Raw genomic sequence first — 72,089 nt, 5'->3', positions numbered from 1 at the left:
TTAGGCTTCAACATTGTAATTATGGGGTACTTCCACACATCATTTTCATTAAAGACAGGTAAACAAGATAAAAATATACAAAGTACAAAACAGAGCTCATCTACAATATAAACCAAATGCAACATTCAATCCCACAGCTCCAACATAGAAATTCATTTCATCAATGAACTGAGCATCCCCTACAATGAACTGTGGTCTTAAAGCAAGTTTCAACAAATTTTTTAAAAAGTGGAACCATATTGTGTAATTTTTCTGACCATAATTGAATCAAGGTGGAGTTGAACAACCAAAGAAATTCTAGGAAATATACCACAAATAGAGAATAAAGAACATATTTCTGAATGATGAGTGGATCACAGAAGAAATCAAAAAAAAAAAAGAAAAATTCTTGAAATAAATGACAAAGAAAGCACAGCATACCTTTCAAACTTGATTAAAAAATTTGGGGTGCAAATCATAACCTGTATAAGAAAGAATTAATACTTCACAAACCAAAGTTGGAATTTATCCAGATCATGGGTCTTTTTCTCATGAATATCTTAATTTAGGCTTAGATTTTGGATCACATGAACAGTCTAGCCTTGCAACAGGATTTATAGTGGCAGATTTTGGATCATGTGGTATCAACTCAATTTGTGAATATGCTGGAGACTAAGGTCAAAGATAATCTTGCTCAACTATGCCTATGTGACCAAACTTGAAAAAAGACTTTACATACAAGATCAGGTGAGATTCTTCATGTTTAGTGGGTATTGTCACATTTTGTGATTGGGAGAAATAGGTAATGAATAGCGGACTACAATAAGAGAAAAGCTGGCAGTACATGCTGGATGGATTATGGACCTTACTCTATGAATCTACTTCCTGAGAGCATTTTAGTGGATTATTTTATAGTAATGAATTGGAACATGAGCATGAAGACTTTTCTGAATTAATTCCATTATGGAGTAACTGAAAATGACAATCACAATGAAGCACCACATTACATCAATTACAGTGCCTATTATGGAAAAAATGTGTTGACAAGGCTGGAGAAGCATATCATTTGCTGCTGGTGTGAATGTATACAAAACATTTGTCTTCTTCCAACTTACTTATTTCATGGAACATTATGTCTTCAACATTCATCCATGTTGTAGTGTTTATCAAAATTTTATCAAATTATCAAAATTTTCTTTTTAGATCACAGTAATATTCCATTGTGTGTGTCTGTGATTTGAATATCATTTATTGGGGACAGTTACAAATTTGAGATATTAAGAAATTGGAAAGTTAATTTGACTTGTGGTTAGGGGGAGTTAAGAGGTAAAATAAGATTGGATGAGGTCATCATGGTGAATCTCTCAGGATTGGCTGAATACTGGTGACTTTCAAAGACATCAAAGAGACACTTTCATGCTCTCTTTCTCTTGCCATGTGAAGCCCTGTGCTTCCCTCTGGACTTTGCCAATGACAATTGCATCACCAGAAGCAGCCCTTCAGTACTGTCATCCATACAGGCTCCATTGTTTTAAAACTGTCTACTTATTTATTTTATTTGAAAGGCACAAGAGACAGGAGTAACAGAGACAGAGACAGAGACAGATGGACTATCAGATTATTTACTCTCCACACAACCAGCAATACCAGTCCTGGCCCAGGATGAAGCCAGGTGTCTATAATTCAATCTAGGTCTCCAACATGGTTGACAGGAACTCAAGCACTTGAGGAAACACCTGCCAACTCCTAGTGTTTTCATTAGCAGTAAGCTGGGATTGGAAGCCCACTCCAAATGGATTCACATGAGGCAAGAAGAATAGCTCAAATTTACTATTGATTTAATTTTTAATTGAAAGGCAGAGAGAGAAGAAAAGATCTTCCATTTTATGATTCACTAGCCAAATGTTCACTTCAACCAGGAGAAATCCAGGAGTCAAACTTGATTATGTTTCCTAAGTGGGTGGCAGGGACTAAAGCAATTTCATTATATGCTGCCTTCCAAGATGAACATTAGCAAAAAGGTGGGTGATATGGAGATTATCAAGCACCAAAATCAGGTACTTTGATATGGGATGTTGACATCCCAAGTGGCAAGTTAAGTTTTTGTGCTGAAGGCCAATACCTGAAGATATAGCTGAGCTATTTACCAAACCCTTAACACAGGTAAGAAGCATTAAAACTGTGTTCCCAGTGTTGTTACGGACTTTTCTCTTCATAATGGTTCACATGTATTGCTCTAACTCCAGAATGCTTTTTCCTACTGACTGCTATGTACCAGCACATCTCAGGAGGAAGCACAACTCATCAATGGGTTACTTCATTATTCCAAATTTTTTAAAAGAGTGACATTGTTAATATAAAAATTAATTTTAATGAGCAGCCACTCCTCCTCATTTTATACTCTGCATGTAAATAAAATGTAGAATAAAGATTTAAAAGTGAGAAAATAGAAGTAACAGGATTTTACACCAGATGAAATCATTACACGAAAGAGGAAGGAGTCCAAGGAAAAAATCATATTTTGGTAATGTGGGTCAAGGCTAGCTGGTGGTAATTCCTTATGCAAGCATAAAAGAAGAATGAATGCTATGGTTTTCATTTCAGATTTGCTGGGCTTGAGATGCCATTTGCAAAGTCACAAAGAATCTCTCAGTAGAGTAGAAAATATGGTCTAAAGTTATATTTAAGGCTTAAGCTGTAAGGAAACAGGAGCAACAGATCACAGCCTACCAGATATGTCAAGGAGAATTGCATAATGGGATAAATCAGAGACCACACGGAATATTGAATGTGTGTTACTAGTAGAAAAACACAATTCCAGGAGAAATACAAGAAATCAATAATAAGGTCAAGAGAGAAACAAACAGATAAGAATTTTCAAGGGACAGTCATGTGTACTAGTTTTAAATATGGCAAAGACAAAAAATGAGAGGTTACCATTTGGCCTAGTTCTTATTATGTCAGTTAAGATTGTACCTTTGGGGCTGATGTTGTGGTGTGGTGGGTTAAACCACCAACCGCAGAGCTGGCATACCATGTGGGCACCAGTTCAAGTCCCAACTGCTTTAATTCAAACCCAGTTCGTGCACCTGGGAAAGCAGTGTACAGTGGCCCAAGCCCTTGGGCCCCTGCACCCATGTGGGAGACATAGAAGAGGTCCGTGGCTTCTGGCTTTCATCTAGTCCAGCCCTGGCCATTGTGGTCTATTGGAGAGTAAACTAGCAGATGGAAGATTTGTCTCTCCCTATCTCTCTCTCTCTCCCCTCATCTCTCTGTAATTCTGCCTTTCAAATAAAATAACAAACCTTTGAAAGATTAGTACTTCTACTAGATTTCTGCCTTCATATGGTTCTGTGATGCTAAGTATCTTTCTCTGATTCCGTGCTTTAGTACATCCTTAGGTATATAATTTGTCAATGTGGATGAGTGGTGACAAATTCTTTCCATTTGTTTGGAAAGTCTTCATCTTCAGTTACAAATGAGAGCTTTTCTGAGAATGATATTTTGGGTTGAAGGGATTTTCTCTTTTTTTTTCATTTTTATTTTTGGACTTGAACCATTTCTCTGCATTGTCTCCTAGTTTGTAGGGTTTCTGATGAGATATCAGCTGATAATTTAATTGGAGATCTTTTTAAGCTAAGCTGGCATTTCTCTCAGGTACATTTTAGGAGCTTTGCTTTATGTTTTACTTTGGAAAATTTGACAATAATGTGTTGTGGTGGAAGATTTTTCTGATAATATGTATTAGTAGTTCTGTGTACTTCCTGTGCTTGGGTGCTCAGATCATTCCCAGAAATCTAGTAGAAGTACTAATCTTTTTTCAAAGGCTTGTTATTTTATTTGAAAGGCAGAGTTACAGAGAGATGAGGGGAGAGAGATAGAAAGAGAGACAGATCTTCCACCTGCTAGTTTATTCTCCAATAGACCATGGTGGCCAGGCCTGGACCAGAATGAAGCCATATCTGTCTCTAACTTAGGGAAATTTTCTACTATTATTTCAGTGAATAGTTCTTTTAATACATTCTGTCTCTCCATACTTTGAAGAATTAAGACATCCATGAACTCTGCACCAAAAATAAGCATTTGTCTATACCCTAGTGGATTAATGCACCCAGTACTTAGTGCCTGGGGTTTCTTTTCCACTATTTAATATGCCGGTACTGAAGAATAGATGCGGTTCCATTTTCAGACAGGTGTGAAACCTGGACATTTTCTTTGCTTTGTGGTGACTGATCCTTTGGTCACACTTGCTTTTCATTCTGCTATGTAACTCAGGACACTGAGGGACAATGGTAGAGGATGGCAGTGACAGCATGACATGTTTCTCTACAATTGTTTCCTTGGAGGGCATTGTGACTCATGTCCCTCACTGTCCTTCCCTTTCCTTTCCCTTCAATGGGTGAACAAGTGTGGCTTGTAGGTACAGACATGATGATAAAGACAGCAACCCCTAATGATCTTAACAGACATGGTGAAAATTTTATATTCAGTGTCCAAACATATGTTGTCTGCTATCTCAAAACATGGATTTGGGCTTACAGACCTTTGTCCAAATACCATATGTACCGAGTATGAGATGTATAACCACATAGATTCATTGTTTTCCCTGTAGTTCACTTTCATGTCTTTGGAATTGATAAAATTAAGTAAGGTGATGATAGTGCAGCATCATCCATTCAATAGTAGATTCTATTTACCTTTTGGTCTAAGAGTCAAAGAAATCACACAAACAAGACTAGTGTCTGCTCATACTAACTGAAAGAATAAAAAAGGGAGAGAACGATTCAACTTGGAAAGCAGGGTACACAGCAGACTCATAGAATGGCAGATGTCCTAAATGGCATTCTGGCCTCAGAATCAGCCCTTAAGGCATTTGGATCTGGCTGAAGAGCCCATGAGAGTATTTTAGGCATGGAAAGCCAGGACACTCTGGCAAAAATGAAAGATCCTAAATGAAAAGATCTCCTAAATGAAAGATCTCTGAAAGAACTGGCCATCAAAGAAGGAGGTACCTTTCTCTGAAGGGAGGAGAGAACTTCCACTTTGACTATGACCTTGTCTAAATATGATCACAGTTGGTGAACTCAAAAGGCCTCCATAGCCTTGGCAACTCATGACTAGAGCCTAGGGAGATTATTGGCGCCATAAACAAGAGTGTCAATTTGTTAAGTCAACAACAGGAGTCACTGTGTACTTACTCCTCATGTGAGATCTCTGCCCTTAATGTGTTGTCCAATGTGAATTAATGCTATAAGTAGTACTGAAACAGTATTTTACACTTTGTGTTTCTGTGTGGGTGCAAACTGATGAAATCTTTACTTAATATAGACTAAATTGATCTTCTGTATATAAAGATAATTGAAAATGAATCTTGATGTGAATGGAATGGGAGAGGGAGTGGGAGATGGGAGAGGTGTGGGTGGGAGGGAAGTTATGGGGGGAAAAAGCCATTGTAATCCATAAACTGTAATTTGGAAATTTATATTTACTAAATGAATGTTAAAAAAAAGAAAAAATTTCTCACTTCCCTACAGTGGTTCCTGTTCACATGCATTCTGTCTACATGCTTTTCTTTGTAGTCTATAATTTTTTATTTATATAATTTGAGCGAATTTCATGTATTTCATGTGTATAGATTTAGGATCATTGTGAGACTTTCTACCCTACCCTACCTTCAGCCCAGTCTCTCACCATCCCTCATCTTTCCTTTTTTATTCTTTCTTTTAATTTTTACAGTGACATATTTTCAGTTTATTTTATAATCATTGGCTTACCCTTCCACTAAGTAAAACAAAACAATAAAAAGTAGAAGTAAGAAGAACAAAACAATAAAAAAAATCCTAAACAGTAGAGATAAAAGCTGTAAACATAATCAAATCTGAAAATTGGCAGACTGCATTCTTATGAATGCTAAATCATGATGTTGTTGCCTCTCCACTGGTGAGCTGCTATCTACAAATATATTTTCCTACCACTTTTGCATACTATGACTGACAGCATTTCATTGTAGTTAAGAAGGTGTGCTCTTGAATTGCATCTGCTTGACAGGATTATTTTGAGACTTTGGAAAACTAACTTAAAATGTGTGCTTTCATGATCAGTTCCATCAAGGAAGAAAACCTAAGCACATGTATCTCAGGGTCACTTTGATAGCTAAAGGAGAGGCTGCTTGCAGGTCCCAGAGAGCAGTGGGCGACACAGGGTAAGTGTTCAACAAAGGAAACTTGTTATAAACATTAACTTCCTACATCTTTCAAAGGGAGCCAGAATTTTTCTGAAATATTATGTGTGTTACTGTTTTCCTATCAGTCCATTCTCACTCAATTCTACATCTCACCTGTACTGTGATCAACAAAATCCAAATATGGTTTTCAAGATTTCTGATTGTTCACACAAGGCTACCATTGAACTCAGTTTAAAATGAAAAAAGAATTTAATGTCTAGTAGAAAATGATGATTCTACACTGTCTGATATCGGTTTATCCCAAGGATAAATGCCTTTTGCAACTTGAATTCCTTTTTAGTAATTAAAAGCCACTATAATTCATTTTAGATCTCATTTGATATTGCATTATGATATATTAGAAGAAAACAGGGAAGTGTGGAGAATAATATAGTGAACACTTTTGCATCTACTACTCAACTGCCAAATTTTAACCTTCTCATATTTTATTAGAAATAAAAGAAGCAGGCTTATTACACTCGGCAGATGTCCTAAACAACACTCTGGCCTCAGAATCAGCCCTTAAGGCATGTGGATTTGGCTGAAAAGCCCATGAGAGTATTTCAGGCATGGAAAGCCAAGACACTCTGGGGAAAAAAAAAAAAAAAAAAACCTAAATGAAAGATCTCTGCAAGTGAGATCCCAGTGGAAAGAATGGGTCATCAAAGAAGGAGGTACCTTTCTCTGAAGGGAAGAGAGAACTTCCACTTTGACCATGGCCTTGTCTAAAAATTATCAGAGTCAGTGAACTCAGGGGGCTTCCATAGCCTTGGCAGCTCATGACAAGAGCCTAGGGTGATTACTGAGGCCATAAACAAGAGTGTCAATTTGTTAAGTCAACAACAGGAGTCACTGTACACTTACTCCTCATGTAGGATCTTTGTCCTTAGTGTGCTGTACATTGTGATTTAATGCTATAACTAGTACTCAAACAGTATTTTTCACTTTGTGTTTCTGTGTGGGAGCAAACTGTTGAAATCTTTACTTTTTTTAACTTTTATTTAATGAATATAAATTTCCAAAATACGGCTTATGGATTACAATGGCTTCCCCCCCCCATACCATCCCTCCCACCTGCAACCCTAAACTGATCTTCTGTATATAGAGAGAAACAAAAATGAATCTTGATGTGAATGGAAAGGGAGAGGGAGTGGGAAAGGGGAGGGTTGCAGGTGGGAGGGACGTTATGGGGGGGAAGCCATTGTAATCCATAAGCTATACTTTGGAAATTTATATTCATTAAATAAAAGTTTGAAAGCAAAAAATAAATAAATAAATAAAAGAAGCAGGTATTAGAGACAGGGATCTACGTCTGTGTACATCCTTCCTAGATTTCATTAATTTTCCTTGCTCCTTCTGTTGAGAAAACTGCTAATGAATTCTTATGTTCATATTTTTAACACGACAAGTACAAAATTATTTGTTTAAGGATATGATTTATACTGTGACCACATAAGTATGCATTGATGTAGGGGCACAAGTTTAGTACAGTTTGCTTTCAGCCCACAGCTCATATCAAACAGCCTGATTTAAAGTTCTGGATCTGTGTCTGACCCAGTTTCTTGCCAACACACACCCTGGGTGTCAGCAGGGGTCCCTGTCATCCACCCAGGAGCCCAGATGGAGTTCCAGGCCCCTGGCTTTGGACTGGTCTAGCTCTAGCTATTGTGGACACATGGAAGTGAATCAGCAGATGGAAGACATTTCTCTCTGACTCTCTCTCTCTCTGAATCTCTCTCTCTTCCCTTCTCTTTCTCTCTCTCTCTGAATCTCTCTCTCTTCCCTTCTCTCTCTCTCTCTTTCTCTCCTCCTCTTTCTCCTCCTCTCTCTCTGTTCCTCCCTCTCCCTCTTCCACACTCCATTCTTTGCTCCTTCTCTCCCTCCTTTTGTCTCTCTGACATTCAAGTAATAAAATAAAAATTTTAAAATAAAGATAAAACGGTACCCATACAAATCTAGAGATATGTTTTAATCCCCAAACATTACATTTATTATCATCTTGAATGTATCCTTGCATATTTTGCATTTTTCTTAAAAGAATGATTTCAAAATTTGTCCACATTTCCCCAATTCATATATTTTAATTGTTTTATACTATTCCAGTGTACAAATATATTCTACCTTATTTATCTTTTCTCTGATTTATAGATTTTTTGGACTAAATTTTACTTGTTTGGCATTGTTTTCTATTACAATTCTATATACTTCTTCTGTGCACTGACATTTTTATGGAATGTATAGCCAGCGGTAGAGTCACTGCATAAAAGTACACATATTAAAAAAACTATTCTCAATGTACTTTTCAGAGCAGTATTACTTCCTTATATTCTTACACATCAAAAATGTGAGAGTCCCACTCCTCAGAATCCTAGCCAGCAATTAGTGATATCTTGCTTTTATTCTCTGAAAATCAGCAGATATGTTATCACATGTTATAGTTTTAGTGTGCATTTCCCTGATTACTGCTCAATTTTTCTTCCATTTAAATTTAGAAAACTGTCATCAGTAGTTTACTAACCAATTATTCAGAGACTGCTACACAGAGGTTCTTTAAAATGTTTGTGCAAAGTGCCTATCATGCTTCAATCTCAGTGTAAAGTGTCTTCAAAAAGTTCACAGAAAACACATATTATGAAAAACAACTTTACATGAAATTCTAAACATTTTGGTGCCCAATAAATGTCATATAATTTTATTTTCCATGAACATTTTAAAGTTCTCTTGTATGTTGTCTTGCTTATTTATTAAACTCTTTACTTCTGAAACACTACTTGCTACTTTGTTGCATCATTTAGCAATTCTTTTTAACATCTATTATTCTCTAATTTTATGGTTAGACAGTTCCTTTGCACTTACCTTATAAATATTTATACTAGTCCCTATTTTAACTTTTATTCTGTTTCTTTCTGGCTCAATTTACTTATTTTCTCTGTCAAGAGCTGTTTTTAGAGTTTTTTTCATAACTCTGAATTTCCACTTCTATTTTTGTTTGTTTGAATTGACCATATTGTCCTACGTTTCTTGTTGAGTCCAGTTGCCTAAATTTTAGAGCTTGAATAATTATCTTGCATTTCTTTGATTAGGTTGCATTTCCAACTGGACTTTTTAATTTTTTACTTCATTTTTCTTTGCTTTACTCAGCATGTTTATGTATTTGTTTGTAACTATATTTCCCTATTGCTTTTGCTTTGTATGAGATTTCTACACTCATGTTACTGTATTTTACTAAAGGTGAAGTCTTTATGATGTTTTTTGACATTATCTTGGTGAGACTGACTGAAAATATGCACTCCCTCCCCAAATGTCAATCTCTGAATCCCCACAGCTTCTGAATATGCACCTTGCATAGCACCACAGACTTTGCAGATGTGGCTAAGTAAAAGATTTTTAACTAGAAAACTTTTCTTGAGTGTCCTGGATGTGGTCAACAAAACCATACAGTTCTGTGTGAAAGGGAACAAAGAAGGCGTAAGCTAGAGTAAAAGTATGACAGTGAAAGCAGGTGTTGGCAAGATGCCTTATGAAGATGAAAACTGAACAAGAGAAGAAGGCTGCAGGCAGGCAGTCTCTGGAAGCTCCAGAGGCAGGGATGGATTCTTAATAGCTTTCAGTCAGAACTAGCCACACCCACACCTTGATCTTAGACCCTTGTTCCTGAAATGGACTTCTGACCTCCAGAACTATGTGGCAACAGATTTCTATTTTAACATTCATGATTTCAAAAAATTTAAGATGATATATTTGTATTTTAAACCATAAAATTTGCAGTGATTTTCTATAGCAGAGATTGAAAATAAAAGAACAAATCTCTTAGATCTAGAACTAATATGGTCCATGTTTACTTTTGGACAAGTTTTTTTTCTTTCTATTTTCTTGTTTAAATATTTTAGAGAATTGGTTTAATAATACCCTCAAGTCATTAACCTTTTAAGGTAGCCACTTGTATTTCATTGAGTTCTGTTTTTTTTTTTTAATTTACTTGACAAGTAGAGTTATAGATAGAGAGACAGAGAGAAAGGTCTTCCTTCCATTGATTCACCCCCCAAATGGCCACTATGGCCGGTGATGCACCAATTTGAAGCCATGAGCCAGGTACTTCCTCCTGGTCTCCCATGTGGGTGCAGTGGCCCAAGCACTTGGGCCATCCTCCACTGCTTTTTCACACCACAGCAGAGAGCTGGACTGGAAGAGGAGCATTTGGACTAGAACCTCGTGCCCATATTGGATGCTGGAGCTACAGGCAGAGGATTAACCAAGTGAGCCATGGCACCAGCCCAGAGTTCAATTTTTTTAAATCTCTGATCACCACTTCTTTCCTGCCACTCCTCCACATAGAAATACACTTTATTTGTAAAATATATTTGTTTATTTGAGAGCTAGAGTTAAAGGCGGGAGGGAGAGAGAGAGAGAAAGATGTTCCACCCCCCAAAATGGCTGTAAGGGCTGAAACTGGGCTGATCAGAAGCCAGGAGTCAGGAGCCAGGAGCTTCTTCCTGGTCTCTTATGCCAAGTACAGAGTTCCAAGTACTTGGAACATCTTAACTGATTTCCCAGGCCATAAGCAGAGAGCTAGATCAGAAGATGAATAGACAGGATATGAACGAGAGCCCACAGGGGATTCCAGTCCCACAGGTGGAGGATTAGCCTACTTGCCAGGGCACCACCTCCAGGCATAGAGTTTAATTGACTTGATTTCTCTTCTTGGAAATGAATTCTCTATCACGAACCACCTGTAATTTGCTCATCCTTTCCTCTTTAGCTGGAAACTAAAAATTATGACACCTTGATTGCCTAAATAATGCAATGAATATCATTCTTCTGAATGTTTCTTTATGGAGTGAGATTAAACAGCCATAGCTTATACATTTATTTCATTTTATAAAGTGTTGCCTAATTGCTCTGCAATGTTGTTAGAGATTTAAACTGAATTTTACTTCATGAAGATTCCTCCTTCCTACATGTCCTCCCTATATTATTGGGTATAGTTTTGAACAGTTTGATATATGGAAGATAGTTTCTATCTCTCAATTTAACTTTATTTTTTCTGCTATGTAACCAGGGTGAGAATTTCTTTATAAATATCTCATCTTCACTCAGTGCTCACAATGAATGAGATTAAGGACCAGTGACAAGAATTAAAGAGGCTAGTTCAGATTTGAAATATGTTCTACACTAGGTAGTTGGTATAATGTAGTTACCCCAGAGTTGAAATTCTATAAGAGGACCCAGAAATTTTCACATGACATAGACTGGGACCAGGAGGATTGATGGAACAGAATTCCTGATAAGAGGAAGAGTGTCAATTGTTAAGTCAACAACAGGAGTCACTGTGCACTTACTCCTCATGTAGGATCTCTGCCCTTAGTGTGTTGTACATTGTGAATTAATGCTATAACTAGTACTCAAACAGTACTTTACACTTTGTGTTTCTGTGTGGGTGCAAACTGCTGAAATCTTTACTTAATATTGTGGGGAGCAACTCAGACTATACTGTTACTGGAATTAAGACTTATTCTATACATCTGCTCTTCCACAATATGGCTCTGGGAGAGGAGCAAACAGCTTCTACCCAGCTGCCTCTCACCAACTTGACAAGCTGCAAGAGCTGTTCCTGATTGGAGGAGAGCAGCATACTCGGCGTGTGGGTAGCAGAGTTGGGATTGGTGGAAAAGGACTATAAAGGAGGAGAGAGACAACATGCACCAGGAACATCTATCTGAAGGAACATCTAAGAGGAACACCCCTCCCATCTCCTGCTCCCTCTCCCATTCCATTCACATCAAGATTCATTTTCAATTATCTTTATATACAGAAGATCTGGGCAAGTATTATCTCAAAATCAAAGAACTCACTTACTAAGGAATAAAAACTATCTGTGTGTTTTGGATAGTGAAGATATAAATGTGGTGCTCCCATGTAAATGTAAGAAACAAAACCAGATACATATATGCAAAATATCATTTATAAATAATTATTGAATATAGAAGATAATGTTTGGTTATTTCTGGAAAAATGAGAAACTAGACATTTATGGTTACCTTGGTCCTTAATAGTAAACAAGTAACACCTATGAGGTAGGACCATTGCTCATTGGATGAAGCCAACCAGAATATTCCAAATAGTGGTTCAAATTCCTGTGGGGTAACTGAAATTTCCATCAAAGTTTGGCACTTTTCATATTCTGCTGGTCCCTTGGAGGAAGACTTGGGAATTAAAGCTGTCTTCATTTCAACTTCAGTAAAGATGCGGAGTGTAAATGGACATGTAAAGCACATAATCATACCTGTTCACACCTAAAACACACAAGCAGTCCAGAGAGAAACAAATGTTAACATCTAATACAATATTCTAAATACCATTTGCCAGGGCAAAAAACACATTACATCATGACTTCATTTGGCACACACAGGCCTTAATTAAATCAACATATTATGCATATTTCTTGCTTATATAAGAATTCAGTATGTATGGGCAGGTCAGTAGGGCAAATATTCTTCATATGATAATTCATGGGCTGGTATTGATGAAAAACTTGTCATTGGCACAGGTAATTTTCAAGGGTAACCTGGATAATTGACATCGCAGACCACTGGAAAAGGAAAGAACATGGATAGATAAAGAGGTTTGAATGCATATGCTTGGAAGGGGCACTAATTCTTTTTCCACTAATTTAGTTACATGGTGAGAACTATAAGGGAGTAGATACAATACAGTACAATGCACAGAGGGAAAATTATTAACAGTCTCTGCTCTATTGACAAATAAAACATTGTGTAGTCCCATCATCCACAATATGCACTGATACAATAATAAAATACTATAGTACTTCATAATTTTTCATTGTAGGGGTGGACTGTGGAGATCATGTATGTTCACAGTCTGTCAAAGAGTGATATATTGTCTAAGGATGGATAAATATCCACCAAACATAAATTACATCTCTTATTCAATTTTTCAGCAAAAATTAATTTATAAAAATGATCTACAGCATCAACAAAAGACATCATCCAAACATGGCACCAAAAGGAAGGGCTGGTGCTTCTTCCTTTTTGTGCTACTTCTCCTGCTTTCCATCTGAAGACAAGTTCACTGAGGCAGGGATGGAGAGACTCTTACAGAGGAAGCAGAAGGGAAGCCAGGATCCAAGCATATAGCATAAGCATAGAGATTAGTTGAATGATTTTGCTGACCAGTTTACACAAGTCTTGCCCATCCAGAAAAAAACTTGAAAAGCTTGTCTCAATAAATCAAAAGAAATAAGCATATAAAAATGTTATCTGGGGGCTGGTGCTGTGGTGAAGTTGGTTGAGCCTCTGCCATTGGTGACCATATCCAATATGGGTGCCAGTTCATGTTCTGACTACTCCTCTTGCAATAAGCTCTCTGCTATAACATGGGAAAGCAGTGGAAGATGGAACAAGTTCTTGGGCCCCTGCACCCATGTTGGGGAACTGGAAGAAGCTTCCATCTTGTGGCTGTGGCCATTTGGGGGAATGAACCAGCAAATGAAAGCCTCTCTCTCTCTCTCTCTCTCTCTTCCCCCCTTCCCAACAGTGACTTTCAAATAAATAAATAAATCTTTCTTTTCTTTTTTCTTTTCTTTTCTTTTTCTTTCTTTCTTTCTTTCTTTCTTTCTTTCTTTCTTTCTTTCTTTCTTTCTTTCTTTCTTTCTTTCTTCCTTCCTTCCTTCCTTCCTTCCTTCCTTCCTTCCTTTCTTTCTTTCTTTCTTTCTTTCTTTCTTTCTTTCTTTCTTTCTTTCTTTTTGACAGGCAGAGTGGACAGCAAGAGAGAGAGAGAGAGATAGAAACGTCTTCCTTTTTCCTTTGGTTCACCCTGCAATGGCCACTGTGGCTGGAGCACCACACCAATCTGTAGCCAGGAGCAAGGTGTTTCTCCTGGTCCCCCTTGTGGGTGCAGAGCCCAAGCACTTGGGCCATCCTCCACTGCCTTCCCATGCCACAGTAGAGAGCTGGACTGGAAGAGGAGCAACTGGGACAGAACCGGCACCCCAACCAGGACTAGAACCCTGGGTGCCGGCACTACAGGTGGAGGATTAGCCTATTGAGCAGCAGCGCCAGCCAATAAATAAATCTTTTAAAATAAGGCATATACTTTCTCTAATGAACCATTGTTCAGTCAGGAGCATGGTGTTCAGTCTCCATGTGTTTGCATATGTTCCAGAGATTCATGAGTTGCTGATATCCAGCTTCATTCTCTTATTTTCTGAGAAGATGAACGGTTCAATCTTGACTATTTTGAATTTGCTGAGAATTGCTTTATTGCCTAGCATTTGGTCAATCCTAGAGTAAGTTCCATGTACTGGTGAGAAGAAGTTGAAAAGAGAAATCAAAACATTTCTGGAAACAAAAGAAGATGAACATAACGTATCAAAACTTATGGGATATAGCAAAAGCCATATTAAGAGGAAAATTTATAGCAATTGGTGCCAACATAAAGAAATAGGAAAGGCACCAAATAAATAAGCTATCAATGCATCTCAAGAATCTGGAAAACCATAGTAAACCAAAAGATATGAGTAGGAAAAATAATTAAAATTAAACAAGAAATCAAAAAAATTGAAACAAAAAGTAACAAAAAATCAGCAAAGAGCTAGTTTTTTGAAAAAATAAACACAATTGACACACCACTGGCCTAACTAACCATTTAAAGGAGAGAGAAGACCCAAAACAGTAATATTAAAGATGGAAAAGGAAATATAACAACAGACATCACAGAAATAAAAAGAATCTCAAAAATAACTCCAAAGAGCTGTATGCTTACAAACTGGGAAACTTGGAAGAAATGGATAGATTCCTGGAAACATATAACCTAGTGAAATTGAGCCATTAATACACAGAAAATGTAAACAGACCCATATTCAAGATGGAAATTGAATCAGTAATAAAGATCCTCCTAGCCAAGGAAAGCCCAGGACTGGATGGCTTCAGCTGAATTCTACCAGACGTTTAAAGAACTCCAATTCTTCTCAAGCTATTGAAAACAATTTGGGACCCCTCCCTAATTCTATGAAGCAGCATCACCATAATTCCCAAACTTGAAAAAGACACATCAGAAAAAGATAACTACAGTCCAATTTCCCTGATGTAGATAGACACAAAAATTCTCAACAAAAGTCTAGGCAATCAAATCTAACAATACATAAGAAAGATCATGCATCTGAACCAAGTGGGATTTATCTCTGGTATACAGGGATAGTTCAGCATTCACAAATCAATGTGATACATCACGTTAACAAACTGCAGGAGAATTAAGAAAAAATGGAAAACAAATAGCAAAAAAAATCAAATAACTAAATTAGCAAAAATGGGGCACTGTTACACTTATACACAAATAAAAAGAATTATGAGTGCTGTATGTAAACAATTGTACACCTATAAATAGAATAATACATATGAAACAGCTAAATTTCTAGAAACAGTCTTTCAAGAATATGTTACAAATAAACAAAATTTCATTTGAATTATAATTAATGAGAAAATTATAAAGATATTAGATTATGGGAGATAATAAATAAACATAATTTAAGTAAAACCACAAAATAAGGAGAAATAAAAGGATGAAATGCCTTTATTGGTGAATTATAAAAAAGTACAAGGAGCTGGCATTGTGGCTTATTGTGTAAAGCTGCCACCGCAGTAGTGGCATGCCATATGGGTGCCAGTTCCAGTCCTGGGTGCTCCACTTCTGATCCAGCTCTTTGTTATGGCCTGGGAAAGCAACAGAAAATGTCCCAAGTCCTTGGGACCCTGTACCCATGCGGGAGACTCAGAAGAACCTCCTGGATTCTGACTTTGGATTGGCACCTGTATGCAAGACCTGGGGGAGGTTCCTGGCTCCTGGCTTTGGATCAGCGTGTCTCTGGTCATTGAGGCCAATTGGGGAGTGAGCCAGCAGATGGAAGACCTTTCTCTCTCTCTCTCTCTCTCTCTCTCTCTCTCTCTCTCTTTCTCTCTCTCTCTCTCTGCCTCTCCTCTCTCTGTGTAACACTTTCACATAAATAAATAATTCTTTACAAACATTTATTATAGTCACAATTTATTGTTGACTTTATCCCTCATTCATTACATAATGCCCTTCTTTGTCTCTTTTCATTGTTTTGTGTTAAAAGTATATTTTGTCTGATATTAGGACAAATGGTTACACTTGCTCATATTTTGCTTCCCATATGCCCATCCAACCTGTAAATGCAGAGACAGAATTTTTGCCATGCCCTGTGTCAGGAGAGAGTGCTTCCCTGGGAACATGTTAACAGTATCCTCTACAAACACAGATGCAAAATCCTCAACAAAATACTAGCTAATCAAATCCAACAACAGTTCAGAAAAATCATTCACCTGGATGAAGTGGGATTTACCCCTGATATGCAGAGAAAGTTGAACATTTGCAAATCAATAAATGTCATACATCACATTAACAAACTAAATAAAAAATAACATGATTATCTTATTAAATGCAGAGAGAACCTTTGGTAAATTACAATATCCTTTCATGATTAAAGCCTTTAACAAATTGAGTACAGATGGAACTTTCCTTAGCACAATCAAAGAAATATATGACAAAACCACAGCCAGCCTCATACTGAATGGGGAGAGGTTGGAAGCATTTCCATTATGATCCAGATCTAGCACCACTGCCATTAAATACAGTCCTGGAAGATTGATCCAGAACCATTAAGGAAGAAAAATAAATCAAAAGGGTACAAATTGGAAAAAACAAAGTCAAATTATCCCTTTAATGCAGATGATGTTTCTATATACAGGGGAACCAAAAGACTCCACTAAGAGACTATTGGGACTCTTTACAGAGTTTGGTAGTTTCAAGACATAAAATTAACACACAGGAATCCATAGCTTTTGTTTTGTGGCAATGTCATGCCTGAGAAACATCTTGTAAGATCAATCCCATTCACTATAACTACAAAAAACTTGGAATAAATATAACAGCAGGTGAAATGTCTCTGACAAAAAAAATGTATAAAATATTTAGAAAGAAATAGAAGAAACAAAAAATGGAAAAATCTGTTTGTGGATTGGAAGAATTAATATTATCAAAATATCCAAGCTGCCAAAAGTAATTTATAGATTTAATGCAATTCCAGTGAAAATCATAATGGCATTATGGGGGCTGGGACTGTGGTGTAGCAGATAAAGCCACTGCCTGCAGTGCCAGCATCCTGTATGGGCACCAGTTCAAGTCCCTGTTGCTCCACCTCTGATCCAGCTCTCTACTATTGCCTTGAGAAATCAGTAAAAGATGGATCAACTTCTTGGGCCCCAGCACCCATGTGGGAGAACGGGAAGAAACTCCTTTATACTGGCTTTGGATTGGCTCAGCTCCAGCCATTGGAACCATTTGGGAAGTGAACCAGCAGATGGAAGAATCTCTCTCTCTCTCTCTCTTTCTCTCTCTCTCTCTCTGCCTCTGCCTCTACATCACTCTGCCTTTCATATAAATAAATACATTTTAAAATTTTCTTTAATTTTTTATTTGACAGGTAGAGTTATAGATAGTGAGAGAGAGATAGAGACAGAGAGAAAGGTCTTCCTTCCATTGGATCACTCACCAAATGGCCTCCATGGCCATTGTTCCACTGATCTGAAGCCAGGAGCCAGGTGCTTCCTCCTTGTCTCCCATGTGGGTGCAGGACCCAAGCACTTGGGCCATCCTCCACTGCCCTCTCAGGCCACAGCAGAGAGCTGGACTGGAAGAGGGGCAACTGGGACTAGAACCTGGCACCCATATGGGATACCGGTGCTGGCTGTGGAGGATTAATGTAGTGAGTCATGGCACCGGCCCCAAAAATAAATTTTTTTAAAAATACATTATTATTATATGTACATTATTATTATATACATTATACATATATTATATACATATACATTATTATTATATGTACATGATGGACTATGACTCAGCTACAAAAAATAACGAAATCCTGACATTTGCAACAAAATGGAAGCAAGTGAAGATTATTATGATAAATGAAATAAAACAGACCCACAAGGAAACATACCACAAATCTTCTATTTGTGGAAGTTAAATATAAAGAGTATAAAAACTGCATGAATATATTATTTTTATATATAATTATACATGCTGCTTTACTCAATTACTGATGTATATGAGAATATACCACTTTCTGACATGTTATGATCACTGCCATAAATCCGTTTTGAGATATTAATATATTTATTTTCAAACAATTAAACATGAAATACATATTATAAGCTGTAGTCACCCTACTGTCCTGTGAAATATTAAAATTTATTGTTTTGATGTTCTTTATTTAACCTTTCTCTACCCTGCCCTCATAATCCCTAGTCTCTAGTAATCATTAATCCAATATCAGGTCTATTTTTACTAAACACTTTCTTTGTCTGCCTATTTTCACCTAATATGATAACCTCCAGTTAAATCTATTTTATGAACAATATTAGGATTCATTCTCTTTATGGCTGAAGAACATTTTTTGTTTTTATGTATTGCATTTTCTTCCTCTATTCATGCATCAATCTGCACAAAAGTAGATCTGTACCTAGTTATTGTGAATAGTGCTGGACTTGGGAACTCAGGTATCTCTATGGCATGTTTATTTCCTTTCATTCAAACATATGGCTGGGTGTGAGATAAATGGGTCATAGATGACATCTATTTTAATTTTGAGGGAAACATTTTTACTGGTCTCCAAAACAACTGTACCAACTTTCATTGTCATTAAAGATGTATAAGGATTCTTGTGGCCATGGTGCGCTGGCTGCAGGAAGCCGCCTCACCTCCTCTTTTGTTGTCAGGGACCTCCCCCCACCCAGGAGCACTGCTCCCTGGCTGCCACCCCTCTCACGGCCACCCACACACCAGTGCCCGAGTCCTGGGGCACTCGCCTGCCCTGCCCATGAGGGCAGTGTGCAAAAAATTCAAAGTCCCCTAACAATTGAGAAAAGATTTTTGTTATCATAATGATTTTTATGATGTAACAATTTTAGTTCTATGAAATTACAATCATTAAACATCACATTGATTTTATGACATTACACTTGTACATGTCATTACAAAGATTATGACATCACAATAGTGCTGTATGATATCACAATTCATTATGACTAAATATCGGTTGACATATGGCATCACAATGGATTTTATGACATCACAATTGATATGAGAATGCTTTTAGTGACATTGAAATTATGATTTAACAAAGATGGCTTATGACATCACAATGACAGGTATATAACATCACATTGGCTTTTATGAGCTTAGCATGTTGTTTTTATCACATCAAATTATGACACAGTGAAGATTTTTATGATATGAAATTATTATTATGATAAAACAGTTGTGGTTAATCACATCCAATGATTATGACATTGCAGCACTTTTATGACAACAATTATGACCTCACAGGGTAGGTTTCTGTTTTCACATGTAAGGTTTATGACACAGAAATTGATTACTATAACAAAATTGCTAGTTTATGACATAAAAATGACAGGATTATGACATCTAAATTGTTACTGACACCATACTATTTTATGACCTAACATTCATTATGACTTCACAGAAGAGAGACCCAGAATTGATCTTTCCAAGTATAGGTAGCAGATAATTGACAAAGGAGTGAATGCAATATAATGGAACAGAGATATCCTTGGCAAAAGTATATAATACAATGAAAATCTATGCGTGAGTTTCACAAAAATTAATTAATATAGTGGGTCCTACATCTACCACAAGAAATCAAAATTAATAACCTCCCAGAAAATAATATTATAGAAAATTTATATAATCTTGGGTGTGATGCTGAGTTTTTGACACAACATTGAAGGCACAATCCATGGAATAAGTGATTACTAACTGGACATCATGAAAATGAGAAACATCCCCTCTGACAAACAATGTTAAGAGAAAAGGTCAAAACTAGGGGAAATATTCACAAAAGTAATTTATGATAAAGGAATATATGTATCATTCAAATTAAACAAGCAACTTTTAGAATACATGAAATGAAAATGAAAGATTTAAAATGGGCCCCCCAAAAGGAAATATGTGCACACTGGGTAGACCCAAGATGAGTAGGGGTACCCTGGAGTATTGTAGCTGAGGACTGAACAGGGCATGCATGGAAAATGACCACTGTGAGGGAACCATCCATGGAATCACAAGAAACAATACCAGGGCTCACAGAGATGGACATAGAGCCTCTTCCCTCCAGCGAGGGTAGAATCATTCATTCCAGAAGAATGCACTAGAATTTTAAGAATGTATTTGCATTGATAATAAGAAAAATTAATGCATAATTGATTGCTGAATCATAACCACCCAAAGAAGAATAAAATTAAAACTTAAAAGGATGAAACTGATTTTAAGTGACTTAAATGATTTCCAGAACAAATCTAAAGAACATAAAAAATTCACCTAAAGTTATTGGGCAAACATGCAAAAATGATCATAGATATAGACTTTACACAATTTAAATCAAAATGAGTCATATCCTTAAATTAACAATGTAAAAAAATAAAATGTCTACATCAAAAAGTATGACCCATGTTTGATAATTTGCTTTCAGTGTTACACCAATGACATAGCTCCTAAACAAGAATAGCAAAAAAATTAGGAACTGTGTGACAGTTAAAAATACTTTTTTTGAAAGATGCTTTTAAAAAGTGACAAGACAGATTTGAATTAGAAAATGCATCTATGTCATAATTGAGCTAAAAGATTGTTTGAGGAAACACTGCAAGGCATTGACATAGGCAAAAAAAAGACCCCAAAAACACAATCAAATAAAAAAAAGTTACAGGATCATAACAATTTAAGATTCAACACAACAAAGGAAATGCTCAATAAGGTGAATTGGCCAACAAGCAAAATTATTTGCTAAGTATGTATATGATAAAGGATTAATATTCAGAATCTGGAAAAAGCTGAAGAAAGTCAACAAAAACAAAACAATGTAGTTTGGAAATAGGCAAATGACATGAATAGGCATTTTTCAAAGGATGAAATATAAATGGCCAACAGATATATGAAAAAATGTCCAGGATCACTAGCCATCAGGAAAATGCAAGTCCAGCTCTCTGCTGTGGCCCAGGAGTGCAGTGGAGGATGGCCCAGGTTCTTGGGCCCTGCACCCACTTGGGAGAACAGGAGGAACAGGAGGAAGCACCTGGCTCCCGGCTTTGGATCAGCGTTCTGTGTCGGCTGTAGCGGCCACTTGAGGGGTGAACCAATGGAAAAAGGAAGACCTTTCTCTCTGTCTCTTTCTCTCTCTTTCTAACTCTGTCAAAAATAAACAAACCACAATGAGGTTTCACCTCATGCCAGTTAGAATGGCTATCATTCAAAAATGAAAAATAAGGGCCAGTGCTGTGGTGCAGCTGATTAGCACCCTGGCCAGAAGTGCTGGCATCCTGTATGGGTGCTGGTTAGGGTCCCACATGCTCCACTTCTGATCCAGCTCTCTGCTATTTCCTGGGATGGCAATGAAGGGTGGCCCAAGTCTTTGGGCCCCTGCACCCACATGGGAGACCCAGAGGAACTCCTGGATCCTGGCTTTGGATCAGCACAGCTCCGGCCATCACAGCCATCTGGAGAGTGAACCAGAGGACAGAAGACCTCTCTCTCTCTACCTCTGTAACTCTCTTTCAAATAAATAAAATAAATATTTAAAAAAATAAAAAATAATTCTGGTAAGAATGTGGAGAAAAGTTACCTCAACCCACCACTGAAGGCAATGTAAACTAATACAACCATTATGGAAGCCAATATGAATGTACCTCAGAAATCTGAAAATAGATCTACCATAAAACATAGCCATCCCCATCCTGGGAATTTACCCAAATCAAATAAAATGAGCATATAAAATAGTTATTTGTAACCCCGTGTTTATTGCAGGTCAATTTACAAGAGCTAAGATACAGAATTAATCCAGTTGTCCATCAAGTGATGACGGAATAAATAAAACATGGTGTATACACACACACACACACATACACACACACACACACACACACACTATGGAATACTACACAGCCATAAAAATGAGTAAAATCCTCTTTCACATTAAAATGGGTGAAACTGGAAACTATTATGCTTACTGAAATAATTTATTCCTCAAAAGACACATATCATATATTTTCTCTGATATGTGGTAGTTACATAGGATACAAAAAAGGTATAGGGATGAAATGAACACATTCTTATTTGATTTTTTTTTAGCTCTTGTTTATACTCCTGTGGAACTGTGGACTTAACACTTGTTACTTGTTGAATATTAAGTTTAGTGGTGCATTAAGCCAAAGATTATTGAGCATACTGAAATTATAAAAGCAAAAAACAAAGGAAGGTAGGAGGGGGACTGAAGGAGAGAAATAAATTGTTACCTATGAAATGCATGAAATCTGTTCTATTTATATTAATAAGATTTCCTTAAGAGGTTGTTGTAATAATATATCCCCAATTCTTTTTTTTGACAGGCAGAGTAGACAGTGAGAGAGAGAGACAGAGAGAAAGGTCTTCCTTTTGCTGTTGGTTCACCCTCCAATGACCGCTGTGGCCAGCGTGCTGCAGCCAGCACATCACGCTGATACGAAGCCAGGAGCCAGGTGCTTCTCCTGGTCTCCCATGCGGGTGCAGGGCCCAAGGACTTGGGCCATCCTCCACTGCACTCCCGGGCCATAGCAGAGAGCTGGACTTAAAGAGGGGCAACCAGGACAGACTCCGGTGCCCCGACCAGGACTAGAACCCAGTGTGCCGTGCTGCAGGCAGAGGATTAGCCTGTTGAGCCATGGTGCTGGCCATAATAATATACCCTTAAAACAAACCTATAAAAATATGCACCCAATCTGAAACTGGGTAAATATCCAAGAAAGAACCAAACTATATTACATCATAGATTCCAATAAAAATATGGAAAGATGCTTACCATAATATATTATTAGGAAATTGCAAATGAAAATCACACTAAGATATCAGCACATATACATTGCAAGTAGAAAAATTCAAATATTTGATGACACAAACAGTTGGCCACAAATAGGAATCATGTTCACTGCTGACAGAAGTGCAGCATGGTAAAGCAACTCAGATTTCAGTCAGGGAGTTTCTAATATTTTTCACTTTTTAATATCTTTTGAAAGGCAGAGTTACAGAAAGTATGAGACAATGAGATCTTCCATCTGATGATTCACTCCTCCAATGTCTACAACAGCCAGGGCTGGGCAAGACTGAATATGGGAACCAGGTGTTCATCCAAGTTTCTCACACAGGTGCAGGAGCCCAAGTACTTGGGCCATCTTCTACTCTTTCCCAGGCTCATTACAGTGAGCTGGATAGGAAGAGATGCATCTGGGAATCTAATTGGTGCCCATATGGGATGCCTGTGTTGCAGGTGGCAGCATAACTCATTTTGCCACAGTGCCAGCCCCATTTTTTAACATTTTTTACTTATTTAGAATCTCTATTTAAAATACAGGGAGACATAGAGACACAGAAATAGAGTAAGATCACCCAACTGCTAGTTCAAACCCAATACACACAACATCCAAGGCTGGGCCAGACCAAAGAAAGGAGCAGGGAACTCAATCAGGATCTCCCAGATCGGGGTCAAGGACCCAACTACTTGAATCATCACCTGCTGCAAACCAGGGTCTGTACTAAAATGAAGGAGGAATCAGAGGTGAAGCCAGGAGTTTAACCCAGGAACTCTGTCCAAAGTGGTATCTTCACCAATATGCCAAATGAATTCCCCACAGTTGAGCTGTTTCCTAGGTTGATTTTAAAATGGCTTGAATGAGGATCATGCAATTGTATAGCTAGGGAGTTATCTTGGTGATTCAAAAATTTGAGTCAACACTACAGCTTTCATGCATGCAAATGCGGATGCCCACTTTAAGACCATTAAGGATCAAAAGTTGGGGTCTGCACTGTAGTTCAGCAAGTTAAGCCATGACCTGCAGTGCTGGCATCATATATGGGCACCAATTTGAGTTCTGGCTACTCCATTTCCAATTCAGCTCCCTGCTGGTGCAACCTGGGGAAGCAGTAGAAGATGAAACAAGTCCTTGGTCTCCTGCAAACATTGGGAGATCCAGGGGAAGCTTATGCTTCCTGACTTGGCCGTGGCACAGCCCCAGCCTTTGTGGCCATTTTGGGGAGTGAACCAGTGGATGGGAGTTCTCTCTCTCTCTCCCTCTCTCTGTCTCTCCCTCTCTCTCTTTCTTTGTGTTTGTGTGTGTGTGTGTGTTCTCTCTGTGTAAATCTACCTTTCAAATGACTCTTAAAAATCATAAGGCATTGGCCGACGCCACGGCTCACTAGGCTAATCCTCCGCCTTGCGGTGCCAGCACACCGGGTTCTAGTCCTGGTCGGGGCACTGGATTCTGTCCCGGTTGCCCCTCTTCCAGGCCAGCTCTCTGCTGTGGCCAGGGAGTGCAGTGGAGGATGGCCCAAGTCCTTGGGCCCTGCACCCCATGGGAGACCAGGAGAAGTACCTGGCTCCTGCCATTGGATCAGCGCGGTGCACCGGCTGCAGCGTGCCAGCTGCAGTGGCCATTGGAGGGTGAACCAACAGCAAAGGAAGACCTTTCTCTCTGTCTCTCTCTCTCACTGTCCACTCTACCTGTCCAAAAAAAAATCATAAGGCATCAATGTGTTTTTATAGATGCATATAAAATAGGCTCCAGGACACCCACACAATTTAATTGTATTCAAAGCTATCATGTCACAGATATCCAGTTGGAATCTTTAAATGTGTATTTCTATGTGAAAGGGTAAAACCAAATTACGGGAAACAAATCAGTGTTTGTGACATATGGAGGAAAAATTATGTGTATGTGAAGCACAGGGAAGTGTTAGAGTGTTGAAACTATCCTGGAGGATGATATTACGCTATGAGTCTGTCCAAATCTGTAGCTCTTTAAAGTCTATAGATTAAAAATATATAATGTCAGGGAGTTCAGCAATAATGTATTCTAAATGTATGAAGCAACCTCATTGAAGGATATGGGGATAGTGCTAACTTAGGATATTGTAAGAGTGAGTGGAGGGGTGTGCATTGTGGCAAAGCAGGTAAAACTGACGCCTGTGATACTGGCATCCAAACTGGGTGGTGACTCATGTCTTGACTGCCTCAATTACAATACAGCTCCCTGATAATGATCTAGAAAAAAACAGTGGAAGTTGGCCCAAGTGTTTGGGCCCCTATCCTCTATGTGGGAACCCTAATGAAGATCCTGGTGATTTAGCCAGTGTGAATTTATCTAGGAGCCCAAAACATTAGAAGGTAACCTTGGTCCCAGTGGAAATGGAAAGGGCATGTTTGACTCATTTCACCCCCTCCCACCATGGTGCCTGCTGCAATTAGGGGAGGAGGGTGCCATTTTAGGCTAAAGTAGCTGCTATGGAAGCCTTGATGCACATACTCAGAGCTGGATGAGACAGGATGGCATCTCCTAAGCAGTACTGCCAGCAATGGTGGGGAGACAGCAATATTCAGTCAGTGGCTCTTGTGTACACATAAAATCCAGTGATTCTAAATAGAGGGGAAAATCCATGGTCATCACTGACTTTGAGCCTGATTGGGGAAGACCGATAGTGGGCTGGGCACCCAAAAAGATTGTGTGAGGACCCCATGCTCCTAATATACCACAGACTATGGGGCTCAAGCCACCTAAGAGGAGCACCCACAGACAGCTGGCTCAAGGAATGTCTGTCACTCCGGGTCAAAACATCTGGTGAGGCAGAGTGGACCCTCCACACCCAATGACTGTGGGAGCTTGTGTGTTAAGACTGTGGGAACTCTGGTGGTAGGGGAGGGCACATGTTGTAGCTGGGCCTCTGGGCAATCATTCTGTGAGACTCCACATGCTCAGAGCTCCCTGGTTACCTCAGACCAATCGCTGCAATAGGATATAAACTTGGAATGAAGGATGTGTAGCTCATTTGAGCAGTTCACATGGCAGTGCACATGAATGTTACACCCACTTGGGGTTAAGACCCAGGCATTGATCACCTTAGAGGAGAGGAGGTAAAGATGTGATCACACTAACAGAGGTGATCATTGCCTACCTTCTGTTATCAATAAGAGATTTACCCTTGATATGTGCCCCACCATGAAGCACTGACCAGAACTCCCTGGCCACACCCAGCACACATAAGGGCATTCACTGAAAGTACAAACATTCCACTAAGCCACAGATGCACAGTTCAAAAATAAAAGTGATAAGAGGGAAAAACAAGTATCTCCACAAATGCCTAACATAAATGAGGAAATTGAAGAAACAAGAGTAAGAAGACAACATGACCTCATCCACAAAGGAACACAAAAACATTTCAATACTAGAATATGAAGATGAAGGGATTGATGAAATGCCAGAAATTAAATTCCAAAGATTACACACAGGATTACTCAAAAGTAACCAGAACCAAATTAATGATTTAAAGAAATTCATACATGACATGACTGAAATTTTCCCATGAAATTGATATTTAAAGAGAAATCAAAATGAAATATTAGAAATAAAGAATTCAGGGGCCTGCGCAGTGGTGTAGTGGGTTAAAGCCCTGGCCTGAAGCACTGGCATCCTATATGGGTGCCAGTTCTAGTGCCTGCTGCTCCTCTTCTGATCCAGCTCTATGCTATGACCTGAGATAGCAGTAGGGGATGGCCCAAGTCCTTGGGCCCCTGGACCTATGTGAGAGACTAGAAGAAGCTTTTGGCTCTTGGCTTCAGATTGGCACAGCTCTAGCCATTGCAGCCATCTAAGGAGTAAAGCAGCAGATGCAAGACCTCTCTGTCTCTACCTCTCTCTGTAACTCTATTTTTCAAATAAATAAAATAAATCTTTTTAAAAAAGAAATATAGAATTCAATAGATCAAATTAAAAATATGGTAGAAAGCATTAAAAACAGAATTGCTGAGGCAGAAGAAAGAATATCTGAGTTGAAAGACAATTCCTGGAAATTTCACAGTCAGATAAAAACTGAAGAAATTAGAAAAATTAGAGGTAATGTTGGAGATTTATGGTATACTATCAAATGGCACAATGTATGGTGCTTAGGATTTCCTGAAAGTCTGGAAAGAGAAAATGGGCCAGAAGGCCTATTTAGTGAAAGAATTACAGAAAACTCCCCCAATTTGGAGAAAGAAAGAGACACTCAATAAAAGAAAGCAAATAGAACTCATAATAGAAATGACCAGAAAAGATCCTCAGCAAGACACATCATAGTCAAACTTTCCACAGTAAAAGACAAAAATAAATTCTAAAATGTGTATCAGAGAAATTTCAGATTACTTTCAGAGGATCTCCAATTAGAATCACAGCTGACTTCTCATCAGAAACTCTACAGGTTAAGAGAGAATTGAAAGATATAGCTCAAGTCATAAGAGAATAAAATTGTCAACCCAGAATACTATATCATGTAATGCTCTCATTTATGAAATACAATGAAATAATGACATTCCATAGCAAACAGGAATTGAAAGAATTTGACACTTGTCCAACCTTACAAAAAATGCTTACATGTCTGCTATACACAGAAACAGAAAGACAGTCAACATTATGAAAGAATGTAAATGGAGAAAATCTCCCTGTAAAACTACAATAGAAATCCAACAACAATAGGAATATTTATAGAAAACTGGCAAAGCCAAGTCATTTCTGATCAATATTAACCTTGAATGTTAAACAGCCTCAAATTTACAGCTAAATGATACAAACTTAATGTATCTTTTACATTCAAAAGCCATGTAATTGCTGCCTACAAGAAACACATCTCACAACAAAGATCCATCCAGACTGAAAGTTAAAGAATGGAGAAAGCTATCCCATACTAACAGAAAGCAAAAACAAGCTGGTGTAACCATCCTAATATCAGACAAAATAAACTTCACCACAGGAATTGTTAAAACAGAAAGAGAAATGTGTTATGCAATGAGATCAATTCAACAGGAAAATTGGACTTCAAGAAATGTGTATGTGCCCAATTATAGGGCACCTGCCTATTTAAAAGAAGTGTTAATGTATCTAAAGGGAGGCATGTGCTGATACAATAGTAATGGGGGACTTCAACATCCCACTTAAATTAATGGACGGAAATTCAATAAAGAAACAATACACTTAACAGAGATTATGGATCAAATTATGGACCAAATAGACCTGTTATCTTCAGAGGTTTTCACTCTACAGTTGCACAATATACATTCTCATTTCAGTGCATGGAATCTTCCCTAGGATAGACCATACACTAGGCCAAAATAAAAATTAAGCAAAATCAAAAAATCAGAATCATACAATGCATCTTCTCTGACCACAATATAATGAAGCTAGAAATTAACAACTCATAAACAAGAGTGTCAATTTGTTAAGTCAACAACAGGAGTCACTGTGTACTTACTCCTCATGTAGGATCTTTGTCCTTAGTGGGCTGTACATTGAGATTTAATGCTATAACTAGTACTCAAATAGTATTTTTCACTTTATGTTTCTGTGTGGGAGCAAACTGTTGAAATCTTTACTTAATGTATGCTAAACTGATCTTCTGTATATAAAGAGAATCGAAAATGAATCTTGATGTGAATGGAAGGGGAAAGGGAGTGGGAAAGGGGAGGGTTGCGGGTGGGAGGGACGTTATGGGGGGCAAGACATTGTAATCCATAAGCTGTACTTTGGAAATTTATATTCATTAAATAAAAGTTTAAAAAAAAAAAAAAAAAAGAATTTCTAGATTACATGAAAACCCATGGAGAGAGAGCAACATCTCCTAAATAAATGGTTTGTCATAGATACAATCAAAAGAGAAAAAATAAAAAATGAATGAAGATGATAATACATCATATGAAAATTTATGGATATAGGAAAAGCAGTGTTAATAGGGAAATTTATAGCAATTGTTGCCTACATCAAGAAATTTGGAAATAAATGTCAATCTATGTATTTCATGGACCTAGAAAAACAGCAACTAAATGCCAAATTAGGAGGAAATATACAACTTAGAGAAGACATAAGCAAAAATGAGCAAAAAATTATAAAAGATCAGTAAAACGAAAAGATGGTTTTCTGAAAAAATAAAACTGACACACGGCATTGATGTGGCTAATCAAAAAAGATGGAGAAGAGCCAAATCAATAAAATCAGAGATGAAAAAGGAAATGTAACAACAGATATACAATTAACATGCAAAAAACAATAACCTTTGTATACATAGTACCATGTTCAGAATGTAATTTTAAGATAAATCTTTTACAATAGCTTCAAAGTATAAATACTTTATTATAAATTTAACCAAAGTTGACAAATATCTCTATTTCAAAAATTATAAAAAAATTAAATAATTAGACAAAGACATAAAAATGGACACATCTTCCATTTTCATGGATTAGAACAATCAATATTTTCAAAATGTCCATACCACTGAAAGCAATTTATATATTCCATGCAATCCAAATCAAAATACCAAAGACATTCTTCTCATAACTAGGAAAAATGATGCTATTATTCATATGAAACACAAGAGACCCCAAATAGCTAAATCAATCTTATACAACAAAAATAGTCAAAGGAATCACAATATTAGATTTCAGGTCATACTACAGTGTAGTTATAACCAAAACAGTTTGGTGCTTGTACTAAAACAGACAGGTAGAGGCCAATGAAACAGAATAGAAGTTCCAGAAATCAATCCATGCAAAGGAGCTAAAATCAATCCTCAGAACAAGGACAGTCTCAACAACAAATAGTGCTGGGAAAACTGGATCTCCATGTTCAGCAGTACGCTACAAGTCCACAACCTAGGCCTTGCACAAAAATCTACTCAAAATGGATCAAAGATCTAAATCTATAAACTGATAAAATCTAATTATTAGGAAACACTGAGGAAATTCTTCAAGACATTGGCATGGGCAAAGACTTACTGGAAAAGACCCCAAATACCACAGACAATCAAAATTAAAATTGACAAATAGGATTACTTCAAGCTGAGATGCTTCTGTATTGCAAACAAAACACTTAGCACAGTAAAGAGGCAATTGACAGAATGAAAGAAAATAGCTGGAAACTATGCAGCTGATAAAGGGTTAATATCCAGAATCTATAAAGAAATCAAGAAACTCAACAATGACAAAACAAACAATCCAGTTAAGAATTGGGCAAAGGACTTGAACAGTCATTTGTCAAGAATGGAAATTAATATGGCCAAAAGACACTTGAAAAAAATCACCAGGTATCAGGGAAATGCAATTCAAAATGACAATGAGTTTCACTTCACCACAGTTAGAATGATTCTCATACAGAAATTAACAAACAACAAATGTTCATGAGGATGTGGGGAAAAAGGTACACTAATCCACTGTTGGTAGGAATGTAAACTTCTCCAACCACTGTATAAGACAGCATGGAGATATCTCTAAAATCTGAACACAGATGTACCATATGACCCAGCCATTGCACTCCTAGGAATTTCTGCAAATCAAGTAAAGAAAAAAATTGGAATATGAAAGAGTTATCTGTACTCCCATTCCATTGCAGCTCAGTTCACAATAGCTAAGATATGGAATCAACTGAGATGTTCATTAATTATTGACTGGATAAACAAATCATTTTCTTTTTGTATAATATATATATATACACACACACAAATGTGACATGATCTGCCTCAAGTGTTAAACTCAACTACATCTGTGTGATGCCAACTGTCACAAGAAAAATGCAGCCATATCAATTATCTCTACCTCCTGTGATGCCACCATCCCACATGGGCATAGTTCTGAGCTTCAGGAGTCCATTTCAGATCTGCCTCTCCACTAATGTGCTTAGAAAAACCATGGAAATGTCCCAAATTCTAAAGCCTCTGCACTTATGTGGGAGACCTATAAGAAGCTCTTGTCTCCTGACTTCAGCCAGACCCAATCCCAGTCACTGTGGCCATTTCTCTCTTCCTCTATATTTCCCTCTTCCTATCTATGACTCTGGCTATCAAAATAAAAATATCTAAAAAACTAAATAAATGTTTAAGAGCTGGTGCTGTGGCTCAATAGGCTAATCATCCACCTGCGGCACTGGCACACTGGGTTCTAGTCCCAGTTGGGGTGCCGGATTCTGTCCCAGTTGCCCCTCTTCCAGGCCAGCTCTCTGCTGTCACCTGGGAAGGCAGTGGAGAATGGCTCAAGTCCAGAAGCACCTGGCTCCTGGCTTCAGATCAGCACAATGTGCTGGCCACAGAGGCTGCCATTGGAGGGTGAACCAATGACAAAGGAAGACTTTTGTCTCTCTCTCTCACCGTCCACTCTGCCTGTCAAATAAATAAATAAATATTTAAAAATAAACAAACAGAAAAACTTCCAGCCCAATATGGTCATTTATGGCTCTGCCTATACAGGGATGCCCTGCCAGAACCCTTGGTCCTGTAGCCTCAATACAATTCTCATTTGTTGTAAAATATTATTGAATGAATAATGTGTCTACATAACCTTTTTCAACATGAGAAAAATATCTTTCAAAACCAAACAATAATGTAGATGCTCATGCTATGAAATGTTTTAACTAATATAGAGATTTAGTGAGCAAAATTTAGTAATGCAGTGGTCAGCACGATGGTGTAGCTCTGGCCGTGGCGGCCATTTGGGGAGTGAACCAATGGAAGGAAGATCTTTCTCTCTGTCTCTCTTACTGTCTGTAACTCTACCTGTCAAATAAACAAAAATCTTTAAAAAATTAGTAATGCAATATGAGAAATAACAGGGTGACAAGTCAAAATAGGAGTATTTGGTGTAAAAAGATATTCAACTATACTTAAAAAAGAAATATAAAAAAATTCTCAATACATTGAATCAATGAATGATCAAATCACTTAAGAAAATGAACTTAAGGAAATCATCCTAATATCTAGAAGTATGCTTTGCAAAATTTCTAAAACTGCAGGTTAATTTACAACCCCATAAATTCTATTAAAAAGTAGATATGAGGGGATTTGGTGAAAACAGTAATTATAATTAAATTTGAAGTGAAATAAAAAATAAAAATCAATGAATGTAAAACAACCAGAGATCATTCCATCTACTTTAATAATTTTAAGAGAAAGTGTATCTGTGGCTACAGTTTGGAAAATTTCTGTGAATGATAACTTTGTAATCATAAAAGTCAACTAGGTTTAAAATAAGTGACTTTGAAGGTGTAAAAGACTAAACTGACCCTAGATACTGTGCACATGAATGTTGCCAGGACAGCTTTCAGAATTTTGAATGACCTGATCACATCACAACGAAAAATCAAGCAAGATGGCCACAGATTCATAGTAATGGCACTCATTTAAAGTAGAGAGACAGAGAAAGGGAGTGGAGGGGGGAGAGAGAGAGAGCAATAAATTCAAACACAATAGCAAAAACACCACATAAAATATTCACTACATAAAATATTTTCATTCTTTTTTTTTTTAAAGAACAGGGCCCTGAACCTCGGGTGCAGGGGCTCCCTCTCTCTTTTTTTAAATGGTTTATGAGTTACACAGAGAGAGGAGAGGCAGAGAGAGAGAGAGAGAGAGAGAGAGGGATCTTCCATCCACTGGTTCACTCCCCAGGTGGCTTCAATGGCTGGAGCTGTGTCAATCTGAAGCCAGGAGCCAGGAGCTTCTTCTGGGTCTCCCACACAGGTGCAGGGGCCCAAGGACTTGAGCCACTTTCTACTGCTTTCCCAGGCCATAGCAGAGAGCTTGATCAGTAGTGGTGCAGCCAGGACTTGAACCGGCACATATATGGGATGTTGGCACTTCAGGCCAGAACATTAACCTACTGTGCCACAGCACCAGCTCCTAAAATATTTTTCTAAAATGGAAAGTAAAACTGAATAACTTGGTTGGAGTAATATTAATTAGCAAGCATAAAGGTATTTGGTGAAAAAGTGTCTGTTACAACAAAGTTTAATGTATTTCTTAGGGCCTGGAGCTGAAGTGTAGTGGGCTAGGCCTCTGCCAGTGGTGCTAGCATCCCAGATGTGTCCTAGTTCATGTCCTGGCTGCTAGTCTTCTAATCCAGCTTTCTGTTATGGCCTGGGAAAGCAGTAGAGAGAATGGGACAAGAACATAAGCCCCTGAACCTGTTTGGGGGACCTACAGAAGTTCTTTGCTATTGGCTTTGAATAGGCTCTGCTCCAGCCATAGTGAAGACTTGGGGAGTGAACTAGTAGATGAAAGATCTTTCTCTCTGTCTCTCCCTCTGTCTGTATGTATCTAAATCTATCTTTAAAATAAAAAAAGTAAAAAATTTTTTAAATGGAGTACCTAAAATCATGATGAGATCTTTCCAAGTTACATGGTATATTACAGGACATATAGCAGTGCCTAGAATGAATGATGGAAAATTTCATATGCCAATGATAAAAATCTGGAAAAGGTAAAAATGTGTCAATTAGAAAGGAAGAGTAAATACACCTGGCCTAGGACTCCTGTATACACATGAATTTCCCAGGAGGACTCACAAAGCTTCGAGCAGTGAAAATGCAAAGCAAGTCTGAAACAAAGTCACTGTATCACCACTGGCTTACTAGAATGTTAGGGATACACAGGTTATAACAACAGGTTAAAAAAGTAAAGTAAAAATAAAAAGTGATGAATGTGTTATAAAAACATGTTGTGATTACGGACACAAGTAAAAATGAACACACACTATGAAATAAGATATGTTATGGTTACTGTGTGAAGTAATGTGTAATTTGAAAGGGGAAATAATGGTGTGAAAAGTAAACATAGGAAACTTTCTGATAAATAGTTCAACACAATTATATAAATAACAGAAATTATGAAAAAATCCCAAAATTTAAATAACACAGATCATGTCATGTTCTATAATATATGATAGGAAAGGATCACATATCTTGAATTACAGTGTGGAAGTTTTAAAAATCAAAGGCAAAATTTAGAACTAACATATCTGTGAGAAACTATGTACATGAGAGTTAACTAGAAACCTACAGAATTTGAGTGTGTTGATGACTTCACAAAATGCTAACCAAGCTAAACACATAGTGTTGGGCTTGCTCAGATTAAGACATTAAAATATGTACTGATAATATATATAATTTTTACAATTTATTTGACAGGTAGAGTTATAGACAGAGAGAGAGAGACAGAAAGAAAGGTCTTCCTTCTGTTCACTCCCCAAATGGCTGCTAAAGCTGGCACTGCACCGATCTGAAGCCAGGAGCCAGGTACTTCCTCCTGGTCTCTCATGTAGGTTCAGGGGCCTAACCACTTAGGCCATCCTCCACTGCCCTCCCAGGCCACAGCAGAAAGCTAGATTGGAAGAGAAGCAACCGTGACTAGAACCAGCACCCATATGGGATGCTGGAGCTTCAGGAGAAGGATTAACCAAGTGAGCCACAGCACCAGCCCTGATAATAGCTATAATTTAAAAAGTCATGCAATTATGAAAAGCAAATTATTATCAATGTAAGAAAAATAACTTGGGAGGAGAAATAAAAATAATCTAATACAGTTACAGAAGCACAGATTGTTACTGTTGCACTAAAAATGAATGCTAGAAAATCCAACATATTTATACCAAAGATCATACCATTTTACATAAGTAAAATAAGCATGTCTGGGGGATGATGTTCTGGTACAGTGGATTAAGCCAATGGGCTTGCTCTTATCAATCACTGTGATGCCTGGTAGAAGTACAATCTATTCTGCATTACTGATCCAGCTTTCTGCTAATGTACCTTGGAGGCATAAGATTATGGTCTAAATAATCCATTTCCTGCCATCCACATCAAAGCTCCAGATGGGGTTTCTGGCTCCTGGCTTAGGCCTGGCTCAGTCCCAGTTGCTGTGGCAATTAGATGGGTGCACAAATACATGGAATTTCCCTCCTCCATCTTTCTTTTCCACTCTGCCCTTAAAATAAATCTTTAAAAAACTAAAAGCCTTGACTATGTAGAACTATGTTACTTTCAATAATAAGAGGTACATTTTGATCCTCCAAAATATCAACAATATCTGCAAAATGCTACCTATAAAGAGTTAACAGCCAGGTATCACATTAAATTTATCTGAAAAAAATGTGTACATAAAGGTTGTGAGGTAGTTATAATTTCGCAGCATTGATAAAATCACAATGAACAAGATAACATGGAGTGCTCTGGTTTCTAGATACTATGACACACAAAGGTAATACGTATAATGCTAAGGTATAAACTAGAATGATAAAGAGATGCAAATGCAGTAAAATAATATTGTGATCACTGTGAGAAAAATATGCAATTTATTAACAAGAGTGGAGGCTAACTTTATGGTTTAATAAGTCAAGACACTACCTGTGATGCCAGCATCCTGTATGGGCAGATGTCCCACATCTGACCTAACTCTCTGCTAATGACCTGAGAAAAGGAGTGGAAGGTGGCCTAAGGGTTTAGACCCTTGCCATCCTTGTGGGAGAACTAGATGAAATTCTTAGCCTTCAACCTGGATCAGAATTAGCTGTTGCAGCCATCTGAGAAGTGAAACAGCAGATGGATGGTCTCTCCCTTCCTTCCTTCCTTCCTCCCTTCCTCCCTTCTTTCCTTCCTCCCTTCTTTCCTTCCTTCTTTCCTTCCTTCCTTCCTTCCTTCCTTCTTTCCTTCCTTCCTTCCTTCCTTCCTTCCTTCCTTCCTTCCTTCCTTCCTTCCTTCCTTTCCTTCTTTCTTTCCTTCTTTCCTCTCTCTCTCTCCCCTCTCTTCCTCTCTTTTTCTCCCCTTTTCTCTCCTCTTCCTCCCTTCTTCCTTCCCCTCCTACCTCCCATCCCTATAGCTCTGATTTTTAAATAAAGAAAACTTTAAAAAAAAGGAATGAGGTGTGCAAAACCAATGTCAGGTAAGGTGCTAAAAACAGTCCATCATGCATTAAAAGGGGAAAACAAATGAAATCTTTTCCAGGAAACATAAATCAATGATATATGTCACCATTTACCTGAATAGTAATAAATAAAACATGACACAAATATTCTGTTGAAACTCTTTTTTTTTTCATTGTGAAAAAGTCTTTATTTTAAGAAAAAAATTTAGTTAACAAAAAATTTAAAAGTTTCACTTAGCAAAATACACCCCAAAGGAAATCACAGTACAAAGAAAGTTTTAAGTCAAGGCCTCACCAATTCCTACAGTATTAGTATTGTGTCTCAATTCTCAAAACTAACTTTTAAAAAGCTTAAACTTAACCTAAAAGATTTAAATGAAAATAGAAACTAGAATGAACAAACATGAGAAATGTTTCTCTTTGAATTAGGGCTCTAGCACCTTTGAGTTTTCCACAAAAGTACATCTCCCCAAGGTGTTCACTGTGGTGTGGTGTAAAAGATCCACTATTTAGCATACTTAAACTACTTTAACTCAGATAACATCACTCAGAAGGATACTACTAAAATGTTACTCGAGAAAAGCAGAAAATAGTTTCCTTTACTCAATATCACATGCTAGAAGAAAAGTTTGCATGAGAAAACACTGAAGAGGTAATTTTTTAATCCAGATTTCACAAACTCATGGTGCAAAATGGGTCCCACAGCTTCCTCTAGGGTAATCACTGCTTTTTCACTACTTGCTGGCTGCCTCTGAAAATTTGATTGAAATTAACTCAAATGCTTCCACAAAACTAATCATTTCCATCCATGCTATTCTGACCACTATAGCCAGTGCCATAACAACCGCTCACTGACTGGCTCTCCAGGCCACTGTAGGTGGCCTGAGCCACGGACACCCCCATGCCCTCCATCACCTGGCTGCTGTAGGCCCCGTTGCTGACCCCTGTGGTGGAATTCAAGAAGAGTTCTATGTATCTGTGCTGCATATTGGCCCTATCTTTCAACATCACTGCCACAGCTTCTTCGTGGGTGGCAAACTCCACATCAGCTTCACCCGTCACTCTTCCATCTGGGCAGATCTCAATATGGACTCCCACTGGGTTAAGTGGAGAGAAGAAGTTGTAGATGTCGTTCTCGGTCGCTTTGTATGGTAGCCCTCTCATGTGGACGCAGTGGCTGGTGGTGCTCTGCACTGCGAACTCGCTGTCTCCATATCTGTGGTCGTACATTCCTGAGAGGCAGTAGCTGAGGTCTCTTCCGAACAGATCAGTGGTGAAGCCATAGCCATCGCTGAGGCCACTGTACTCCTCATAGCCCCCATAGCCAGCGCTGTAGGTGCCAGGCCACATTCTCTCCAAGCCTGCCTGCTTCACAATGCCAATATACCTCCAGGCTGTGCCAGGCCTGTCATAGGGCCCGGGTCGCTGAACAGACATGAACTTCAGAGGAGGATCTGAGTATGACCTCACTTCTTCCTGACTGCTCTTAAATACCTCAATATGTCTGTGCCCTATTCTCTCCTTGTGCTTCCCTAGCGCCTTCTCTGCCAGCTCCTGAGAGGCAAACTGCACGAAGGCCTCCCCTGTAATCTTGCCCTCAGGGTCCACAGGCAAAGTGATCCCATTTGGCATGATTTCCAACCCTGAGAAAAACTGAACAATTTCTTCCCTTGTGCATCCAAACGGGAGTTCTCGAAGCCGCACGAAGCCATCATTAGTGGTGTCAGCACTGTTTGGACCACTGTGCTTCAACACCCAATCCATCTCAGTTCTGTGAGACTTGAACACCTCAATGTACCGGTGCCCCATGCTTTACCTGTCTTTTTTCAGGGCCATTTTGACATCATCTTCTGATTCAAGTTCGACAAATGCCTCACCACTCTGCCTGCCTTCTCTAGTGTAGATAAAATGAACGCCTGCAGCCCCATCGTGAATCATGCAGTCGGACAGGAAGTTCTGCACGTCCTCAATAGAGCAGGAGCAGGGCAGGCCACGGAGCTTGACCACAAAGCCTTTACCTCCCTCGGGACCCAGCATCATGGACACTTGACAGGGTAGATGTCAAACGGGTGCAAGTTGTCTTTTTATGGCTTAGAGTATCGCCAAGGATACCTTCAGTAGGAGACACCTCTGCTAGGTAACCAACTGTCCACTGAGGAGAGCTGGCCTGGTTTCTATTTGCATTCAGCAAGAGCGGCTTCCAGCGAAGGACCCCAGATCCCACCCGAGCTTAGATGTGCAGAGGGCTCCAGGCAAACTCCAGGTGCATCTTTTTGTCCTTAACCTTCTTCAGGAAGATGCGGCACAATCCTCCTGTTGAAACTCTTAGAAAGCAAAATCTTATAAATATTGAGAACAAGTAAAAATATATTACTGAAAACAGTGAATTATCAGAAGGCTTAAGATTATTATGAAAATATGTATGCATGATAACTTAGGGATTATTATGTGCGAATAAATGAGTAATCTGGTAAGAGTAATAATAGAATGACAAACAATTGTAAGGGCAGTTGCTGAAAAATACATAATTAAAATTACATTTAAAATGGGAAATAAAGAGAAGGTAAAACAATCCCATTTCTTTGAGAATAATCATAAATGAAAGATGATGGTACAGGGGTTTTTTAAACTACCCAATTGGGTAGTTTAAAAATCATAGGAAAATTCAAAGTTCCCCAATAATTGAGAAAACATTTTTTTAAAAAATGTCATCAAGAAGAGGTGAATAACTGGTGGGACCTAAGATGGCTTTAAGATTTGTGTAAATGAAGATTGCAGGGACAATTTACAGTTTTGATATAAATGATGACCTCATATTGAAAAAGGTTATTAGTGATACATAGATAAAACACATAATATCAAAGACAAAACTAAAGAGTTAGAAATATTATGAGGGACTGGTGCTGTGGCGCAGTGAGTAAAGACAATGCCTTCAATGCCTGCATCCCATATGGGTGCTGGTTTGAGTCCCAGCTGCCCCATTTCCAATACAGCTCTCTGCTATAGCCTGAGAAAGCTGTAGAAGATGGCCCAAGTCCTTAGGCCCCTACACCCACATTGGAGACATGGAAGAAGCTCCTGGCTCCTGGCTTCAGATTGACACAACTCCGGCCATTGCAGCCATCTGGGGAGTTAAGCAGCAGAAGGAAGACTTCTCCCTGCCTCTCTGTAATTCTGCCTTTCAAATAAAGAAATAAATCTTTTTAAAAAAGAAATATTATGAAATAAAAATAGGGCATATATACACAATGGAGTACTACTCAGTCATAAAAAAGAATGCAATCCCAACTTTTACAACAAAATGGATGCAACTAGAGTCCATTATGCTTAGTGAAATAAGCCAGTGACAAAAAAGGTAATGCATGTTTTCTCTTATATGTTGGAGTTAATGTAGAATACAACAAACAAAATGCATAAAAATGAAATTGACATTTGATATATTCATTGTTTATGACCTTCTCTATCTTCTTGTGGAATAATGGTTTTTCTACTTTTTACTTGTTGAACATTGTCATTACTGGTGCATTAAATCTGTGATTATAAAGTACATTTTAATTGTTATTGCAAAAAATTAAAGAAAAAAGAAAGCCAGAGGGGGAATTGAGGGAGGGGGCAAATTGTGGTCATTTTCCTGGAATTGTATCTATAAACTTCATGAAATCTGTTCTTTTTATATGAATAAAAATTTAAGAAGAAATAAAATTCATTTATAATTACTGTAAGAATAAATGAATAATTTTAGTTTAAACAATAATTGTGTGAAAAGAGAATATGACATTACTCTAAAACAGACTATTATAAGTACATTAAAAAAAGGAAAACAAAAAATATATTTCAGAAAAGAGAAATCAAAGACCATATAACTTACCACAATAATCTTATTTTTTCTTTCCTAACCACAATTTTCTTAAAGGAAATATGTATATAGAACTATTCATCAAAACTTTCAACAATTGAAAAGTCTCAAATAATCATTAAGGGTATTTGTTAACTGCAAGAATGAATTATCAGATGAATCTAGGACATCTCTGAAAATACATGTCCATGATGGTTGCCACAAAAACTATAATATTTTTTGGAGCTGGTGATCTCATAAAGAAAAATTCAACCATGATGACCATGCATTCACAGTGCTAAGGCTGGCTTACAATACCAAGTTAAAGAAATATATAGGGGGCCAGCTCTATGGCACAGTAGGTTAATCCTCTGCCTGAGGCACCTGCATCCCATATGGGAGCAGGTTCTAGTCCTGGCAGCCCCTATTACAATCAAGCTCTCTGCTATACCCTGGGAAAGCAGTAGAAGATGGTCTAAGTGCTTGGGCCCCTGCACCCACATGGGAGACCAGGAAGAAACACCTGGCTCCTGGCTTTGGATTGGCGCAGCTCCTGCCATTGTGGCCATCTGGGGAGTGAAACAACAGAAGGAAGACCTTTCTCTCTGTCTCTCCCTCTAATTGTCTGTAACTCTACCTGTCAAATAAATAAATAAAGTCTTTAAAAAAAAGAGAGAGATAGGTGTTAGCTATAGACTCAAATGCAAAAACAAAAAAATATGTTTTGAAATAAAGTATATTATGATTACTATGAGAATAAATAAATAATTTTAGTAGCAATGATAGAATGACAAGGATGTAAAGAAACTGTTGAAAACTAGACTATTGAGGCTGATATTGTGGCAAAGTGGGTAGGGTAACTGTCTGTAGTGCTGGCATCCCATATGGATACAAATTTGAGTCCTGGCTGCTCCACACTGATCCAGCTCCCTGATAATGTGTCTGGGAAAGCACTGGATGATAGACCAATTCTTTATCCATTGTACCCCTGTGAAATACCTGGAAAAATCTTCTGTACTGTGCCTTCAGTCTGGCCCAGTCTTAGACTTTGTGGGTATTTTGGGAGTGAACCACGAAGGAAGATTTCTCTCTCTCTCTCTATCTCTCACTTTCACTCTCTCTCTTCCTTTCTCATTGTAACTCTGTCTTTCAAATATATAAAATCTATTTAAAACATATACTATTGTAATTAAGGTAAAAAGAAAAACAAATAAAAATTTTCCATGAGCTATAAATCAAAGAAAACATCACCTGCTAGAACAATAACACAGGTAAGATATATGGATTTAGAAGGAACCTACTGACATTTCCAAAAAAATCAAAGGTAATCTCACAATTCCATAAATATTCACAATTACCAAGAAATATGATGCTGTGTAGGAGGCATTGTCCAGATTCTCCTGAAATGGCTCTGAAAAACTGTGTCCATGAAAATTCCTAGAACAACTTACACAATTTTATGGCAGTTGATAACCTCATAATGAAAACACCAAGAAAAATGACCTGAGGTTCACAGTGGAAGGATTTGCATAGAATAGATTATTAAGATATACATAGGTGATAGTTACAAGACCAGACAAGAAAATTAAAGGAGGATGCTGGAGATGTTACAAAATCAAATATATTATAAGAAAGAGTAATTTCACAGAAATAATAGAACGAGTAGGTAAAAGTTTGGCTGGAAACTATATGACTACAATTACTCTACAAAGGAAAACGAATGAAAAATACAAAATGGAAATCAAAAGAGTTCAAAGAAGTTAGCAGAAAAATATTCAATGAAGCCAGTGGCTGTACCTGCTCTACTGTAACACTCATACATTGATGGTAATTATAGAGTCCCATACATTTCATGTAAGTTAAAAAATTGTTCATGAGGGTCAACATCCTGGTGCAGCAGATAAAACTGCCATCTGTGAAACAATCATCCCACATTTGTGCTGGTTCACTTCCAATCCAGCTCCCTGTTAATGGCCCGAACTATGCAGTGGAAGATAGCCCAAGTGATTGGGCACATGCAACTCATGTGGGTAATGGGAAGAAACTCCTGGCTCCTGGCTGCTGGCTCTTGGTTCCTGGCTGAGCCAGATCCACCCAAGCCATTGAAAAATCTGTGGAGTAAGAAATCAAGAAACTCCACAAGATCAAAACAAACAACCCATTTAAGAGATTGGCCAAGGACCTCAATACACATTTTTCAAAAGAGGAAATCCAAATGGCCAACAGACACATGAAAAAATGTTCAAGATCACTAGCAATCAGGGAAATGCAAATCAAAACCACAATGACGTTCCACCTCACCCCAGTTAGAAATGGCTCACATTCAGAAATCTACCAACAATAGATGCTGGAGAGGATGTGGGGAAAAAGGGACACTAACCCACTGTTGGTGGGAATGCAAACTGGTTAAGCCACTATGGAAGTCAGTCTTGAGATTCCTCAGAAACCTGAATATAACCCTACCATTCAACCCAGCCATCCCACTCCTTGGAATTTACCCAAAGGAAATTAAATTGGCAAACAAAAAAGCAGTCTGCACATTAATGTTTATTGCAACTCAATTCACAATAGCTAAGACCTGGACCCAACCCAAATGCCCATCAACAGTAGACTGGATAGAGAAATTATGGGACATGTACTCTATAGAATACTATACAGCAATCAAAAACAACAAAACCCAGTCATTTGCAACAAGATGGAGGAATTTGGAAAACATCATGCTGAGTGAATTAAGCCAGTCCAAAAGGGACAAATATCATATGTTCTCCCTGATTGGCGATAACTAACTGAGCACCAAAGGGGAAACTTGTTGAAGTGAAATGGACACTATGAGAAACTGTGACCTGATCAGCTCTTGTCCTGATGGTTGATGTACAATGTAATATTTTATCCATTTTAGTATTTTTTTTGTTCTAGTACCATTGGTTGAACTCTGTAATTAACACACAATTATTCTTAGGTGTTTAAATTTTAACTGAAAAGTGATCCCTGTTAGGAATTTGGAAAACATTATGTTGAGTGAAATAAGCCAATCCCAAAGGGACAAATACCACTTGTTCTCCTTGACAGGTGACAACTAACTGAGCACCAAATAGGAAACCTGTGAAAGTGAAATGAACACTATGAGAAACGGTGACTTGCCCTCACCCTGACTGTTGATGAGCAGCTTAATATGTTATCCCTCTTAGTATTTTTTTGTTTGTTCTACTTAATACTTTTGGTTGAATACTGTAATCAATACACAATTCTTCTTAAGTGCTGAAACTTAACTGAAAAGTGATTGCTGTTAAATGTAAGAGTGGGAATAAGAGAGGGAAGAGATGTGCAATTCGGGACATGCTCAAGCTGACTTACCTCAAACGGTAGAGTTAGAAACATACCAGGGGATTCGAATTCAATCCCATCGAGGTGGCATGTACCAATGCCATCTCACTAGTCCCAGTGATCCATTTCTGTTCACAATTGATCATAATGATAGGACTAAGAACCAAAGGGATCACATAAACAAGAATAGTGTCTGCAAATACTAGCTGATAGAATCAAAAAGGGAGAGAATGATCCAACATGGGAAGTGAGATACACAGCAGACTCATAGAATGGCAAATGTCCAACAGCACTCTGGCCTCATAATCAGCCCTTAAGGCATGCGGATCTGGCTGAAATGCCCATGAGAGTATTTCAGGCATGGAAAGCCAAGACACTCTGGGGGAAAAAAAAAAAAAACCTAAATGAAAGATCTCCACGAGTGAGATCCCAGTGGAAAGAATGGGTCATCAAAGAAGGAGGTGCCTTTCTCTGAAGGTAGGAGAGAACTTCCACTTTGACCATGGCCTTGTCTACATATGATCAGAGTCTGTGAACTCAGAGGGCTTCCATAGCCTTGGCAGCTCATGACAAGAGCCTAGGGTGATTACTGAGGCCATAAACAAGAGTGTCAATTTGTTAAGTCAACAACGGGAGTCACTGTGCACTTACTCCTCATGTAGGATCTTTGTCCTTAGTGTGCTGTACATTGAGATTTAATGCTATAACTAGTACTCAAACAGTATTTTTCACTTTGTGTTTCTATGGGGGTGCAAACTGTTGAAATCTTTACTTAATGTATGCTAAACTGATCTTCTGTATATAAAGAGAATGGAAAATGAATCTTGAAGTGAATGGAAGGGGAGAGGGAGTGTATAAGGGGAGGGTTGTGGGTTGGAGGGACGTTATGGGGGGGAAACCATTGTAATCCATATTCTGTACTTTGGAAATTTATATTCATTAAATAAAAGTTAAAAAAAAGACAAAAAAAAGAAAAATCTGTGGAGTAAACTAGAAGATGGTAGATTTCTTTCTCTCCTCTCTGTGTATCTCTTCAAATAAATAAATATTTTAAAAAGAAAATAAAATAAGATGGTTCTAAAATGGATTACCTGGAAAGTGTGAATTTTCAGGGATGCCAAGATTTCTCAAAATATATGTGCATAACAATTTTCAGTAGAGCTTAAATAATTTTGCTGGAGTTCATGACTTCAGAGTCAAAATTTAATTTGTTTACAGGTTCATAAGGAAGGATAAACTTAGACTAGGATATTAAAACACACACAGGGGTAATGGTAATCTGAAAGATGAAACATAAAAGTTGGATGTTTTATTAATTGAAATATATTTATTATGTGAGTAGAAATGATTAATTCAGTGGGATAAAAGAGAAATTTTATTAATTGGTGATTAATTGACTATTACAACATATTAAAAAGGAAAGTAAAGACTCAAGAAAAAGAAAATCAAAGACAATGACACTTACCATAACAGTCTTCAACTACTTTAGTTTTCCCAATTAAAGGGAAATTTACAGTCCCAGAAACATCCATAAATATACATGATATATTACCTGGAAGAGGTGAATGATTACCCCATCCTAAGATGTCTCTGAGAAACTGTGTACTTGAAAGTTGCCAAGACAACTTACAGAACTTTAAAGAAGCTGATGACCTCACAATGTAAACCCTAGCAAGATGGCCTCCATTTCACCAGGAAAATACTGACTTAAACTAGGATATTAAAGATATATGCAGATGGAATGCAGAAAGTCAAGGATCAAAAAAATTCTAAAATGCTGCAAATATTATGAAGTGAAAAGCAATATGCTGGCATTACTGTGACAAGGAGTAAGTATTTTGTTTGAAACAATGATAATGAGACAGGAGAAAAGAGAAATTACCTAAAAATAGAACATTCAAATTACATTAAATCTGTATTTGTGGTAGTAATATATTCAAAGACAGCAACAAAATATAAAGGTCGCAGGTGTTTTAAAAACATGGTAATTGTCATGAGAAGCAATTGTTAATTTTGTGGAGCAACTAATTTAAAATGAAAAAGCAAGATTACACATTTCCTGTCCTCCCAGAATTTCACTTTTATAGTAATTATTATTCATTTTATTTTATTTTACAAAATATCAATTTACCATGGGATGGGAAAATCTTGGTCCTTTCCTACAGATGGTTTGAAAAGCACTGCTCTAGCAACAAGCTAGAATGCACCATTAAAAATGTATTGACATTATACAGAGTACAAATATTTAATTAATTTAATAATAAACTCATTCTTAAGTGTAGGTTTTCTAATTATACCCATAAGCTTTCTAATTACACTCACATTCCATTTCTCAGAACACAAGTAGATTTGCATATTACTAATTTAAGCTTATATTTTCTTACCTGTATTGGCTTACTCTATCAGTCTGGGTTCTTAATAGAGGAATTTGCATATATATACACATACACACACACACACACACATATATATATAATATCTTTTCTTTAGATGATGGTAGATGTTAATCACATGTATAATATGTCTACACAGCAACCAATAACAATGTTTGGTCAAACTCATTACAACAGCCCAACTAAATTGACTGAGTTGAGTTAATATTTACAATAGGATCCTTATCAATTCTGAATCCAAAACATCTCCTTAAAACAAATGTAATCCCCAAAGAAATAACAGTTCTACTTCCATGTCAAATAATACAAAAATACTTAGAACCAAAAATGCACAACTCCCTCAAAGAGCATGCACATTCCTTGCATAAACAGTCACCCTTCTTGATATCTTGTAGCTAAAATTTTTAGGATTTAAAGTTAAAAATACTTAAAGACTATGAGGCAAACTGTTATATGAAAACATGATAAAAGGGAGCAGTATTTAAAGCACAGAAATATTTACATAAACACATTTATAACAAAATAATGAAGTAATATTCAAAGACCACCACACTAGGCTCTAGCCCCCACTGCCATGGCTGGAAGCCAGGTGACCCCATGGGCCAACCACCAGTGTCAGCTCCACCCCCCATCCTAATGGGATTTGCTGCTCATACTACCCTGCCCAACCCCAAGTAAGGTTTTAAGTGGACCTGTTTCTGAATACATCTCTCTTTCTCTCCATCTCCTAATCTCTCTCTCTCACTCTATCTCTTGATATCTCTCTTACACTCTCCTTCTCCCTCTTTTCCTTCTTTGCCCCTTCCATCAGGTCTGCTGGGATTCCCACAATAAACCCTTTCCCTTAAAACAAAACGACAACAACAACAAAAGAAATCTTCATAAAAATCTCAGTTGTGATAGAATTTGTAACTACTGTGTATCACTGCCCATTCCATAATCCTTTTGTGTTATCAGAACCTCAGCTTGTCATTCTCTTTTAGCTCATGAGAAAACATTTGTTTTCTGTTATTGTACAAAACACAGCATTACACTCAATCGCTGCCACCATGTGAGTTAAACCAATTGAGCAAATCTAAATAATACATTGCAAACCTTATTAAAACTTATCTAAGAATATGAGAGGTAAACTGTACCAAGATTCAAGACTTTCATATAAGTAATTATGTTGGGATGCAGTGATCTGAAGTATGCCGGGACCCATTCTTATAAAAAAAGTCTCCTTTTTGGGATGGACTTCAGTTCCTACCAGGAAAGAAGGCTGACAGTAGGCTTTCAAGAGGCAGCACAGTTTGCACTCCTCGAACTATTTTAATTGGTAAAAAGATCTTCCAGCTATAGAGTGGACAGTGAGAGAGAGAGACAGAGAGAATGGTCTTCCTTTGCCATTGGTTCACCCTCCAATGGCCACCGTGGCTGGCACACCGCGCTGATCCGATGGCAGGAGCCAGGTACCTATCCTGGTCTCCCATGGGGTGCAGGGCCCAAGGACTTGGGCCATCCCCCACTGCACTCCCTGGCCACAGCAGAGAGCTGGCCTGGAAGAGGGGCAACCTGGACAGAATCTGGCACCCTAACCAGGACTAGAACCTGGTGTGCTGGTGCCGCAAGGCGGAGGATTAGCCTAGTGAGCCGCGGCGCCGGCCACAGGGAGTTTTGAGTAGGAGGCATGAAATGTGCCTATTAGAGTGGCTATAATGTGTGAACGTTATATTGCTAACTAATAATGAATAGACAGCAACTATGAAGGCAGAGCCAGTAAGCTTCTGCATAGACAGAATGATGTGGGCCATTGATTTCAATAGGTCTCTGACACTGCCATTTATTGCATTTATTACACAGTGGATACACAAATACAGTGACCATGGTGGCCAAAGCAGAAAGTGATTGTAGACTTGAACATAAACCTGTTAGCCTGGACTACCACTCAATAATGCTGATCCAGGTGTTGCCACTGTTTTTTGGGTAATCTACCATCTAAAGGGATTAACAATAACTCTCTGATTTCCTATTCATGAGGTGACCATGTAGTTAGTTGATTGAAAATTGATTAAATGGATTGAAATCTATGTATATATCTTAAATCCAAGTTTGCCTTTTCTCCCTGCAGGTCTTCAGTCATCACTTCTATTTGAAGAATTACTGAGTTTTGATCACCACACATGAGATTATTTACACAATGAGATTATATATCCAATTCCCTAGGAATAAAAATCTCATTTTACTTCAAATATGCTAAGGCTAGGGACTAAATAATGACATGCACTGTTTCTGTCTTATATGCCACTACTCAGAATTCATCATCCTGATAGGGCAAGAATAGGAATTCAGATGACATGATGCTGTGAGACTTAAAGGTGACATCATCATGTGGCTCACTCTCTATCTTTGAAATTAATGGACTTACAAGTTATTGACAACTTATTATGTAGAAGGCATGGGTACAAGAAATAAGAATGGATGAAGGAATATCATGGCATATCATCACTCTTCTGTGGCATTCTTGTTCTTATGGGCACCAGAGTTTTAGTTTCTGTGGCTTAGATGTTCCCATTCCAGTATGCTGCATGGCCTGTGGGGCTGGGACTCTATCCTTCTGGCTACCTGATAGTGGTCCACACCTCAGGCTCTTTACTACAAATTGCACTGTGCACAAGATGGTCTCTCTAAAGGTTCCAGCCTAGGATACCAAGAGGGAGTTTTTCAGTGAATCTGTTTGCTTGAAATTCAGTTTTTGTTGGGAGAAAAGGAAATGAAATTCCCCAATGTACCTGAGAAGGTTGTGGATTATTAAGTCATGTGAGGTCATTGGTGACCCTGGCCAGTGAAATTTTATTGAGTGGTGGGAATGGCAGTTGAGTTAGCACAGCAAAAGATATTTAGAGTTAAGAATGTGAGAGACAGGTAAACTGAAAACTCTTTCAGAAAGATTAGCTGTGAAGGGAGCAGGAAATGGGGTTTGAGAGCTGGGAGCACAATGGGGTGGTGGGAGGAATTTTGTTTTTAAGATAGCAGATGCTGGAAAAATCTGGGAATGGGGGTGCTGGCATGGGAAGGCAACAGTCAATTCAGGAACAAATTCTTGAGAAGCCCAGAGGGATTGGTTTTTTGGGGAAATCTAAAAGAAAGCAATGGAAGCAAGTCAAGAGCAGGCATACCGGGGCTGGCTCTGTGGCTCAGCAGGTTAATGCCCAGCCTGAAGTGCCAGTATCCCATACGGGCACCAGTTTGAAACCCAGCTACTCCACTTCTGATCCAGCTCTCTGCTGTGGCCTGGGATAGCAATAGAAGATGGCCCAAGTCCTTGGGCCCCTGCACCCATGTGGGAGACCAGGAGAAGGTTCCTGGCTTCTGGCTTTGGATTGGCCCAGCTCTGGCCACTGAGGCCAACTGGGGAGTGAACCATCAGATGGAATACTCTCTCTCTCTCTCTCTCTCTCTCTCTCTCTCTCTCTCTCTCTCTCTCTCTCTGCTTCTCCTGTCTCTGTGTGACTCTGAATTTCAAATAAATAAATATTTTTTTAAAAGAGCAGGCACACTGTTGAGGGGGTATTAGTTCATTGTCCATTGACATAACATAATGTTAAAACTTAATGATTTATAAAGAAAAAGGTTTATTTGGCTGACAGTTTGAGAGGATTAATGTTCAAGTTCAGACAGCCCCATATGTTTGCCTCTGGTGAGGGCCTCATGGTGATAGCATCACAATGGTAGGGATATATACAGAAGAGATCACAGGGTGACATAGGAAGCCACAGGGATGTAGGAGTCAGACATGCTCTCTTTATAACACACTCTGCAAGGAAATAAATGGATCCCATGAGAAACACATTAACAACTTTTGAGGGTGATTACCCCAATGACTTATTCATCTTCCATTAGGCCCCATATATTAAAGCTTGCACCACCTGAACAATGACACACTGAAATCTATATTTCCAGCACATGAATCTCTGGAGGGCAAACTGCAAACCATAGCATGGGGACATCCATTTAACTTTTCAGGACACAGATTCAACATATGAATTTTTGGAGGGCACAAACATTCAGTCCACACCTGCAGCATCTCATTTTTTCATTTAACAATTAGATTTTATTTCTCTTTGAGGAATTCAGAAGGCATGAAATTCAAAATCTAAAGAATATTAAAGCATACACAGAGACAACTAACCCCCCAACCTGGAAACCATCCAGTTTCTGTGAATTCTTCAACATTTAAAAAAGATAAAACTCACAGATTTAAAAATATTAAAATTGTATCAAAATAAAGTTGCCAAAGTACATATTTTCTCATATGATACATCATCAGGTTATATTTGCAATGGTTCAGAAATCTTTATGTAGAAATCAAATAATTTTGTATTCAGTGCTTAGTTTGAATCTCCTGGCATAACAACAGTAAGACAGCAAGGAATACTGAAAGGAAAGGCCGCCACAAAACACACCAAATGCTTGGAGTAAGAGAAAAGGTTTATTGTTGGGTGGGGGAAACCCAACAGGCTGCCTTCCCATGCACAGAGAGAACAACAGCTTGTAATGGGAGAACAGGTCTTATACAGCTTTTCAGAGGTAAGGAAGTGGGAACAGAAAATCCCATTAGGGTGGGGGTGGAGCTGATACTTGTGATTGGGCTATTTGGTCACTTGGCATCTAGTAAACCAGGCTGGGTTTCGGAAAATGGCATCATTTCACTAACAAATACAATAGTAAGGCAACCAAGAAAAGAATGTTTCACAATCAAGCATTATAGCTGTTTTGTCCCTTTCTTGGAAAATTAGCTTCCTACTGCACAATTGGTTGGATTCCAGAAAGAGCCTATCACTATCATATCTGGGGTCAGCTAATGTAGGTCTAATATCTCTAGGGAAGGAAATAAGGAGTAGGAAGGTTCAAAGATGAAAGGTTGAGAGCTGGATACACTCCTCACAATTGCATGAGCAAGGGATGGCTGGGAACAGAACAAGTTAGATTACATGAGGCTCAATGTAGATAATGTGCTTTTGAGATGGGAATGGAAAGGCTATTCAGTTTGCAAATTATCCAGGTCTATCACAATGAAGATTTTGTTAGCATATTATTATCAAAGGCATCTAAATAAGATATCAGAAGATTGTATATTAACCACATGAAATCCACAGTACAGTAAGACTTAGTTTAGACATTGACCTACCCAAAAAACTTTTAAAAAGACTTGGTATGATGTAAAAGTAACAAAATATTTGGATGTTCAAGTCTTCAAAGTTAGGCATACTTAAGAAAATCATGACATTCATAGAGACCTAATCTAGAAAACCTGAAAACCAAGACTAGACAAGTTCAAGGTGACAAGTCAAGATCTGGACTACTTATTAGAACAAATGTACAGAGAGTAGTCAAAGAAAACTGGTTGTTTCCTTTGGTAATGATGGACTATCACTGACCAGACTATTCACTGAACCTGTATAAAATGCTGGATTAATGGTTTTTAAATTGTCCTTTAAAATATTGTATTTGGAACCTAGGAGAAATGGACAAATTCCTGGAAAGGAAGAGTCTGTCTCAAATCATGCCAGAAGAAATAGACATTCTTTATAGGGAATATATTGCAAAAGAATTGGATCAAGTGCTTTTTCTTTTTTGCACTGGTTAAGATGCTCTGTAAGGTGCTTACATCCTATATCAGAGGGCCAGGGTTTCAGGTCTTGGCTATACTCCAACTCCTGGCTCCCTGCAAATGTGCAATCTTGTAGGTAACACTCAAAATACTCAAGTCATTAGGTTCTTTCCATCCACAAAGGAGACTTGGGTGGTATTTATGACTCTTGGCTTTATCCTGGCCCAGTTTCAGCTGTTTTGGTCACTTGGGGAGTAAACAAGAAGATGTGAGATTTCTGTAATAAATTGATTTATTTGTGAATAAATAAATAACTTTGTTTATTTGAAAACAGAAATTGAGCCTACATCTGATAACATTCCAAAGTAGAAAGCAGCAGACTACTGAGGGGTTTGCTGGAATATTCTATAAAATAGTTAAGGGGAATTTTTACCAACTTTTTAATACTTTTCTGGAAAAGAGTTTGATTACATGGTAAGAAACTAGCATTCCACTACCATGAAAACCGTACAGCAAGAATACAGCAAATGGAACTACAGAGCAATATCTCTCAAGAACATAGATACTAGCCGGCGCCGTGGCTCAATAGGCTAATCCTCCACCTTGCGGCGCCGGCACACCGGGTTCTAGTCCCGGTTGGGGCACCGGATTCTGTCCCGGTTGCCCCTCTTCCAGGCCAGCTCTCTGCTATGGCCAGGGAGTGCAGTGGAGGATGGCCCAGGTGCTTGGGCCCTGCACCCCATGGGAGACCAGGAAAAGCACGTGGCTCCTGGCTCCTGCCATCGGATCAGCGTGGTGCGCCGGCTGCAGCGGCGGCCATTGGAGGGTGAACCAACGGCAAAGGAAGACCTTTCTCTCTCTGTCTCTCTCTCTCACTGTCCACTCTGCCTGTCAAAAATAAAAAAAAAAAAAAAAAAGAACATAGATACTGATAAACAACATAATATTCTTAAATGAATCCAAAAGGTATGAAGATGGTGATATTTCATATGCAATTGATACTGTAGATATTCAATTGCAAAATAATAAAAGTTCATAATTTGAGTGGCCTGGGAGCTTCAGGTAGTCCCCATACCCCATGCCAACTAAAGGCACAGATGCTGCTGAAATCTGCATGGAGAGTCGGGGTCCCCTACCAAGGCATTACCTTTGTTTCTAATGGCTGTCAAAAATTTTGAGCTTTCTTTCAGGGTTTCACTAAACAGAAAAGTCTTACTCTATTTTTAACTCTGTATAACATTTTGCATACAGTTTTTTTTTTTTTTTTGACCAGCAGAGTGGACAGTGAGAGAGACAGAGAGAAAGGTCTTCCTTTTTCCATTGGTTCACCCTCCAATGGCCGCTGTGGCTGGCACGCTGTGGCCTGCATACAGTTTTAAAAACTCTGTATGAAATTTTGATATACTCTAGCTGTGGGCAACTTCTGACATGGCTACTGTGGCACCCCAAAAAATTCCGCCCCAAAACATATTTGTGGCACATTTTGAGGTGATTATTCAGAGAAAGTACAGACCTCTGTCAACACAGGAATGGCTCTGAAAGCTGTCCTGTAAAAATAAATCCGTATTAGTAACAATAGGGGGACAGGCAGAGGCTTTTCCATCTGATATCCCCCTCTATGCTGAGGAAAGATTTTTCACAGGAAGGAAAGATTAATAGGTCTGACTCTTGCCCAGACAGATCCCCACAGCTGACTGCTACCTGGGAGATTTGTATTGTGTAACAAGATAGCCCGTCTTAACTGCACATCCTTCCTGCAACCTGCCATGGCCTGAGTCACTTCCTTTCCTCTCAGAGCTCAAGCCCAATCTCTTTGTTTAGCTCCATATATGGTGTAGCAATCTTGCAGCTCTTAGAGTCCATATTCAATGTGTAGCTAACTTTGTTAAACACATAATAAATTTGTGTGTTTCCCCCTGAAAAAAAGTTCATAATTTGGTCAATTACTATAACAAAAAGAGAAACATAGTTTTGTCAATTCAATACAACAGTAAATAAACTCAATGTGTCAACAACTCCAACAAAAAACTTGGAAAAATCAAATACCACCGATTAGGAAATAAGAAGATGAATAAAAAATGAAAATTTCCAGCAAACTAGAATAGACGAGTAAGTTCTAAATTTTACCACGAACAGGAACAAGACAAACCTGTGCCTTCTCACTACTGCTTTTTAACATCCTACTATATTCATTACCTAATACAATAAGATATGAAAATAAGAGGCATATATCTCAAGGAGAAAAATAGTACAGAGAGGACATAATTGCTTATATTGGCAAATATAAAAGGACCAACTAAATTACTATGAAACCAATGATAAATCATACCAAGATTACATACGCTTGAGATCAGTTGCTTTCTTACATGTCAACAATAAACTGGATGAATTTTAAAACACATTACATTTACATTATCCCCAAAGATATATCTTTGTGTAATTCTAAAAATTATGTAAATGCTGACAGAGTATAACAAAATATGTAATACATTTATATGAGAAAACCTTTGTGGAAAGGTATCAAAGAAGAATTAAGTAGTTGGAGATGCATTCCATGGTAATGGGTGAGAAGACCCAGTACGACCAAGATCATCAGTCCTTCTCCAATTGATATTTGGACTGAACATAATCCCAATTACAATATGGAAAGTTACTTTTTGACTATACATAATATCTGACTCTAAAGTTAATGTGGAAAATCAAAAGTCACAGAGTAACCAATTCATCACTGAAAAAGAATATACTTGGAAGATCAGCACTGCACAACTTCAATACTTACTAAGAAGTTAACCAAGAAAGTACAGAATTGGTAAAAGAATTGTAAGCAGATAAATACACAACAGAGTCCAGAAAGAGTCCATTATGAGTACAATACAAGATCACTGGCAAAGGTGTAAAAACAATGTAACTGAGACAACAATTAGTGCTACAAAAATTGGACACCTAATATGATATAATGAAAATCTTTTCATATATTTCACAAAAATAACTTAAATTGTCCATAGACCCAAATGCAAAAATGCAAATTATTAACCTCACAGAAAACAATATATGGGCAAATTTAGGTATGCATGTATATGCCACTTTTGATATAATAACTAGAATTTATAGAATTTCACTATATCTATATGTCTCTGTGTCTCCCAGCATTGCAAATAAACATTCTAAATAATTAAAGTTCTTATTTTTAAAGATTGATTTTTTTTTATTTTAGAGACAGAGTTACAGAGAGAGGGAGAGAGAGAAGTCTTCCAATCACTGGTTCACTCCTCAAAGGCCACAACAGCTGGAGCTGGAACATTTGAAGCCAGGAGCCAGGAGCTTCTTCAAGGTCTCCCACACAGTTGCAGGGGCCCAAGTACTTGAGAGGTGGATCAGAAGAGGCATAGCTGGGATTAGAACAGCTGAGATGCTAGTGTCACAAGTGGAGACTTAGCACACTGCACCACAGCACCAAAATTTTTGCTGCTTTTTTTGAGGTGAAATTTAGGTAATTAGGAAAGTGAGTGGAAAGCATATGTTGTGGCATGCAGGTAAAGCCACCTCCTGCAAAACCCATCATCCCATATGGGCACTTGTTCATACCTCAGCTGTTCCACCTAAGATCCAGCTCTCTATTAAAGGGATGGGAAAAGCAGGGGAAGATGACTGAAGTGTTTGGAACCTTCCACCCACAATGGAGACTGGGATGAGGTTCTTGGCTCCTGGCTTCAGCCTGGCCCAGCTCTTGCCATTGTGATCATCTGGAAAGTGAACCAGCAGATGAAACATTCTCTCTCTCTCTCTCTCTCCCTCTCTCTTTCTCTCATTTTCACTCTCACTCTCTTTAAAAATTAAATAAATTTTTAAAAAGAAATTAATAGGAGTCTGGCAAACTCAAGCAACAGCACTAGCACTGTGCTCGTGGTCAGGAAGAATTTCCCTACAGAGATGCAGCTAGCTTCACAAATTTGACATGGTTAATGATGCATCCCAAGGTGGAATACGTAAGTGGAATGAGATAGACTTGTCACTGTTGGAGTGGATCTCTATAGGTAAGAAGTGTAAGCACCCAGAAAGATACTCGGGTTGATGGATCAGAGTTGAAGACATCAGTATTAACTCATGCTCATTTCAATACAAATGCAGAATGCTACATAGAGACCTATTTGCATATCTGTGGCATGCACAGGTTGTGAACTACGTATTTATTTTCTTCCTTGTTGTAAGCCAAAGGCCTAAACATGGAGAAGAAATCCCTGTAGGATGTAGTATGCCCAGTTGAATGGTCTTTCTGGTGAGATGACTCCACCATTTGGACTCATCTTATGTTTTAGCACCAAACCAAGTGAGACAAAAGGGGATGGCAATGACAATAATACTGCTCAGAAAATAGAGAATCTGAGCAACAGGGACAAAGGCTAGGTAAATATATTTTATATCCAAAAGTTGCAGACAACAATACTAAGGAAGGGTCTGCAACAGTTATTAGACATGAATCACAATTTTATATAGAAGTATACACAGAGTAAATATGCAGAAAGCTCCCAGACCAGCTCATAGAGTTTAAAGCTACAGTGTCTGAAATGAGTAATTTTTGAATGGAAGATGTACTGATTAGACATTTCAGAAGAAAAGATGAATGGACATGAAAACATCAATATAAGCCATCAAAACACAACTTGAGGACAGGAAAAGACTGAAAATGCTGGGGAGAGCATCAGTCCAATTATACATTTAAGTAGGATCTCTGAAATGCTCTGGTGCTTGTTTAGGGAAATAATGGCCAACTTTTTTTCACTTTGACAAAAACTATAAATCCAGAGTTCCACACTGCTCATTGTATTCCAAGGACGGGATGGAATAAAATCACTATGTCAAGCAGATCATAATTAAATTACATAAATCCAGGAATAAAGTTAAACTCTGCAAAGCACTGAAGAAAAAATAATGCTACCTTATTCACAGAAGATCACAGAAGGACACCAGATGTGTTGCTGGCATGAATGCTAACTGTATGACACAGGGAAGGAAACAGCTTTCAAGTACTGAATGAGCTTCCTCTTCAGTGAGACAGTCAAGTAGCTCCATAAATGCAGAGATAAAAATCTCTGTGAAGACTTGCTGGATGAGACCATCCCTCATGATTCTGAGCCCAGTATCACTCCTGAGAATTCCAAAGCCAAAATCCAAGACAAAGAGGGCATCCCTCCTGACCAACAGCATCTCCTATTTGCAGGCAGCAGCTGGATGATGGACACATTCTATCAAACCACAACACCCAGGAAGACTCCAACCTGCAACTGGTGCTCTGCTGCAAGATGGCATCTTTGAGCCCTCCCTTTGCCTGCTTGCCTAGAAGTACAACTGTGTTAAAATGATCTGCCATAAGTGCTATGATCAGTTCTATCAAAAAGAAATGTCAAGAAGAAATGTTCATACCCAAACTCTTCCCAAAGAAGAAAAAGATAAGTACCTGACCCCACAGGTCAACATCTTGCCCATCGCCTATGGCCCCACAGCCTCAATAAAGTATCTCTTGGTTGAAAAAACAGTAATGAATGAATGTTTTGTTCACATAACATTTTTATGGGCAAAATCTTTCTAACTAAAAAGAAATAAAGTGGATACTCATTATACAGATGTTTTATGTGATTATTGTGAGCATAACTGAGTAATTGGTATGAAGAATAACAGATATGAGTATTTGGTGGAAAACATTTCACTATATTTATTTTTTAAAGATTTATTTATTTATTTGAAAGTCAGAGTTACACAGAGAGAGGAGAGGCAGAGAGAGAGGTCTTCCATCTGCTGGTTCACTCCCCAATTGGCCACAATGGCTGGAGCTGTGCCCATCTGAATCGAGGAGCCAGGAGTTTCCTCTGACTCTCCTACATGGGTGCAGGGGCACAAGGACCTGGGCCATCTTCCCCTGTTTTCCCAGGCCACAGCAGAGGGCTGGATTGGAAGTGGAGCAGTTGGGTCTCGAACCAGCATCCATATGGGATGCCAGTGCTTCAGGCCAGAGTGTCAACACACCATGCCACAGCACCAGCCCCCATTTCATTATATTTTAAAAATAAGACTAAAGAACATTCCCCAATATCTTGAGTCAAGAAATGATCAAACAGCTTTAGAAAATAACCTTAATGGAATTATTCTAGTATCTCTAGAACTACACGATAGAAAATTTTTAAAATAAAAGTTTAACTTACATTATATAATACTATTAAAAAGTAGATATGGAGGAATTTGTATTGAATGTGTAGTGAATATAAAAGAAAAAAAATTAGTGGCTGTAATGTAAGCCACATTCAATCTACTAGAATAATTTTAGGATCAAATATATCTAGCACTACACATTGGAATATTTCAGTGAAAGATATCTCTGGAGTCATAAAAATAAAGGAAGGTTAAATATGTGACTTTGGTAATGTTAAAAATTAAAATTACCTTAAGCAGATCCGAGACACTGTGTACATGAATGATGCCAGCACAACTTTCATAATTCTGAGTGACCTGTTGATATCTCAATGACAATATCAACAAAACAGACACAGGCTCACAGTGCTAGGACTCATTAAACTAGAATATTAGAATGACAGGTAGATAGGATAGATAAATACATACATACATACATACATATAGGTAGATGGTAAATTCAGACACATAATCAAAAATGAATGTTAATGACATGAAACATATGGGTAGAACTCTAAGTAAAGCTGAATATCCAGGTATAATGATTAAGAAAGCAGATATAAAGTTATTTGTTGAAAAAGTGTTCAGAATAAAGATAAAAAATATTTCTTTAAAAAATTGAGTGTGTTAAATCATGAAGATATCATTCCATTTTGCACAATGTATTATAGTGACTTCTAGAAATACATCACAGAAAATTTCATACATTGATGGTAAAAATCCAGAAAAGGTAAAAATGTTACATGGAAGGGAAAATGAATACATTGGCTTAATAGTCTGAACAACTTTAAACAAAAAACTTGCAAGAAGAATTCATAGATATTTAATTTTGTGTAATTTAATATTCTGCCATTTTCTAAACAATTTTATAAGTTGCAATAATTTCTTAGTGGAGTCTTTGGGATACCCTATATATAGAATCATGTTCTCTGTAAATAAAGATAGTTTGACTTCAATAGCCTTTGAATATATAGACAACGCCATGGCTGAGAAAGAACTTCTAAGATCAACTGCATTCACAATACCCATAAAAATTAAATATGTCAATAAATTTAACCAAGGGCATCAAATCTTGATGATGATAATTAAAAAACATTAAAAAGGAAAAGATATTAAAAATGGGAAAAATCTTCCATGTTCATGGATTAGAAGAATCAGTATCCTCAAAATGTCCACAGTACTGAAAGAATTTACAGATTCAATGTGATACCAATCAAAATACCAATGACATTCTTCTCAGATATAGAAAAAAATGATGTTGAGGTTCATATGGAAGCACAGATGACCCCAAAAAGCTAAAGCAATATTATATAACAAAAGCCAAGCTAGAGGCATCACACATCAGATTTCAAGACATACTTCAGGGCAATTATAATCAAAACAGCCTGGTATTGGCACAAGAAGAGACAGGTAGAAAAAGCAACACAATAGAAACTCCAGAAATCAATCTGTGCATATACTGCCATCTGTCTTTGATAAAAGAGCTGAAATCAATCCCTGAATCAAGGACAGCCCTTCAACACATGGTCCTGGGAAAACCAGGTCTCCACATTCATTAGTGTGAAGCAAGACTCCTACCTTACACCTTACACAAAAATCCAATGAAAATGGACCAAAGACCTAAATCTATAACCTGATAACATCAAATTATTAGAGAACATTTGGGAAAATATGAATGAATTTGTCATAGACAAAGATTTATTGGAAAAGATTTCAGAAGCATAGGCAATCAAAGTCAAAATTGACAATGAGATTACATCAAATTGAGAAGCCTTTGTACTGCAAAAGAAATACTCTGCAAAGTACAGAGGTAACTAGCATAATGGGATAAAATATTCCCAAACTACGTTACTAATAGAAGATTAACATCCAGAATTCATATACAACTCTAGAAGTTCAACAAAAACAACAACAAACCAAACAGTACAGTTAAGAAATGGGCAAAGCACTTGAAGAGACATTTTCAAAAGAGGAAATTCAAGTGGCCAACAGACATTGGATCACAGGCCATCAGGGAATGCAAATCAAAACCACAATGAGGTTTCACCTCACCCCAGGTGGAATGGCTTTCATACAGAAATCAACAAAAAAAATAAAGGCAAGTGACGATGCAGGGGGGAAATGCACCCTAATCCACTGCTGGTGGGAATGTAACCTGGTGCATCCACTATGGAAGGCAGTATAGAGATACCCCAGAAATCTGAATATAGACCTACCATATGACCCAGCAATCCCACTCTTGGGAATTGACCCAAAGTAAAGAAAATTAGCATATGGAAGATTTTTCTACATCCAAATGTTTATTTCAGCTCCATACACAATAGCTAAGATAAGAATTCAACTAAAATGTCTATCAACTGAAGACTTGATAAAGAAATTACAAGATATAAATGAAATGCTATCATTTGGAACAAAATGGATGCAACTGAAATACAGTATACTTAGTGAAATAAGCCAGTCTCAAAAATACAAATATTAGAGTGCCTGAAAGGTAAAGGTAACCTAGAGACATAAAGTTCACACTTTGAGATGTGATGATTTTTAACAATCTTTGTCTCAATTGTTAAGGAACAGGTTTTTTTTTTCCTACTATTTGTTCAATTTTTAATTAGTGTAGTGTTAATCTTAGATTTATAAACTTAATTGAAAATGGATCTTAGTAAAATATAATTATGTGAACAAGAGAGGGAGGAGGAAATGGTGGGAGTGTGGGTAGGAGTGAGAGTAGTATGGGAAGAATCACTATATTCCTAAATTTGCATTTATGAAATCCATGAAGTTTTTATATCTTATATAAAAAAGAAGATTTTTGAGCAAACTTGTGATCTCACAATGAAAATGCAAACCAAGACTGTCACAGGTTCATGTATATCCATTGGCTTCCTGAAATGTTAGTGATACACACAGGTTATGGTAACAGACTAAAAAAGAAAACAGAAATATAAGGAATGTGCATGCTATGAAATAAGATGTGCTGTGATTACCACAAAAAGAAAGAAGAGCTTTTAGGAAGGGACATTAATGGTATTAAAAGCAGACATAGCTAATTTTCAGAAAAATAGTTACATCAATATTAGAAAATATGAAAACTATATCATAAACATAAATGATCATTGATTTTTATAGTATATTAAAGAGTAGGTTAATATGTCTAGAATTATATTATAGAAGTTTTAAAACCAGATGCAAATTTAGGGTTTTATAATCATCTAGAAAGTGTAGTACATATGCTACCTGGATACAGTGAATGATCACAGCAGACTAACATCTCTAAGAAACTATGGAAATGGCAGTTGCCAGGAAACCCATAGAATTTTGAATTGATTCCTTCACAATCAAAAAACTAACAAAGCTGTCCACAGTTTCATAGTGTTGGCCTGGCTTAGACTGATACTGCAAATATGCACTGGTTAGATATAAATAACAAAAATATAAGAATGCAAAAAGGCATGCAGTTGTGAAAAAAGTTACTGCTATTACTGTAAGAAAATTGTTAATAATTTGGTGAGGAAAAAAGGGAAATAGCTAATATAGGCAAACTGGCTGAAAAGCAGACAATTGAAATCATATTGTAAGTGAATATAAAAGAAAAAACCAATGGTTACAACAATCAAAGATCATGCCACCCATTGTAAAGTTAAAGATGCTAGATGGCAGATGCTGTGATGCAGTGAGTTTACCCTCCAGCTGAGATTTCCACATCCCATATTGGAGGGAGTACCTGGATTTAGTCCCTTCTATTCAGCACTACTGCTCTGCCTTCCTACCAACCTACCTTAGAGGCAACAAGTACTTGGATTTCTGCCATCCATATGGGAGATCCAGGTGGGTGGCTGCTGGGTTTAAAGTTGCTCAGCCCCAGTTTGTTCTTGAAATTAGATTTGAAAACAAGTATATAGAAGACTTCTTTTCATTTTCATCTCTCTTTTTTATACTCTGTCCTTAAAGTCCTCTTTTTATAATTTATTAGTTACCACAGATCAAGGAAAATATATGGTATTTGTCTTTTTGTGATTGGCTTATTTCACTAAGTATAAGGGTTTCCAATTGCATCCATTTCATGCAAAAGATAGGATTTTGTCCTTTTTATGGCTGAGTTATATATATATATATATAATATATGTATATATATTATGATATATATATATGTATGTATATATACATATAATATATATACATATATATTATGTATATATATGATATATATATATATATATACACACACACACAGAGAAGAAAATTGCAAAGCATATGTGTCCAGAACTCCAGCACAATGGGTGGGGCAATGGCCTATAGTGCCAGCACCTCATATGGCACCTGTTGGTGTACCAGCTGCTCCTCTTCTTATCCAGCTCTCTGATATGGCCTGAGAAAACAGTAGAAGTTTGCCCAAGTCCCTGGGCCCCGCATTTGTGTGGGACACCCAGAGAAGTCTTCTGGCTCCTGGCAATGCATCATCCCAGCTTCAGCCATTGAGGCCATTTGGGGAGTGAACCAGCAGATGGAGAATCTCCTTCCTCCTCCCCCTCCCCCTCCCCTTTCCTTCTCCCTCTCCCTCACAACAGACTGCTTATTGATGCTAAGCCCATAAATATCTCCTTAAAACAAATGTAATGGGGCTGGCAATCTGGCACAGTGGTCTAAAGCCCTGGCCTGAATCTCTGGCACCCCATATATGCACCAGTTCTAGTCCCAGCTGCTCCTCTTCTGATACAGCTCTCTGCTATGGCCTGGGAAAGCAGTAGAAGATGGCCCAAGTCCATGGGCCCCAGCATCCATATGGGAGACCCAGAGGAGGATCCTGGCTCCTGGCTTTGGATTGACACAGCTCTGGCCATTGTGGCCATCTGAGAAGTGAACCAGCAGATGGAAGACCTCTCTCTCTGTCTCTACCTCTCTCTGTAACTCTGTCTCCAAATAAAGAAGATAGTAATATCTTACCTCTATATAAAATGATTTAGCTTTCTTTCTTAGAATAAAATGCAAAGACTAGCTACCTGCTATTGTGCCTGGGACAGCAGTGAAGGATGGCCCAAGTCTTTGGGCCCCTGTACCCATGTGGGAGACTTGTTTGATCCTCCTGGCACATGGCTTTGGCCTGGACCAGCCCAAGCAATTGTGGCCATTTGGGGAGTGAACCAGTGTGTAGAAGATATGTCTTTCTGTAACCCTGATTTTCAGATAAGTAAAATAAATATTAAAATATTTTTCTTCATTAGCTTCCTCTGGTATTCAAAAATAGGACTAGACAATTCTTGAAGTAAAGGGCTATGGCAACTGTGGAAAATATGAATCCTGCCTCAACCTATGTCTGCTATTTTTTAGACTTAAAACATTTGGGGAAGAAAAACAGAATCTAAAACTTTGAGCATCTTATTAGAATACATAATAGAAAACAAAGCCACTTTACCAGTGGGGAAGAAGAGTCAAAGAGGCTGGCTTCAGAGCCTTGCTCAGATACAGAGCAGGGGTCACTGAGAATACCTCATCCACATGACCAGGGACCCAACACCAGACAAAATACATCAGAACAATAGTGAATATTTTTACCTCTAAATATAATCTTCAAGTAAATAAGAATAAAATAACAAACACCAATACCTTACCAGTAGAAGAAAGTGAATGGAGAGGGGCATGCTAAGGCAGAGTTCAAAAGAGAAGATCCACATTTAGGGTTGGATGGACATCAGGGAAGATCCTCTCTGGAAAACAGCTCACACCTCTTACCATAAGGTAATGTTACAAGAATTTAAAAGTTGTGGGGTTTGAAAGTAACCACAGGAAAATGAAATTAATAAAACTCTCTTTACTTTGGAGCAGGCCAATTCAACTTTCAAAACTAAAGGTTTAACACAATAAAGGAAATCAATTCTAGTCACAGCATGATTTATCTCAATCTCTCTACTGCTTTGCTTTCCACACTAAAATTTTAATGCATGCAAAGAACTAAGCAAAAAAAGTCAAGACACCAACCAAGGCCAAGAACAGAAGGGGTATAACATGGGACAAAGCAATCTGAAATATATTTAATTAACGTGCTCAAAGGCCGTTTCAGAGAACATGGAAAATATGCATGATCCACTGGGTCATTTCTGTAGACATACAGAAAAATCAAACAGAAATGCTAGGTGTGAAAAACACATTAACAAAGATGAAAATGCCCTTCACAGACTACTTAGTATTCTTGACACCACAAAGTACACTATCAGTGAACCTGAAGCTATTAGTTTGGCCTGAAATTACATAGCCTGAAGCCCAAGAAAAAACTTGTGAGGGGCCAGTGTTGTGACATAATGGGTTAAATATCTGCCTGTGGATTTAGCACCCCATACTGGCACTGGGTTGTGTCGCAGATGTTCCTCTTCCTATCCAGCTCTCTGCTGTGGCCTGGGAAAGCAGTGGAGGATGGCCCAGGTGCTTGGGTGCCTGCACTCATGTGGGAAACCCAGAAGAGGCTCCTGGCTTCTGGCTTCAGATTGGCTCAGCTCCAGCTGTTAAAGCCATCTGGGGAGTGAACTGGTGGATGGAAGACCTTTCTCTCTGTCTCTCCCTCTCTCTGTAACTCTGACTCTCAAATAGATAAATCTTTAAAAAAAAAGAAATTTGTGAGAAAAAATTAACAAAAATAGCATACAAGAAACTAGGTACAAAAGTAAATAGAGAAAAATACATATAATTTTAAATGCAGAAAGAGAAGATAAAGGGAAAGAAGAAATACTTGAGGAAATAAGTCATTGATGAAGTGTTTTTATAGAAAACTCTAATACAAAAATGACGATATAGTAAAAATTGAGTTCATTAAGATGGTCAGGGCTGGCATCAGGGAACAGTGCATTAAGCCACTGCTTGAAACACAAGCATCTGACAATGGAGTTCAAGTCCCAGATAATCTGTTTTTGATCCACTTTCCAGCTAATGTGCCTGAGAAAGCAGAAGATGGCCCAAGTGTCTGGGCCCCTTTCACCTATGTGGGAGATCCCAAAGGAGCTCCAGGCTCCTGGTTTTAGCCTGGCTCAGCTTGGATGCTTCAGGCTGTTTGGTGAGTGAAATAGCATTTTCCCTCCCTGTCCTTCTCTCAATCACTGTGCCTCACAAATAAAGAAAATAATTCTTATTTTAAAAAGTCAGTGACTAAATTAATATTCAAAGTCAATTATATTTTATTTTATATCAATGAACTAATATTAAAACACAAACAGTGCAATCACCAGTAACAAAATAAGACCTGTAACATGTGCTGAAAACATTTGCAAAATACATCAAAGACAGTGCAGTAAGTTGCAGATACAAATCAATGTATGAAAACACTCAATACTGTCAAAATACCAATTTCCCCAACTGAACTAATTTACAGATCCAACACAACTTCAATTGAAACTATGCGTGATTTAATGTATCTGTATATTTACAGGATGATGATAAAATTGATATGGAGCAACCTCAAAAAGCAAAAACTGGGAAACAATCAATTTGGAAGTGAAGCTGAATGTATGGAAGACATATTTGATGCTTGAAAAGTGTAAATTTCCTCAGAATACATGAAGAGAAATTGCGATGTTCTTCATTGCTTACTAAAGATTAGCATACTTAATCTAGTTAGACATTTATAAAATATGTTTTACAGATGTCATAGACCCTCCAGGATGCAGAATTCCTTACATAGGATAATTTAAGCAGAAAGTTGTAACTCAATTCTAGAGCCTGCAAAATCCAAGACTAAGACACCATCACATTCTATATCTTGTAACAGCTCATTCTCTGCCAAGTGGAAGGAATATTTATGTGCCCTCCTATGGTGAGAGCAGCATTTTCCACGAAGGATTCTCCTTAAAGTGCTAATCCTATTCATAACATCAGAACCTCAGGACCTAATTACTCCATAAAGACACAGCCTTTTCAATATTGTCACATTGGGTATTAAGTTCCAGTCTGATATTAAAGGCATACCCACCTGAAGACAATAGCCAAACTGTAAAATGTAACCTAAAGAATTTTATTGCTTGGAGACAAGTAAGAATGCAGTTGAAATGTGAGTTTTGATGCATAAATCTGATCAGAAATTATGATATAAAATATTTCACTACATAACACAAAAGCCCTCAACTCTACAAAGGTGATCCTCTGAATTTGCAGTTTTACTTACAAACTTGTATTTGTGTTCATGAACACAGAATAAGAGTGTTGATATTTAAAATTCAGGTACTTATAAAGTTTCATAAAATGATATTTTAGGGATTGACATTGCAGTGCAGCAAGTTAAATGGCTGGATCTGACATCAGCATCACCTATCAGAGTGCTAGTTTGAGTCCCAGCTGCAGCAGTTTATAATCCAGCTCCCTGTTAATGTGCCAGCAAAAGCAGTGTAAAATGGCCCAGGTAACTAAGGCTTGTGGGAGACCCAGAAAAAATCCTGGCTCTTAGATTCAGACCAGCCACGCTCCAGCTGTTGTGGCCATTTAGTGAGTTAACCAATGGATAAAAGATCAGTTTCTCTTTGTCTCTCACTTCTCCTTCCCTCCCTCACCTCCTTATCTGCAGTTCAAAAAATTTATCTTTTTTTAAAAGATTGATTTCTAAGAAGAGAATGGGAGATATCATTTCAGTTTATGGGTTCAATTTGGGGGTGAAAATTCACTGAAATACAAGTACATCATGAATAGTACATTTTAAAATGAACTGATGTTTTAAATATTACTTGGGAATACAATAAAGTCATAAATGTTGCTAAAAGAAATACACTAAATTTCTAAAATATGATGGATGGAGCAGCAGAAACTGTCTTTATTTTTTTAATTTTTATTTAATGTATATCAATTTCACATATACAGTTCCTGGAACATCATGATACCTCCCACGCACCCATGCTCCCACACTTCCTCCTCCTCTCTCTCCTATTCCAATTCTTAATTTTTACAAAGATCTATTTTCAGTTCACTTTGTACTCATAAGACTAATGGTACACTAAGTAAAGTGTTCAATAAATAGTATGAAGAGAAAAACACTGTTCCTCAACAGTACAGCAAGGGCTGTAAATGATCATCAAATCTCCAAATGTCAATTTCATTACAATACATTACATTTTAGGTACTCTAGCTATCAACCCAGATGTCCATCAACTGGTGACAGGATAAAGAAATCATGGTATATATACACTATGGAGTACTACTTAGCTGTGAATAAAAAGAAAACAAATCTTTTGCAACAAAAGGATGCAACTGGAAACCATTATACTTAGTGAAATAAGCCAGTACCAAAAAGACAGACAGAATATGTTTTCCATGGTCTGTGGTAACTAATAAAAGCTGTCTTTAGCTTCTATTGTCCTAACTCTTCTACATGAAGGAAAAACATTTTCAGATTTAAGAAGAGAGAACAAATAATTGACTTCCCTGAACTAACGCCTGTACTCCTTGATGGGATTATACCTACTGGCTAATATTACTACTTCCTTAGTTACTGAGAGGACCTGATAGCAGGAATGCCATGGTATATCAGAACTCATTAAAGAATTCTGCACACTACAACAACATTTTCAAAAGATCAAGTATACAGTAAAAAGAGGATTTGTTTATGGAATTGTTTCTCTATTTGAAACATTAGAAGAGGGTAGATGTTAAGACTCCAAATTTAATATATCTGTTTTAATTTTATAGCTATACTATTATTTTTAAATACTTTCTTCTTCATTTCAACTGAGATTTAAGGTTTGGAGTCATTTCCTTCCTCATTTCTAGCCCCTTTCAGTCCTGGGAAAGCCTGACACTTTCAATAAATGTTTTCTGATCAAATAAATGACAGTATCTCTTATTCTGAGTGAAAGGAAGCTCAATTGAGAGTAGACAGCTTGTATATAAGAACATGAACATAAAATATAAACTATTAGGATAGTTTTAATGGGTCAAACTCTTGAAATAATAAATAATTGAGTAACTCAGATAGTTCACAATCATTTAGAAATAATATAAAAGAGAGGGCTATTAACTTTTTGCTCACATGATGGATTGTATTAGGGCTATGCTGAGTCCTGTTAGTGATACATATCTGTGATAATAGATAATTGGCTTAACTGGAGGAAATGGGTTACGCTCTTAAGACAACGTTTTATCCTTCAGCTAAATTCTGGAGTTTGTGAATTGTTACTTGTCAGTTGCTACATCAATGTGAAACATGAGTTATTTGATGCAGATGTGAATCAGTAAAATACAAGCCATTGGTTTGAATCTGCTTGCCCAGCCAAGTTGTAAGACATTTTCTTTTACTTAGAATTATATATATATATATAATTTATATATATTATAGTTTATATATATAAATATTTATACATATCATAATTTATATATATAAAATAATTCTTTATATATACATATAAAGAATCCTGTAAGCGTACTTGAAGTAATTTATTGCAGAGATGAACTGAAATAGCAGATTATCATGAAAATTAAATCAGATAAGTGAGGTAATAAACTTAGCTCTGTATGTAGCACAAAACATTCAAAATGCAGTCTGTAGTACTAGGGTTCTACTCCCAGGGAAGAGACTAATACATGAGTGCAATTTCTTGGATGTCTCACATCTTAGGAGCATTACTTAGAAAATTATTTAAAAGTAAAACTGGATGAAGCTAAATAATTTTTAATTCATTAATAATATACAATGGGGAAAACAATTGTCATGCCACCATAATGATTTAAAATGGGAGGGAGGCTGATGCTGTGGTGTGGTGGGTTAACGCCCTGACCTGAAGTGCCGGCATCCCACATGGGTGCCAGTTTGAAACCTGGGTTCTCCACTTCCAATGCAGCTGTCTGCTATGGCCTGGGAAAGCAGTGGAAAAGGGCCCAAATCCTTGGGCCCCTGCACCCATGTGGGAGACCCAGAAGAAGCTCCTGCCTCCTGACTTTGGATCAGCACAGCTCTGCCATTGCGGCCAACTGGGGAGTGAATCAGTGGATGGAAGACCTCTCTCTCTCTGTCTGTATCTCTATCTCTGTCTCTCTCTGTCTCTCTGTCTCTCTCTCTCTCTCTCTCTGCCTCCCCTTTCTACGTGTAATTCTGACTTTTAAATAAATAAATAAAATATTTTAAAAAATGGGGGAAAACTGAATTTGTATATGGATGGGATCCAAGAGATAGTTGAGAACATCCTTTGAGTCTTGGACAAGACATTAACGTGAGTGATAAAATTAAGATATTCTTTCTTTACATAAGGTGCTAGTGCTCTATAGGGACCATCTGGTTTGCCATTTTCCTTGATGAATTCTCTCAGAGATTATAACCAGCATGCTGCTGACTGATAACTCACTCATTTTTTCTTAAAATATTTTGTTACAGGCCAGTGCCATGGCTCACTAGGCTAATCCTCCACCTTGTGGCACCAGCACACCGGGTTCTAGTCCTGGTCGGGGTGCCGCATTCTGTCCCGGTTGCCCCTCTTCCAGGCAAGCTCTCTGCTGTGGACCTGGAAGGCAGTGGAGGATGGCCCAAGTGCTTGGGCCCTGCACCCCATGGGAGACCAGGAAAAACACCTGGCTCCTGCCTTCAGATCAGCAAGGTGTGCCAGTCACAGCATGCCGGCCACAGCGCACCGGCCACAGTGCACCAGCCATGGTGGCCATTGGAGGGTGAACCAACAGCAAAGGAGCAAAGGAGGACCTTTCTCTCTGTCTCTCTCTCTCACTGTCCACTCTGCCTGTCAAAAAAATATTTTGCATCAAAATGAATTTATCTTTTAATTTAATATTTCCATGAACATTTAAAGTATGCTTTTACAAAAGTTATTGGTTCATGTTCAACATATCTAAATTTTTGATAGATTTTGGATTGATTATTTTCCTAATTTACAGACACACACACACCATACTTTTCTCTTCTTTATCAGGAATTATAATAGGTATAAGAAATTTAAAAGTTAATATTAAGATGAGAGTGAGATACTACTACATACTATTAATTTTTTTGACAGGCAGAGTTAGACAGTGAGAGAGACAGAGAGAAAGGTCTTCCTTCCACTAGTTCACCCCGCAAATGGCCCCTACAGCTGGTGCACTGCACCGATCTGAAGCCAGGAGCCAGGTGCTTCCTTCTGGTCTCCCACATGGGTGCAGGGCCCAAGCACTTGGGCCATCCTCCACTGCACTCCCAGGCCACAGCAGAGAGCTGGACTGGAAGAGGAGCTACTGCAACAGAACTGGCACCCCAACTGGGATTAGAACCCAGAGTACCTGCGCTGCAGGAGGAGGATTAGCCAACTGAGCCGTGGTGCCAGCCATACTATTAAATTTTGAAAATTCAAACCAGTAAAGATATATAAATGCTGGCACATTTGTGGAGAAATACACAAATGTGTATTTTGCTTCACTGCTGGTACAATGCTAAGTAGTACAGTTAACACTGGAAGAGAGTGGAAGTTTCTCAAATATCCAAATACACATTTACCACAATCAACCATCAACCAACTCCATGGTATATCCCCAAAAAGCACAGGCATGTCAATAGCAACTATGTTTGATCCTTTGACCTCAGGTTTCAAGTTGGTGCAGTCCCAGTGGTTACAGGCATTTGGGAGAGTGAACCAGCAGATAGAAGATCTCAGTCCATCTGTCTGTACCTTCTCTTTAAATAAATAAATAAATAAATAAATAAATAAATAAATAAATAAGGGCAGAGTTGATGTGGTGACAGATTTTTGTGTATATGCAACTTTCTCTCAACAATCATCATTACTGAACTCATTCATCTGTCTCTCTGTCCTTTAAATTAAGTAAATTATTGCAAAGACATTAATAAGTAGAAATCCACAGAATGAGAACCCCATACACAAACATACACACCTATACGTATTTACACATGCCAAACAGAAATGAGTGAGGATGGACTAGATAGGTCACAAAAGTAATAATGAAAACAAGTGAACAGAACAGGCTGCCTCTGTTACCTTAATGGCTCCCTCTACTTCTGAGGTAGTATATCATGCATATAGCAGATACTTTAGGCTTAATAAAAACTAAACACCAATCTTTGCCTTTTAATCCTTGCTTACATTTGATAGAATCACTTATATCACTTGTATCACAAATTCTGACCCGTTTTCCTTATCAGTTATGGTTTTACATAGATGGAATTTTTCTTTACAGACCACAGTTTAATATTTCTAACCAAAAACTAGAAAAAATTGCTGGGGCTGGCACTGTGGTATAGCAGGTAAAATTGCCACCTTCAGCACTGACATCCCATATGGGCACTGGTTCAAATCTGGGCTGCTCCACTTCTAATCTGGCTCTCTGCTGGTTTGCCTAAGAGGGCAGTAAAGGATAGGCTAAATCCTTGGACTCCTGTACTCATGTGGGAGATGTACCAGCCCAGCTCTGGGCATTACAGACACTTCAGGGATGAACCACTGGATGGAGGATCTGCATTACAGACACTTCAGGGATGAACCACTGGATGGAAGATCTATCTCTCTATCTCTCCCTCTCTTTGTAAGAGTTTCTGTTTTAAAAGATTTATTTATTTACTTGAGAGATAGAGTTACAGAGAGAGGGAGAGACAGAGATAGAGGTCTTCTCTCTGGTGGTTTACTCCATGTATGGCCTCAATGTCCGGGGCTGGGACAATCTAAAAGCCAGGAGTCAGGAGCTTCTTCTATGTCTCCCATGTGGGTGCAGGGCACCAAGCACTTGGGCCATCTTCTGCTGATTTCTCAGGCCATCAGCAGGGAGCTGTATCAGAAGTGGAACAGCTGGGACTCAAACTGGCATCCATAAGGAATGCCAGCAATGCAGGTAGACTCTTAACCTACTATGCCATGGTGCTGGTCCCAGTAACATTGACTTTCAAATAAATAAGTAAATCTTTAAAAACAGAAAGACTGGGGCCAGCACTGTGGCATAGCATGTAAAGCTACCATCTTCAGTGCCAGCATCCCATATGGGCACTGATTTGAATCCTGGCTGCTTCGCAGCTGATCCAGCTCTTTGCTATGGCCTGGGAAGGCAGCAGAAAATGACCAAGTCATGGGGCCCCTGCACCCATGTGGGAGACCTGGAAAAAAAAAAAAAACTCTTTGCTCCTGGATTCAGATTGCCTCAGCTCTGGCCCTAGCAGCCACTTGGGGTGTGAACCAGCAGATGGAAGACACCTCTTTCTCTTTCTTTCTCTCTGTCTCTACCTCAGCCTTGGTCTTCTCTGTAATTCTGCCTTTCAAATAAATAAATCTTAAAAAATCAGAAAGGCTTCATTAAAAAAGCCATTTGCTCACACACACACACACACACACACACACACACACACTCTTAAGGTTCTCCCACTCTATATACAATTGACTCTCTCTCTCTCTCTTTCTCTCTCTCTCTCTCTCTTTCTCTCTCTCTCACACACACACACACACACACACACACACACACCTACTCTCATTTCTAAGGGGTGCATAATTGCCACAGATAGTTTACCACAAAACTAGCAGTATAAGATACACATTTTGTGCACTATAAATGCAGCCACATCAAATAGTTACTCTTCATCAATTTTATGGCTAAGGGAACTGAGACCCTATGGATACTGGGCAATTTTCCAAAGAAGTGCTAGCTTGAGTGGAATCTGGTTCTTTCTGACACAAAGTCTTCTCTGTTAGAACTTAACATTTCTCCTTTATTTTCTTTGTTAGTAATGGATTAGAGGACTAACATTGATGAGGGTAAGAAACTTCACATTTGATATGTTTA

General features: G+C 38.0%; 1 protein-coding gene across 1 annotated transcript; it reads right to left on the bottom strand.

Moving 5' to 3' along the window:
- Nucleotides 1-36,832: 36,832 nt before the first annotated feature.
- On the bottom strand, nucleotides 36,833-38,095 carry LOC149119313 (heterogeneous nuclear ribonucleoprotein F-like). The gene has a single exon (XM_089325165.1). The coding sequence runs from the start codon at nucleotides 37,847-37,849 to the stop codon at nucleotides 36,833-36,835; it is 1,017 nt and encodes a 338-aa protein (XP_089181291.1). The 5' UTR covers nucleotides 37,850-38,095.
- Nucleotides 38,096-72,089: the final 33,994 nt, after the last annotated feature.

Source organism: Oryctolagus cuniculus, chromosome Y (genome assembly GCF_051225735.1).
Source record: "Oryctolagus cuniculus isolate XC-2025 breed Fujian yellow rabbit chromosome Y, ASM5122573v1, whole genome shotgun sequence".
NCBI lineage: Eukaryota > Metazoa > Chordata > Mammalia > Lagomorpha > Leporidae > Oryctolagus > Oryctolagus cuniculus.
This window is presented reverse-complemented; position numbering and strand designations above follow the sequence as displayed.

Bases quoted from the DNA above. Each gene is read 5' to 3' on its own strand.
- LOC149119313 (XM_089325165.1), bottom strand. From the start codon at position 37,849: ATGGGGCACCGGTACATTGAGGTGTTCAAGTCTCACAGAACTGAGATG.